The sequence below is a fragment of the Quercus suber genome, unplaced genomic scaffold, assembly GCF_002906115.3.
Source record: "Quercus suber isolate HL8 unplaced genomic scaffold, Cork oak 2.0 scaffold_141, whole genome shotgun sequence".
NCBI lineage: Eukaryota > Viridiplantae > Streptophyta > Magnoliopsida > Fagales > Fagaceae > Quercus > Quercus suber.
This window is the reverse complement of record NW_027069602.1, coordinates 974527-1046615: the sequence shown is the minus strand read 5'-3', so window position 1 is coordinate 1046615 and position 72089 is coordinate 974527. Positions and strand designations below refer to the sequence as shown.

The 72089-nt window shown below is 36.3% G+C and overlaps 4 protein-coding genes and 2 pseudogenes across 4 annotated transcripts; all 6 read left to right on the top strand.

The window, feature by feature from the left end:
* Positions 1-2065: 2065 nt before the first annotated feature.
* On the top strand, positions 2066-6840 carry LOC112039809 (uncharacterized; annotated as a pseudogene).
* A 7893-nt stretch (positions 6841-14733) lies between these two features.
* On the top strand, positions 14734-15609 carry LOC112039805 (probable carboxylesterase 9). The gene has a single exon (XM_065776747.1). It carries the CDS (start codon positions 15007-15009, stop codon positions 15607-15609), a length of 603 nt encoding a protein of 200 aa, XP_065632819.1. The 5' UTR covers positions 14734-15006.
* A 1914-nt stretch (positions 15610-17523) lies between these two features.
* LOC136068900 (probable carboxylesterase 9) lies at positions 17524-18478 on the top strand. The gene has a single exon (XM_065776727.1). It carries the CDS (start codon positions 17601-17603, stop codon positions 18459-18461), a length of 861 nt encoding a protein of 286 aa, XP_065632799.1. The 5' UTR covers positions 17524-17600; the 3' UTR covers positions 18462-18478.
* A 30830-nt stretch (positions 18479-49308) lies between these two features.
* LOC112039808 (probable carboxylesterase 9) lies at positions 49309-50438 on the top strand. The gene has a single exon (XM_024072712.2). The coding sequence runs from the start codon at positions 49565-49567 to the stop codon at positions 50357-50359; it is 795 nt and encodes a 264-aa protein (XP_023928480.2). The 5' UTR covers positions 49309-49564; the 3' UTR covers positions 50360-50438.
* Positions 50439-52156: 1718 nt separating this feature from the next.
* On the top strand, positions 52157-53131 carry LOC112039803 (probable carboxylesterase 9). The gene has a single exon (XM_024072708.1). It carries the CDS (start codon positions 52157-52159, stop codon positions 53129-53131), a length of 975 nt encoding a protein of 324 aa, XP_023928476.1.
* Positions 53132-64368: 11237 nt separating this feature from the next.
* On the top strand, positions 64369-65359 carry LOC136068899 (probable carboxylesterase 9; annotated as a pseudogene).
* Positions 65360-72089: the final 6730 nt, after the last annotated feature.

Sequence of the window (72089 nt, the reverse complement as noted above, 5' to 3'; positions counted from 1 at the left end):
GAGAGAGAGAGAGAGAGAGAGTTAGAGATCTCGATTTGGATCTTACAATCCTAAGATTCGGTATCCCTAAACCATCCTAGATCTCATTAGGATCTCTACTTAAGTCAAATCTGTGTGGGATCCCGATCCGAATCTTAGGATTTTATAGGGTCTTGATCTTATAGTGATACTAAAGATCCTGTGATATAAAGGAAAATTCAAAAAAGAAAAAAAAGAAAAAAAAGAAAAGGGGACGCCAAATATCCCAAGTTGATAAAAAAATGTAATAAACAAATTAGCCTGGTAACCTTAGCCAAAATTGATAATATATATATATATATATATATAAAAGGAAAAAATAAAAAATAAACCTTAAAGCTCAGGTTAGTAATAAGTCATCACCTTAACGACTTAACCTAAACATAAAACAAAAGAGAAGTGAAGAGACTAGCAAGTCTACTAGAGAGTTGAAAGCAAGTGCAAGAAGCTAAGAAATCTAATAGCGAGTCCACTGTGAGAGATACTATCATCAACAACATTTTTTTTTTTTGTTAAAATAGTAATTCCGTTGTTAGATGCTTTCTCATGATATATATTGGCTGCCAATTGCTTACATTTTATTGTGATCAATAAAATTAGAATTGATATAATTTGGTACTACATTTTATTAGTAATTTCACTTATTTGTGTCGAAATTACTTTTTTTTTTCAATGCTTCTTTAATATATGTTATGAATTATAATTATGAGTATTTTTTAGTATTTTTTTTTAATTGGAAAGTAGGATCTTACGATCCTTATGCCAATCCTACGATCTAATTTCCGAACCCTCTCATCAATACCATGTAGGATCTTGATCCTGATAACTACAGAAGTAAGAATAAAAATGAATAAAAAATAAATACAAACTTGCTACAATAGTTGCTGTGGGTACTTGAGGATCGAGGAAGGATCTAAAAGGTTGTAATATTAGCTCGAGGACCGAGGAGAAAGTTGAGGGGCCACAATAATGACGTGAGAACACTATAAGTCACGGGCCCATGGGAAGGAACCGCCCGAGGAGGGGAGGTTAGGATCTGAAGAGAGTGGATGACAGTGGGCAATAGGGAAGTTGCAAGCCTGGTTTAGCCTGTTGCATCCGCATTAATTAGGGCCAACAGTTTTATCAGCTACATTAATGAAGAAATGACCTGAGCAGTATAGACCATAGCTTTGTAGGTTCCTGCCACCATCTTCTCAAATGTGAAAGGTAAGAAGTGTTTGAAAAAAGGAGGAGGGAATTAGATAGAGATGGACGGCATAGATGCGATGGAAGGGGGCTATATAAGGGAAGGAGGGGGGGGGGGGGGGGAGACAAAGAAAAGGAGAAGAGGGTGATTCTCCATTGAAATGCTACTTCCTCAGGAGTCTTTGTGTAAAACTTGATGCTTACTCATTTTTAGAACATAAGTCTGATTCTTGAACTTTAGTGTCTTCAGATAGAATTCCTTGCTGTTATCCTTTCCCATCTCTTATAAATTTCATTAATTTGGGCCAAGATTGAGGATAACATCTCACTATTCTAAGTGGGCTTGGGCCCTAACTCTTTTCTTTTGGTCTTTATAATTGGTGTTTTTTGTGAGAAACAGCAAATGCTTGAGGATCTATCCTGAACATTGATGGCTAACAAAGGCCAAGGCGAGAAGGAGTCAGTTGGTTCCCACAGGGAGAACCATTTCGTTAACTTGGAGCGTAGGAGAGACAGGCAACATACCCCAAGTATTGTAGTGGGGTCTCATCGCACTAAACGTACTAAACGGAATTGTCCCAAGTCTAGGGATTAAGCCTCATCTGAACAGGAGACGATAGTGTTGCAATGGGAGGTTGATTGTTTGCGTAAAAAGTTAAGGCGTAGGAAGCGTGATAGGAGGAGCCCATCTTCCCCATCAAGTAAGAGCTTAAGGGAAAGCCATGACCGATCATATTGGCATAGGTCTAGAACTCCACCTAGCGAAACCTACTCAAGCTCCTCACGTTGGGACAAGCTAGAGAAAAGCAACAACAAACGTGAAAGAAGGCCCCCTCATCACACCAAGGGAAATGACGCCATGAGTAAAGCCTTGTAGCAGATTTCTAAGTCCCCTTTTGTCAGGAGGATTAACAAGGATAAACTCCCTCACTGTTTCTCCTAGCCAACATTCACCATATATAATGGAAGGACTGACCCCGTGGAGCATGTCAACCACTTCAATCAAAAGATGGCCGTCTATGCCAGCAACGAGACCCTTTTGTGCAAGGTGTTCCCTTCCAGTCTTGGGCCTGTTGCCATGCGTTAAACGAGAGGTCAATAGGGTCCTTTGAAGAGCTGACTAAGGCATTCAATGCTAGATTCATAACTTGTAGTAGGGTCCCCGAGCCATTGGATGCTCTATTATCTATGGCCATGAGGGAGGGGGAGACCCTCAAAACCTACTCGGATTGATACTGGGAGATGTATAATAAAATGGACGGAGACTTTGAAGATGTGGCTATAAGGACCTTCAAGATCGGTCTCCTGACCGAGCATGACTTGAGAAAATCATTGACAATGAAATTTGCTTCAAACATGCACCAGCTTATGGATCGCATAGACAAGTACAAAAGATTAGAAGATGACCAAATGCAGGGGAAAGGAAAAGCTAAAGCATTCCCCGAGAAGAGGGATCCTCAGGGAAGAGGATACCATAATGACCAACTCCGAAGGGATTTCCCTAGTCACCTAGCAACTGAGGGAGTTCACATGATCAATTCACTATTCAAGGAACCGGTGCACCAGATACTAGAAAAGATAAAAAACGAGCCGTTTTTCAAGTGGCCTAACAGGATAGGTGGGGATCCATCCTAAAAGAAACCAAAACTTTTATTGCCATTACCATAAGGATAGAGGGCATACAACCAAGGACTGCAAGACTCTTTGGGATCACCTCAATCAATTGGCAAGATCAGGGAAACTTGATTATTTCTTGCACTAGCCTGCGAAACAGGCCGGACACTTGGGGGGTAGGGTACATAGAAACGACAATCCTTAGCTAGCATTGGGCACCATTAATATGATCCTGGCTAGGTCAGGAGGGGATGTTAGGTCAAATCCTCGAGTCATGGCCGTAGTGGGAGGCTTTGACCTGGAGACTAGAGTTTAGACTCACAAGAGAGCAAGAGAGACGGTCGCCCTTGACTTGAGTTTTTCTGAGAAGGACATGCGAGGAACCCTTCAACTGCATGATGACGCCCTGGTGGTTACTGTAAGGATCGAGGGCTATGATGTCAGGAGGGTACTGGTTGACCAAGGAAGCCAGGCTGAGATAATGTACCCAGACTTGTACCGGAGGTTAAACTTGAGGCCCGACGACCTAGATACGTGTGATTCTCCACTAATGGGCTTCGATGGCAAAACGGTAGTTCCCCAAGGAATGATCAAACTCCCCATACAAGTCGAAGAAGTGGAAGTCCAAGTGAATTTCATAATGGTAGAGGCGTTCTCCCCGTACACTCCTATCCTTGGCAGACCCTGGCTTTATGCCATGGGAGCTGTTCCTTCAACCCTGCACCTAAGGATCAAGTATCCTGCCCACGGGAAGGTGGGAGAGCTAGTGGGCGATCAGGCTATGGTCAGGCAGTGCTTAGTGTTAGCAGTTGCATGGCAATCATCAGACCCTATTACGATGAATAAGGAAGCAATCCAATAGCAATTAAAGGGGGCTGCAAGTAGGTAGCAGATTGAGGCACTAGGAGAATCATTTAACGAATTAGAAAGGATAATGATAGGGCTCGACCCATAGCAATATTTCTAGGTAGGCTCACAATTACCGCCCATGGAAAGGGCAGAACTGATAGAGTTCCTGAGGGTAAACCTTAACGTTTTTGCCTAGAATGCTTACAATGCACCAGGAATTGATCCTGAATTGGCTTGCCACCAGTTGAATGTAAATTCCAAGGCCTTGCCTCGTAAACAGCCTCCTCGACATTCAGTTAGGACAGAGGTAAACAAGTTGAAGCAAGTAAGAGCTATTAAGGAAATCTTCTACCCCGAATGACTGGCTAACACAGTAGTGGTTAAGAAGAAAAATGGAAAGTGGCGAGTATGCGTGGATTTCATTGACCTAAATAAGGCATGCCCAAAATACCCCTTCCTTACTCCTAGAATTGATCACCTGGTGGACGCCGCGGTAGGACATCCCCGGATGAACTTTTTGGACGCCTTCCAAGGTTACCACCAGGTACCTCTGTCATTGCCCGAGCAAGAGAAAACGGCCTTTCGTGCCCCTAATGGAAACTATCATTATCGGGTGATACCCTTCAGGCTCAAAAACGCAGGATCCACCTATCAGAGAATGGTAACATGTATGTTTGAAGGACAGATAGGAAGAAACATGGAGGCATACAGCGATGATATGGTAGTTAAGAGCAAAATGATAGAAAATCACCTAGCCGACCTGGGAGAAACTTTCTCAATGCTGAGGAAACATAAGCTACGCCTCAACGTGTCCAAGTGCTTTTTTGGGGTCAGTTCGGGAAAATTCCTTGGGTACTTGCTAACTCACCGTGGAATTGAAGTCAATCTAGAACAGATCAGGGCAATTAACAGCTTGCACCCTCTTCGGAATCCCAAGGAAGTGCAAAGGCTGACTGGGATGACAGTAGCTTTGAATAGGTTCATCTCTTAGTCCGCGGACAGGTATCATCCTTTCTTCAAACTGCTGCACAAATGGAAAGATTTTCAGTAGATCGAGGAGTGCATGATGGCATTCGAGGACCTTAAACGATACTTATCCAACCTGCCAATACTCTCTAGACCCGATAAGGAAGAAGTATTGTATGCATACTTAGCGGTCATCAAACACGCTGTCAGCTTTGTGCTCGTCAGGAACGAGGACGGAGTTTAGAGGCCCGTCTACTATGTTAGCAAATCCTTGCAAGAGGTTGAGATACACTATCTTCCCTTGGAAAAAGCAATATTGGCTATTGTGCACACCACTAGGAAACTCCCTCATTACTTCCAAGCCCATACCGTGGTGGTGCTTACTTAACTGCCCTTACAAGCCCTGATGAGGAAATCTGATTACACTGGCAAGATTGCTAAGTAGGGGACCAAGTTGGAGGCCTATGATGTCAAGTATATGCCCTGGATTGCCATAAAAGGGCAGGTCTTAGCAGACATTGTAGCATAATTCGCTAAAGGTGTCCTCGAGGAGGAGAATGTAACCATGGGTGCGCTAGTCTCATCGGTCACCGCCACCCCATCATAGCAAGTCTACACGGATGGATCTTCCAACCGAAAGGGAGCTGGTGTAGGAGTTGTATTGATCACCCCCGAGAAATTGATAATAGAGAAGTCATTATGATTAAGATTCTCGTCCACCAATAATAAGGCCGAATACGAAGCCTTGCTGACAGGGATAAACATGGTCAGGCTGTTGGGAGGAGAAGTGGTAAAGTTGTACTAGGATTGTAGGCTGGTTGTGGGGCAAGTCAATGATGATTTTGAGGCTTGGTATGAAAGGATGCAAGGGTACCTAGCCAAAGTACGAAATGCCTGAGCTTATTTCAAGAATTTTGTTTTGAAGCGAATCCCAAGAGGACAAAACTGACATGCGGCTTCTCTTGCGATGTTAGCCACTTCGCTTGGGTCAAGTCTTCCTTCGATTGTTATTGTAGAAGAAATGGACACTTCAAGTCTCGCGAGAGTACTAATGTCAAGTGTATGTAGCATCCATGTGGGGCCGAGTTGGATGGACCCCATAGTAAGCTTTTTGAAAAGGGATCTTTGCCCGAAGATAAGTTCGAAGCGGAGAAGGTACGTAAGGTTGCCCTTCGATATTGGTTGTCCGGGGAGCAGAAATTGTATAAACGCTCCAACTCAAGACAATATCTATTGTGCGTATAACTAGAAGCCGTGGAGCCCTTATTAGAAGAATTGCACGAGGGCATTTGTGGGAGCCATCCCAGAGGAAGGTCTTTAGCGCACATGACTCTCACCCAGGGGTACTAGTGGCCCAACATGTGACAAACTTCACAGGACTATGTGAAAAAGTGTGACCAATGTCAGAGGTATGCCCCAAATATTCATCAACCAGAAGGAATTCTGAACCTTTTGTCTAGCCCTTGGCCTTTCGCTCAATGGGGCTTGGATATAGTAGGACCTTTTCCTCGGGCCGTGGGAACCCAAAGATGGCTCCTCGTTGGCATGAACTACTTTACCAAGTTGGTGGAGGCTGAGCCCCTCTCTAACATCAGGGACATGGATGCCAAGAAATTCATCTGGAAAAACATCGTCACTAGGTTTGGGGTACCTCATACACTGATCTCAGACAACGGCCTCCAATTTGACAGTAAAGCCTTCAGGAGATATTGTAGGGAGTTGGGAATAAGAAACGGGTACTCTACACCTACATACCCCCAGGGAAATGGGCAGGTTGAGGCCACTAATAAAGTTATGGTAGCCAGATTGAAGAAAAAGCTGGAAGACGCAAAAGGAAAGTGGGTGGATGAGTTGCCCCACATGCTATGGACCTACCGTACCACACCCCGAAGATCAATGGGGGAGACCCCGTTCTTAATGACGTATGGGTCAGAGGCAGTAATCCCCATCGAGGCTAGATTTCCAACTTTGAGAATGGACCAATTCAACGCTGAAGAAAACTGCCATTTGCTCCTAGAAAGCCTGGACTTGGCTGAGGAAAGGCGGGAAGTGGCGATGGTGAAGATGGCTCACTATCAACAAAAGCTTAAGCAACAATATGATAAGGGGGTCAAATCCAGACCTTTGGCCCCGGGAGACTTAGTTCTGAGGAAAGTGATGGGGATAGCCAAAAACCTCGTTTGGGGTAAGCTAGGTCCCAATTAGGAAGGGCCATATAGAATCACCTCCGTAGTAGGCATTGGGGCCTACCACTTAAAGGACTTGGACAAAAAAGTAATCCCTTGCCCCCGGAATGTAAACAATCTACGACGTTATTATTATTGATAAGTTTTACTACTATTTATATCTCACTTTATCATATCTCAAAATGGAAGTTTTGAATAGAACTTAGGATATGCCTAGCTCCTCAGCCACAAGCCTAGGGTAAATCAACACTGCAAAAATATCCTAAATGTTGAACAGAACCTAGGACTTGCTTGGTTCCTCGGCCACAAACCTAGGGTAAATCATCACTGTAAACATATTCTAAGTGTTAAACAGAACCCAAGACTTGCCTGGCTCATCGACCACAAGCTTGGGGTAAATTAACATGACAAAAAATACGCTGAATGTTGAACAAAACCTAGGACTTACCTAGCTCCTCGGCCACAAGCCTAGGGTAAATCAACACTGCAAAAATATCCTAAATGTTGAACAGAACCTAGGACTTGCCTGGATCCTTGGCCACAAACCTAGGGTAAATCATCACTGCAAAAATATTCTAAGTGTTAAACAGAACCCAAGACTTGCCTGGCTCCTCGGCCACAAGCCTAGGGTAAATCAACACTACAAAAATATCCTACGTGTTGAACAGAATCTAGGACTTGCCTGGCTACTCGACCATAAACCTAAGGTAAATCATCATTGCAAAGATATCCTAAGTGTTAAACGGAACCCAAGACTTGCTTGGCTTCTCGGCCACAAGCTTGGGGTAAATTAACATGACAAAAAATACGCTGAATGTTGAACAAAACCTTGGACTTGCCTGACTCCTCAGCCATAAGCCTCGGATAAATCAACACTGCAAAAATATCCTAAGTGTTATATAGAACTTAGGACTTGTTTGACTACTCGGCCACAAGCCTAGGGTAACTCAACACTGCAGAAATATCCTAAGTGCTGAACAAAGCCTAAGACTTGACTAGCTTCTTGGCCACAAGCTTGTGATAAATCAACCTTACAAAAATAAAAATAATAATATATCCTAAATATTCTAAGGATTGACCAGCAAGGGCCAAAGGCATTTTCTCGAGTCTCCAAAGAGGTGCCATAAAGTTTGTCCGTATCCATGTCCAGCTCTAAGTAAGTTTTGGTTGACAGTTCGTTTAGACTTTATGGGTTAGTTCATCACTTATGCCTCAATGGAATTACAAATTGCTACGTCCTTGTTAGCATGGGAAATGAACAGTGATCAAGTTATGAGGAAAAGGGCACAGGTAAAGTATACAAATATATCTACGTATGAAAATACGGAAAGGTAAATACTATTAAACTTCAAAATTAAACATGAGGATTTCTTTTACAAAAAAGAGAGGGCATTACATATGTATGGGAGCCGTTATATTGCCCAAAAACCTATCCTAGGCTAAAGTTGAAACTAATCCTCAGATTCCTGCCCTTGAATTCCCTGCTTCTCCTGCCCTTGGGACCCCTTCTTCTTCAAAGGTATCCCTCCAGCCATTTCCTCCTCGGCCACCACTTCAACCACCTCCCATGGAGATGGAGTTTCCTTTTGTTTTTCTTTCCTGCTGACCTCAGTGGAAGTAGGATCATCACTTTGTTGGGTAGAGGAAGATTGAGGGGCAGAATTAGGGTTGGTTGGGAGTTGGGGAGGATTGGGGACTAAACGCAGGACGGGTGGGTAGTACACCTAGTTTGGAGCCTGAAGCTTCAACTTGGTGCTGACCCCCGCAGCAGTAAGAGCTTGTCCCCACACCTCCGGGTAGAAGGCACGAGCAACATCTCTAAATTGGGCGGTAAGGCTCTCGGCTGTCTTAGTCATCCTAGCTTTGTAGGCCGTTTGCTTGGCCACCGACTTCTCCTTTTCCATGGTTTCTAGCTGTTTGTTAGCTTGTTTTAGCTCCACCATGGTCAAGGCTAGTTGGTTCTCTACCTTCCTCTGAGACTCCAAGGCATTAGCGGCTTGTTTTTCATAACCCTTAAGGGCGGACTCAGCGGGCCTTTTCTGCCTTGACCAGTTAAGCAAGAGTCTCCCTCAACTTCTTGTTGGCATCTGAGCAGGCCCTCTCGGTAGCCTCTTGCTTGGCCTTTGCATCCCTGGCCATTTCCAGGGAATGATCTACCCAGTCCTCTACCATGACGGTAGCTTGGACGACTTGCATAAAGAAAACAANTTTTTTTTTTCAATGCTTCTTTAATATATGTTATGAATTATAATTATGAGTATTTTTTAGTATTTTTTTTTAATTGGAAAGTAGGATCTTACGATCCTTATGCCAATCCTACGATCTAATTTCCGAACCCTCTCATCAATACCATGTAGGATCTTGATCCTGATAACTACAGAAGTAAGAATAAAAATGAATAAAAAATAAATACAAACTTGCTACAATAGTTGCTGTGGGTACTTGAGGATCGAGGAAGGATCTAAAAGGTTGTAATATTAGCTCGAGGACCGAGGAGAAAGTTGAGGGGCCACAATAATGACGTGAGAACACTATAAGTCACGGGCCCATGGGAAGGAACCGCCCGAGGAGGGGAGGTTAGGATCTGAAGAGAGTGGATGACAGTGGGCAATAGGGAAGTTGCAAGCCTGGTTTAGCCTGTTGCATCCGCATTAATTAGGGCCAACAGTTTTATCAGCTACATTAATGAAGAAATGACCTGAGCAGTATAGACCATAGCTTTGTAGGTTCCTGCCACCATCTTCTCAAATGTGAAAGGTAAGAAGTGTTTGAAAAAAGGAGGAGGGAATTAGATAGAGATGGACGGCATAGATGTGATGGAAGGGGGCTATATAAGGGAAGGAGGGGGGGGGGGGGGAGAGACAAAGAAAAGGAGAAGAGGGTGATTCTCCATTGAAATGCTACTTCCTCGGAGTCTTTGTGTAAAACTTGATGCTTACTCATTTTTAGAACATAAGTCTGATTCTTGAACTTTAGTGTCTTCAATAGAATTCCTTGTGTTATCCTTTCCCATCTCTTATAAATTTCATTAATTTGGGCCAAGTTGAGGGATAACATCTACTCACTATTCTAAGTGGGCTTGGGCCCTAACTCTTTTCTTTTGGTCTTTATAATTGGTGTTTTTTGTGAGAAACAGCAAATGCTTGAGGATCTATCCTGAACATTGATGGCTAACAAAGGCCAAGGCGAGAAGGAGTCAGTTGGTTCCCACAGGAGAACCATTTCGTTAACTTGGAGCGTAGGAGAGACAGCAACATACCCCAAGTATTGTAGTGGGTCTCATCGCACTAAACGTACTAAACGGAATTGTCCCAAGTCTAGGGATTAAGCCTCATCTGAACAGGAGACGATAGTGTTGCAATGGGAGGTTGATTGTTTGCGTAAAAAGTTAAGGCGTAGGAAGCGTGATAGGAGGAGCCCATCTTCCCCATCAAGTAAGAGCTTAAGGGAAAGCCATGACCGATCATATTGGCATAGGTCTAGAACTCCACCTAGCGAAACCTACTCAAGCTCCTCACGTTGGGACAAGCTAGAGAAAAGCAACAACAAACGTGAAAGAAGGCCCCTCATCACACCAAGGGAAATGACGCCATGATTTTTTTTTTTTTTTTTTTTTTTTTGCTTAGCTAAACAAATGGGGTTTACTATTGAAGATTGTAAAGAATTGGATATGACCATAGTTTGTGGAATGACTACCCCAATGCCCGAAGAATGGGTAGACTCAAATGTTGCACCATTAACATTAAGTTTATGCCAAGGAACTTTCGGAGGTGACCACTGAGCATCTTCGTTGAACTCCCCTGAATGTGTCTTGAGGTTAACCATCTGAAATTCATCTAGAAGAAAACGAGCTTGCTGAAAAATTGCCAAACCCTGCTGCCTTGTCTTTCCCAACCGAACCTCATTCCTGTTGAACCACATGCACCATGCCACCATGGCCACCAACTCCAGCAACTCTTGTCCCACCCGAACCCCAAATATCAGATGCCAAATAAATTCCACAAACTCTGGGAAAGCCAATACAAGTCAAAATTTTGATTCTTATGTCATAATATAACAACCATACACACAGTCACCTAATTATTTGGCTTTACTTTTTGCCTATTTTTAAAGTGATTTGTTGTAATCCGGTGAAAAATACGTGTGCGATGTGAATTGGTAGTCTGATGGTTATTATCGGTGGTTAAGGACTTGAGATTGATGATTTATGGTGATCGTATCACGGTCAGGTTGTGGCTTTTGGGTTGATAGTGACGAGATGGTGGAGGAAGAGAGTGGTGGTTTTTGTTTGGGTAGGAATAAAAATATGACTAGAAAAGTGATGCGTGATAGTTTTTTAATTTGTTTATTTTGTTTTTTTTGAAAGGTAGTTTTTGATTTGGAGTGTGAGAGAAAAAAATATTGAGATTTTATTTTTATGTTTACTGTTGTGTTTAGTTACTACGAAAGTGAGAAAAAGTGAAAATAAAATCTTCATATTTTTTCATTTTATTTATTTGAAATTTTTTTCCTAATGTTGATGTGGCATGTTTTAATATTAATTATTTTTTAATATTATTTTATTATGCACTTAGGTTTCAAGTAAGCCAACTATGCAATCCGTTTGCAACAATTAAAATTCAAATTAGTTTTTTATTATTGTCTAATTTTGTGCCATATATCCATTTTAGTTTTCTTAAATTTAGTACTAAGTGACATATTTATAATACTTAGAGCAAAAGTCAAGATGACCATCACACTCACTTGAGCATTAAAATTCAGAATTCTAAAAAATATCTATTTAACACTCTAAAATGCTATTTTATCTATTTTATCAACTCATTTAACAATATTCAATATTCCATTTCTTATTTTTACATAGACCATAATGTAATAATATAAAATGAGAGAGAGAGAGATCTCGATTTGGATCTTACGATCCTAAGATTAGATATCCCTAAACCGTCCTAGATCTCATTAGGATCTCTACTAAATTCAAATTTGTGTGGGATCCCAATCTGAATCTTAGGATTTTATAGAATCTTGATCTCATAGTGATACTAAAGATCCTGTGATATAAAGGAAAATTAAAAAAATAAAATAAAATAATTGGCACTCCAAATGTCCCAAGTTGATAAAAACAATGTAATAAACAAATTATGCTAGCAACCTTAGCCCAAATTGATAATATATATATATATATATATATGGAAAAAAAAAAAAAACCTTAAAGCTCACGTAGTAATAAGTCGTCATCTTAACGACTTAACCTAAACATAAAACAAAAGAGAAGTGAAGAGACTAGCAAGACCACTAGAGAGTTGAAAGCAAGTGCAAGAAGCTAAGGAATCTGACAGCAAGTCCACTGTGAGGGAGACCATCATCAACAATAGTTTTTTTTTTTTGTTTAAAATAGTAATTGCGTTGTTAGTTGCTTTCTCATGATATATATTGGCTGTCAATTGCTTACATTTTATTGTGATCAATAAAATTAGAATTGATATAATTAATTTGGCACTACTTTTTATTAGTAATTTCACTTATTTGTGTCAAAAATTACTTATTTTTTTCAATGCTTCTTTAATATATGTTATCAATTATAATTATGAGTATTTTTTAGTATTTTTTTAATTGGAAATTAGGATCTTACGATCGTCATGCCAATCCTATGATTTGATTCCCGAACCTTCTCATCAATACCGTGTAGGATCTTGATCCTGATAACTACAGAAGTAAGAATAAAAATGAATAAAAAATAAATACAAACTTGCTACAATAGTTGCTATAAATACAAACTTACTGTTCACATTTGCTAAAAAGATACTTTATTTATTTTATTTACTTATTTAACAATAGTCAACATCCAATTTCTTATTTTTACATAGAATATAATGAAATAATATAAAAAATGAGAGAGAGAGAGAGAGAGAGAGAGAGTAAAAATGAATGAAAACCTACTACAATAATTGCTATAAATACAAAATTACTATTCGTATTTGCTAAAATATTTTAGCAATACACACCTAGGTAAAGCTCAATTTGAGCGCGTGTTTTGCTAAAATAACTATTTGGGGATTTTACACCCCCAATTCTAATGCTATTGTGTACTAGTTCAATATTTTCATGTGTATAATATGTTATAACATATAAAAGTTTTAATGTAAAATTAGAATATATTACAACATTTGAAAGTTTTAATGTAAAATTGGAAGTAACTTTAAATTTTTTTTTTTTTTGATTCCTAAATTTTGGTATTTCTTATATGTGGAGCAAGGAATACTAAAAATTTTACAAGATAACCTTTATAAACGAAACTATCAGAAATTAAAAATAAATAAAATAAAAAGTGATTCATACCTACATTTATTATGTTATAAAAATTAGACATTCACATTTATTGTTATAGTAGTTTATAGAGATTATATTGAATTTTGTAATAATTTTCTTAGGGCAAAGTTTACTACAAATTATGAAAATCTAACTGTTGGATTGCATGTTCTTTACACTCTTAATACATATGTCAAATTTTGTGACAATTGGATATTATTTACTATATGATCTATAAAATTATATTTTATGCATAATTTTAAACTACAAAAACTTGCAATTCAAACAATTTATTGATGACATAGCTATTGATTTTTAATTTTCTAAAAATTTTGCAAGTATGAAGTATATAAAAAGCAAATGTAATCAAATGATGGATTTGTCAAAATTCACATCCAATAAAAAGATATTAAGTAAGGTTATAGCATTAGGCTACAACCAATTTTGTAACTAAATTTTATAATTTTTCTCACTCCTTGTATAGAAACGAGCCAACTAAGAGGAAGTAAAATAACTTTGAGCTAAATTACGTGTTGGCTATTAGATAACTATTTCGTTAATGATGCAACATGAGATCAATGATCTAAGCAGGAACTCAAGGTTGAAATCACTATTTACTCCATATGTCATTAATTAAACTACATGTAGTTTCAGTATTATGTATTGTTAAACTTCAAGTAGCTTAGTGTATGGTCTTATATATTTATTGAAAAATACTATGATTACATAAAGTGAGTAGTTATGACAAAAGTTATATAATTTTATGTATTCCTAATATTGCTCTTATTGATTAGTTATAGCTTGTGTTTGAGACACATGTCAACGTCATTAGTTAATTAGTAGTGCCTTGCTGCAGTGGGATTTCGGTTATTACAAGGAGTTGGTTAAGTTGTTAGTTCTCTATTTGTTTCGAAGTAAATGTTTTCTAGAAAATAAATCATTTTTCACGTTTTGTTTGTCTCGATGGAAAACCTTATGTGGAGATAGCTTTTCATATTTTCTCGTGCTTTGTAGCATAAAAACATATGTCAAAGGAAAACTATCGCTTAACTTATTTTATTTAAAAATTGACATATAAGATAGTTGTTTTCTAATAAAGTTTTGTGGGAATGACTTTAATTCACGCAAAGCAAAATAAGGAAAATAGCTATATTTTATATGAAACTAAATAAAAAAAAGTTAAAAGCTAGTTTTACAATTCATTTGAAGGTCATTGCCAAATATAAAAAAATGAAATAGTTTTGTAGAAACTGCATTTTGGAAAATAATTATTTCGTTGAAACAAGCTGAACACGAGGGAATGTTGACCCATGATTTTTTATTTCATTGTCTCATATAAATAAACAGTGTATAAATTATTTCATTCTAACTAGAATTTAGGATCAATATCGTTGACCCATTATTTCCTTTTTTATTATTCTATTTACTACTTTTAGAGAATGTTGTTGCTCACGTACAGGGAAGCATGTAGTCAGTGATTGGTTTGAACCTAACTCAAAACTCAGCTGTCATTTCATTTTTTATTTTGGATCATTCAGCTTTCATTTCTTATATCTTATTACTCAAACTCATCTATTCTCATGTCACAATTAATGGTAACAAGAAGCACAATTCCCACATATATATGCCCAGCAGAAACTCAATGGCTTAGCTCAAACAAGAATCACAATATCCACATATTTTTCAGTAAAGTGAATTAGATAGCAAAAAGGAAATTGAGAGAGAAAGAGAGCACAAAAAATCTAAAGCCTGGATTTGTCTTGTACCCAGATTCACGATCAAAATTTTCATGCACCTAGAAATTTATTTGAAAACCCAAAATTCTTCTACATCATCTACCACTAATTATTAAACAATCAAATCAGTATAATCCTAACAAATGTCGTCAGGTATAGATCCCTACGACCACCTTTGCATTTTTCTGAACCCTGATGGCACTCTCACTAGATTTTTGACGCTCCCAAAGAAAAAAGCAAACCCTATTGCCACTAATGGTGAGCCTGTGGTCTCCAAGGACCACACTCTCAATGCTGAAAAGAAAACCCACGTCCGAATCTACATGCCGACCATCAAATTGCCTCTCAATAATGACACAAGGATTCCGATCATAATTTTCTACCCCTTTTCGAATTGGTACTTTCCTATGTGGGACACTGAAACCAACGAAAGGATAACCTCAGAGCTCGCATGCCAGGTTCCTGCTATTGTTGTCTCCGTTCACTACCGCCTTGCACCAGAAAATAGGTTGCCGGCGCAATACCATGATGGCGTGGACGCAATACTTTGGGTGAGGGAACAGGCATTGAATCCAAACGGTGAGCAATGGATTAAAGATTACGGAGATATTTCAAGGTGTTACCTGTATGGACATGGTAGTGGTGGGAACATAGCATTTTTCTCTGCGTTAGAAGCAACGAGAATGGAGTTGGAGCCATTGAAGATTGTTGGGAATATAATGAACCAACCCCTGTTTTGGAAGTAACTTTAAATTTTTTTTTTTTTTGATTCCTAAATTTTGGTATTTCTTATATGCGGAGCAAGGAATACTAAAAATTTTACAAGATAACCTTTATAAACGAAACTATCAGAAATTAAAAATAAATAAAATAAAAAGTGATTCATACCTACATTTATTATGTTATAAAAATTAGACATTCACATTTATTGTTATAGTAGTTTATAGAGATTATATTGAATTTTGTAATAATTTTCTTAGGGCAAAGTTTACTACAAATTATGAAAATCTAACTGTTGGATTGCATGTTCTTTACACTCTTAATACATATGTCAAATTTTGTGACAATTGGATATTATTTACTATATGATCTATAAAATTATATTTTATGCATAATTTTAAACTACAAAAACTTGCAATTCAAACAATTTATTGATGACATAGCTATTGATTTTTAATTTTCTAAAAATTTTGCAAGTATGAAGTATATAAAAAGCAAATGTAATCAAATGATGGATTTGTCAAAATTCACATCCAATAAAAAGATATTAAGTAAGGTTATAGCATTAGGCTACAACCAATTTTGTAACTAAATTTTATAATTTTTCTCACTCCTTGTATAGAAACGAGCCAACTAAGAGGAAGTAAAATAACTTTGAGCTAAATTACGTGTTGGCTATTAGATAACTATTTCGTTAATGATGCAACATGAGATCAATGATCTAAGCAGGAACTCAAGGTTGAAATCACTATTTACTCCATATGTCATTAATTAAACTACATGTAGTTTCAGTATTATGTATTGTTAAACTTCAAGTAGCTTAGTGTATGGTCTTATATATTTATTGAAAAATACTATGATTACATAAAGTGAGTAGTTATGACAAAAGTTATATAATTTTATGTATTCCTAATATTGCTCTTATTGATTAGTTATAGCTTGTGTTTGAGACACATGTCAACGTCATTAGTTAATTAGTAGTGCCTTGCTGCAGTGGGATTTCGGTTATTACAAGGAGTTGGTTAAGTTGTTAGTTCTCTATTTGTTTCGAAGTAAATGTTTTCTAGAAAATAAATCATTTTTCACGTTTTGTTTGTCTCGATGGAAAACCTTATGTGGAGATAGCTTTTCATATTTTCTCGTGCTTTGTAGCATAAAAACATATGTCAAAGGAAAACTATCGCTTAACTTATTTTATTTAAAAATTGACATATAAGATAGTTGTTTTCTAATAAAGTTTTGTGGGAATGACTTTAATTCACGCAAAGCAAAATAAGGAAAATAGCTATATTTTATATGAAACTAAATAAAAAAAAGTTAAAAGCTAGTTTTACAATTCATTTGAAGGTCATTGCCAAATATAAAAAAATGAAATAGTTTTGTAGAAACTGCATTTTGGAAAATAATTATTTCGTTGAAACAAGCTGAACACGAGGGAATGTTGACCCATGATTTTTTATTTCATTGTCTCATATAAATAAACAGTGTATAAATTATTTCATTCTAACTAGAATTTAGGATCAATATCGTTGACCCATTATTTCCTTTTTTATTATTCTATTTACTACTTTTAGAGAATGTTGTTGCTCACGTACAGGGAAGCATGTAGTCAGTGATTGGTTTGAACCTAACTCAAAACTCAGCTGTCATTTCATTTTTTATTTTGGATCATTCAGCTTTCATTTCTTATATCTTATTACTCAAACTCATCTATTCTCATGTCACAATTAATGGTAACAAGAAGCACAATTCCCACATATATATGCCCAGCAGAAACTCAATGGCTTAGCTCAAACAAGAATCACAATATCCACATATTTTTCAGTAAAGTGAATTAGATAGCAAAAAGGAAATTGAGAGAGAAAGAGAGCACAAAAAATCTAAAGCCTGGATTTGTCTTGTACCCAGATTCACGATCAAAATTTTCATGCACATAGAAATTTATTTGAAAACCCAAAATTCTTCTACATCATCTACCACTAATTATTAAACAATCAAATCAGTATAATCCTAACAAATGTCGTCAGGTATAGATCCCTACGACCACCTTTGCATTTTTCTGAACCCTGATGGCACTCTCACTAGATTTTTGACGCTCCCAAAGAAAAAAGCAAACCCTATTGCCACTAATGGTGAGCCTGTGGTCTCCAAGGACCACACTCTCAATGCTGAAAAGAAAACCCACGTCCGAATCTACATGCCGACCATCAAATTGCCTCTCAATAATGACACAAGGATTCCGATCATAATTTTCTACCCCTTTTCGAATTGGTACTTTCCTATGTGGGACACTGAAACCAACGAAAGGATAACCTCAGAGCTCGCATGCCAGGTTCCTGCTATTGTTGTCTCCGTTCACTACCGCCTTGCACCAGAAAATAGGTTGCCGGCGCAATACCATGATGGCGTGGACGCAATACTTTGGGTGAGGGAACAGGCATTGAATCCAAACGGTGAGCAATGGATTAAAGATTACGGAGATATTTCAAGGTGTTACCTGTATGGACATGGTAGTGGTGGGAACATAGCATTTTTCTCTGCGTTAGAAGCAACGAGAATGGAGTTGGAGCCATTGAAGATTGTTGGGAATATAATGAACCAACCCCTGTTTGGTGGCATTGTAAGGACAGACTCAGAGCTGCAAAATTTTACGGACCCTCTCTTCCCCTTGGGTGTACTAGATTTGGTTTGGGAGCTCTCTTTGCCAATTGGTGAAAATCGGGACCATTGGTATTGTAATCCGATTGTGGAGGGCCCGCACACGAGCGCCATTAGAAAGCTTGGTAAGTGCCTAGTGATTGGGTTTGGTGAGGACTTGTTGATCGATCGGCAGCAAGATTTTATAGCATTGTTGATGAGGCATGTAAGTCCAAATTGAAGCACTGTTCCACGATTCTGGGTCTGGGTTCCATGCAATCTAAACGGTTTTAGGCCTCTTAAAACAACCAGATTAACCTAATTAATTAACCAAGTGATTAACTTAGTTAATTTCAGCAATTCTAGGTTATCACAAATAAACAATCATATCAAAAGCATAAAACAGCGGAAATATAAAAGACACAATGATATGATTACCCAGGAAACCACACGGTAAAAATCTGGGGAAGATTTGACCTAACTACCCTCAAGGTTAACCAGAATTCAATATGCGAAATAATCGAAGTTCATACAAAAGACTGACAAGCTCCCCGTTTGACTTCCTAATACTACCTACTAGTAGAACTTACTGACACGACCACGTGCCAGCTCCGAATCTACAGACTTTTTCTTTCTTGGATTCTCCAATTAGCTAAAAGCACCCACGCTTGATAATCTTTAAGCTTCTATGGTAACAACCGAGTTGATCATCAAGATGTTGAAGTAATCTCTACCTTGAAAACCCTAAGCTTTGTGTAAAGAAAAGCTACTCTAGATCTTATAAGAGATTTACACAAAACAGCAAAGTATGAGCAACAACTCAACTGGAGCAACTCTAAAAACGTGACTAGGGTTTTTCTTTATATACCTAGGGTAAAAACAGAAAACCCAAAACGTTTAATGAGTTAGGGTTGAGCTGGAATATTCTGCAGAAAAACATTTTGCCCGAGATTCGATCGATCGAGTCTTTCTTTCGATCGATCGATCCAGGCCGAAATGCACTAATGCATCTGCAGCCACTCGATTCCAACTTTACATGAAAACCCTAACTTTGAGCAAGCCTAAACAAGACTAAACAACTTGTTTTGATCATGGTTTGCCAACAATACAAATTAGAGTTCTAAATACATAAAATCCTAAATCTTTAGAACCTAACAAACTCTCCCTTTGGCAATCCGTGACAAAATACAAACACTAAGCTCAAAGTTTACAATTTAAAAAACCCTTTACAAAATAATGCTCATAAACCAAAATTCAATTCTAACTACTATCCATCAGTTGCAAGTGTAGATAGCAGCTCAATTGAATCAACTTGTTTATTCCTAAAATACTCAACAAACGCATAAACGCATGTGTGATAGAAAATAGTATATAAACAGGTATAACATTCTTGTATGATTCACACAACACACAATAAAGAAATATATCAAATGAATAACTCATAGAATATAAATCAATAAACAGTGAATCAAAAGCAATAAGAATAAAAAAGAAAACATGTATATCAATCAATGTTACTCCCCCTAACATGAATATCCCCAAAAAAATGATATACAAGGTGAAGCGCCTAAATACAATCTAACAGCTCCACAAGCTCCTTAAAACAACAAAAACTCTCCCTAACTACAAACATTACTCCCCCTTTTTGTGACGGAATGCCAAAGGGCAATCGCAATCCATCATCAAAAGGAGGTGGTGAGGGAGACCGAAGATGTGCCAGATCAGCTCGCAACGCACGGATCTCATCAAGCAAGTCCACCAAAATCTGATCATGAGTCGCTTGAACGGTCATGACAGTCTCCAAAGTACGACGGATATCAAAGTCATCTGATGGAAGTAGAGGAACATCAGCAGCAGCTGTAGCATCAGGATCAGGAACATCCTCACCAAAAGGACCTGTAGAAGAAGAGGGAGGAGGTGCGGACCCAGAAGGTGTAGACCTAGGGTGTTTAGAGCCAGCTCAAAGGTGAGCAGCCCTCTATCTAAGAAAAGATGCACCTATAGGACCAATGACATGCACAGGCTCAAAAGAGGGGAAACCACTAAGATCAAGATAAAGAAGAATCCTATGAATAAAAATAGGATGAACCAGAGCATGAGAAGAAGATGAACTCCTATACACTTCGTTCAAAGAATGAAGGAACAAATGGGGAAAACTGATTGGAGCATTAGTAACTAGAGCATACAAAAATACATACCTCTCGAGAGAAATGGTGTGCAGATGAGAAATTTGCCAAAAGCAGTGACACACTATCCTAAAGAAAAGATAGTGAAGCTCATAAACCTCAGCAATGGTAATCCTAGGATTAGAACCTCACTGGATAGATGACCTAGTGATGTAAGACATGACATCACTCAAAAGTGGAGACTCATCATAAGGGTAGACAGGGTGCTGGACTAAAGGTACCCTTAGAGCATTAGCCACTACTGTAGGAGTAATGGTGTACTCTACGTCTCGTATCCAACTCTTTACTAAAGTGTTGGAATCATAGACGTGGATCGAGATGTTCGAGTAGAACTCTCGAATCAAGGTAGCAGGTGGAGGAGGATCAGAAATATCCACCAAGGGTAGCCAGCCCCTACGCTCTAAGTTTGCCCTAATGGCAGGATCCAACTCATCTAGAATGACAGAACGCTCAGACCATATCTTACGCTTAAGGTTCAACTTCTCAAAGATCTCCTGGTTTTTCTCACTCGAAAATTTCTCACGGTCAAAGGACGGGGGGGAAGGAGTAGGTGAAGGGACAGACCTACGAGCCTTAGTTTTCCTAAGCATGATGCTAAGGAAAGAACAGAGACACAAGAGAAAACCCAAAAGAGAAATAAATAAAAACCAAGGGTAGACTACAAGTTAGCACCAAAAAAATATATAAAAAAAAACTATATGATGCATGAACAGTTAAAATGCCATGATGCATGTACTAATGTAGTAAACAATGTTCAATTTTAAGTTCAATTTCACAAAATTGGCTCGAGCATAGAGTTTCTAACCAAAAACCCCAAAAATTTGAAAACCACTTGTAAAATTTTGAAGCACATTGATGAATTAAGCATTATCAAATACAATCCATAGATGATAATGTCTAATTACATCCAATCAATAAGCCAATTTTATCAAATTCAACCTAATTGAACAAAATCCCCAATTCGGAACAATTATAAACCCTAGAATTTTCAATTTTCCACAAAATCCAAAATTGATCAAATTAAACTATCAAGAACATGTTTATAGCTTGTCCCCATAAAAACCCATTGATCAATTTCACAAAATTGGGCTTGAAACATCAAAAATCCCAAAAAGAAAGAGGTCCAAAATTATGAGATAAAATGCATGAAAAAAGCAAATAAACTCAAAAATGAGGGGCAAAAGAGACTTACCGGCTTGAGGAAAGAGAAATCTTGCAAAAAGTTTGGAGGAAAACGACAAAAAATTGCTGTAGATCCTTGCCTAGTCGGAGGGAGAAAATAAAGTTTGAAAAAGACTTTTGAAAAAGGAGTGGAATCAGTCAAAGAGTACTGTTTAAAAAACCTGATTCACGACTTTCGATTAATCGAAAATTACATTCGATCGATCAAATCACTCCGAAAGTTTTAAAAAGAATTTTAAATATTTTCGATTGATTGAAAAACAGAATGGATCGATCGAAACAGGCAGTGGATCACAGTATTTTAAGAAAAATTTCAGTTTTGAAAAACTCAAACCAATTTTTGAAAATAACTCCTCAAAGCATTAAAAACAATAAAACACAATGCATGAGTATGAGATGAAATGGAATGCTTTTTCAAAAACCCAAATTTGTAATCTCAGTTTCTTCAAGGTAAAGTTTCAGCCAGTTCTTCCTTTAAATTCACAAGCAAAAAAAATATTTTGCATAAACTCAAGGTATTTTTCAAACTTGGTTGGTCAGACCAAAAACACACACAATAACTTGTATAGTGTTTAGCAAAGAGTAACTTGTATAGTGTGTGCAAACTAGAAAAAACTTGAGATACATGTGAGATGATATGTGAATAGAAATCAATCACAAAGTTTACAAAATTCATCACACAGAATTTAAAAGAGACTATCACGTAAAGAGTTACATCCTATAACTCCCACATCTCCTAGAACAAAAGCTTGCAATCATGTAAATTTCTTGTATTTTTGTCTCATGATTATGTGAGATGGCATTAAGCCTAATAATACACACCAATTTTAATTATGTGAGATGGCATCAAGCCTAATAGTACATGCCAATTTTAAGCATTAAGCAATTAAGCTGAGGCATCACCTTATGTTCTTTTTGTGTATGTGCTACACTTTCTCGAGCACAAAATCTTATGATATGCACTAAGGTGTTCATGATTGGCTAGTGAACAGTGGTGAGATGGTTATTTATGCCTTTCTCAAAAGGATCAAGTCCGACAGTTAAATAACATATGACTTCAAGATCAAGACAAAGTGATAAAAAACCATAAACATCTTTCCCACACAACATGCACTACAAACCTTCAACTAGTCAAGTGCAATAAATAAGCTCATCAACGCTAAACAAGGTACATAAGACATGTTATGTGTAAATAAATTGACCAACCTTGTTTTCAAAAACCAAGAAACATAGTGCTTAACATATTTTGTTTTTCTCCTTTTTTATTTTTATTTTTTATTATTATTATTATAAGAGAAAACAAATAAATCCTAGAATGAAATGCATGAATGTAATGCAATGCAAGTCCTAGAACAAAGAAAAATAGAAAAAACCAAATAACAATGGTCACAAAGGAATGAGCAATGAAGCACAAGGATCATGTCAGAAAGACTCAATTGGGTCGAGTCTTTTACATCCAAAACCTTTTAGATGCACCATGAGCATTGGAGTTCTTATTCACATTTGCATGATTTCCAACTCCAAGATTGGAATAAAGGTTCAACGCCTTTACCAATTCACCAATGAGTGCCATAGGATCTTGTGCTTGAGGTACAAGCACATTTGGTTTGTTTGCTCTCTTAGCAGCTTGAAGCTTGTAACATTTAGGACGAATGTGTTCAGACTTTCCACAATAGTGACAAACCCAAGCAGGTTTACCATGTATCTTATCCTTAGAATGGGTAGAATCCTTAGGTTTAGACTTTCCTAGCTCAACCCTAATCTTCCTAGGTGGTGAAACTTCTATGGGTTTAACAACCTCACTCACAGGGGGCTTAACAGTTTCACTCACAATCTCACTCGCAGAAGGTTCAGAAGAAGATGGAGGAACAAAGTTTGTGGAATGTGGTGCAGAATCAAAGATGCTTTCAACATATCCTAAACCAAATTTATTAGAAGGATACTTTTGAACATTTAACATGTGATCAAATTTAGAACTAGCAGATCTAGCAACAAATAAATCATGTTCCAAAGTTTTAACTTTATCAAGCAAGAGCATGTTCTCAGATTTAACATTGTTCAAAAGATCATTAGCATCAAACAAGTTAACAAGCAAATTCTTTTTTTCAAGCTCAAGAGATTCAATTTTCTTCAGACCAAGTTCAACATTCATAGCATCCTTTGCAGCAATTTTGCAAAGTTTATTGTAAGTCTCTTGAAGATCTACATCCTTAGAGAGTTCCCCATCAGAAGGGTTCTCTTCAACAGATATGCTTTCATTTACTACAGCAGTAGCAGTGAAAGCAATGAAATTTCCATCCTTGTCACATCTAGACTCATCATCAGAAACCTCATTATCACTAAGGGTTACAGCCATAGCTTTACCCTTAGATCTCAAGAATGTAGGACATTCAGATTTCACATGACTATACCCTTGATAGCCAAAACACTGAGCATCCAAAGGATTGTTTGAAGATTGACCAACTTTTTCTCTAGGTTTTTCAAAATTATTAACCTTAGTGGGATCATGCTTCCTAAAATTTCTAGATTCAACAGTGTTTGTACCTCTTGCCTTTCTATTGTTATTCCTAAGAAAGTTTCTAAAGTTCTTGGCAAGGTACGCAATCTCTATAGCAGAGAGCTCATCATTAAATCCACCAGCATCAACATCAACAACTGACTTAAGAGCCATTGATTTGGATTTGTTCACTTTAGGTAGATCAGACTCATAGGACTAAAGAGATCTTACAAGCACATCAACAAGGATGGTGTCCACATCCTTGCTCTCAGTAATGACAGTCACTTTAGGTCTAAAGTTTTCAGTTAAATATATAAGAATATTCCTAACAATTTTAGGTTTATCATAGATTTCACCAAAATTAAAAGTAGAATTAACAATATCATTTAATTTAGCATAGAATTCATCAAAAGATTCATTATCAGACATTCTAATGCTTTCAAATCTAGAAGTCAATTGCTGCAGTTTATTAATCTTTACTGCCTTTGTGCCTTCATGCACAGTTTAGAGGATTTTCCAAGCAGTGTGAGCAACCTCAACATTAGAGATTCTCTTAAATTCTTACATAGAAACAGCATTGAAAATGGCATTCATAGCTTTGCTATTGAAGCCTGCTGCTTCTTTTTCAGAAGTTTGCCACTCACTCACAGGAGTAGTGGGCTTCTGCCATTCGTATTCAACGGAATTCCAAACCTTCTCATCAATAGATTTCAGGAATGCTTTCATCCTTACTTTCCAATAAGTATAGTGATTCCCATCAAAGTGAGGAGGAACAACAAGAGACTGTCTGTGCTCCATGACAACAGGGGTCAAGGATCAACTCTGAGATCAAAAAAATATCAAACAAAAGAGCTACCTGCTCTGATATCACTTGAACGGTTTTAGACCCCTTAAAATAACCAGATTAACGTAGTTAATTAGCCAAGTGATTAACTTAGTCAATTTTAGCAATTCTAGGTTATCAAAAACAAACAATCATATCAAAAGTATAAAGCAGCGAAAATATAAAAGACATAATGATATGATCACCCAAGAAACCACACGGTAAAAATCTGGGGAGGATTTAACCTAGCTATCCTCAAGGTAAACCTGAATCTACTATGCGAAAGAATCGAAGTTCATACAAAAGGACTTATAACCTCACCGCTTGACCTTCTAATGCTATCCACCAGTAGAACTTACTGACACGACCACGTGCAAGCTCTGAATCCACGGACTTCTTCTTTCTTGGATTCTTCAATCAGCTACAAGCGCCCACGCTTGATAATCTTTAAGCTTCTATAGTAGCAACCGAGTTGATCATCAAGATGTTGAAGTAATTTCTACCTTGAAAATCCTAAACTTTGTGTAAAGAAAAGCTCCTCTAGATCTCATAAGAGATTTACACAAAACAGCTAAGTATGAGTAACAACTCAACTGGAGCAACTCTAAAAACGTGGCTAGGGTTTTTCTTTATATACCTAGGGTAAAAGCAGAAAACCCAAAACGTTTAATGAGTTAGGACTGAGCTGGAATATTCTGTAGAAAAACATTCTGCTCGAGATTCGATCGATCGAGTCTTTCTTTCGATTAATCGAGCCAGGCCGAAATGCACCAATGCATCTGCAGCCACTCGATTCCAACTTTAAATGAAAGACCCAACTTTGAGCAAACCTAAACAAGACTAAACAACCTGTTTTGATCATGGTTTACCAATAATCCAAATTAGAGTTCTAAATATATAAAATCCTAAATCTTTAGAACCTAACACAATCGATCTGGCAGACCCAGAATGGGTGAATGCTATTGTGGAATCTATTAAAGACTTCATAGCAGAAGCCGAAAACAAACCATGAGTTCTATAATTCAATTGTTGCTAGTATATTTTTATTTTTACTTTTAGAGTTGAATTAACGACAGTGGTATTAATTTTTATATTATGTTCACTTTTTATTTTTCTTCTCTCTTCACACCGAGGCTCTCTCTCCTTTCTCAGCTCTCACTACTCATCCTCTCTCTCTCTTCTTCAACTTCCCTCACAGTTGGTCTTCTTCTTCGAATCAGTCAAATTGTCCTTCGACTAAGAACTCTGTATCTTGGTGGTGCCGACTGATCTTGATCTTTGATGGGCAGTTTGATTTTCACTTTTGGGTTTGTGCATCTACTGGGCAACGCCAATCTTCTCCGCAAGGCTATGTTTTTCTTGAGCATTGATGGATTTGTACAACTCTGGGTTTGATTTTCAGTTTCAGTAGACCTTTTTATTTTATTTTTATTTTTTATTTTTTAAAGCTAAACAAATGGGGTTTACTATTGAAGATTGTAAAGAATTGGATATGACCAGATTTTGTGGAATGACTAACCCGATGCCCGAAGAACGAGAAGACTCAAATTTTGCACCATTAACATTAAGTTTATACCAAGGAACTTTTGGAGGTGACCACTGAGCATCTTCGTTGACCCCCCTAATGTATCTTGAGGTTAACCGTTTGAAATTCATCTAGAAGGAAACGAGCTAGCTGCAAAATTGCCCAACCCTGCTGCCTTGGCTTTCCCAACCAAACCTCATTCCTGCTTGAACCACATGCACCATGCCACCACGGCCACCAACTCCAGCAACTCTTGTCCTACCCGAACCCCAAATATCAGATGCCAAATAAATTCCACAAACTCTGGGAAAGCCAATACAAGTCAAACTATTGATTCTTATGTCATAATATAACAACCATACACATAGTCACCCAATTATTTGGCTTGACTTTTTGCCTATTTTTAAAGTGATTTGTTGTAATCCGGTGCAAAATATGTGTGTGATGTGAATTGAAGGAGTCCAGCTTAATGACGACAAGGCGCTTGTTGGGTTGTAGGGATAGATTTGATGTGTTGGGGGTGGCAGAAAAGGGGGTGTTTGTAGTCTGATGGTTATTATCGGTGGTTGACTTGAGGTTGATGATTTAGGGTGATCATATCACGGCCAAGGAGTGGCCTTTGGGTTGATAGTGATGAGATGGTGGAGGAAGAGAGTGGTGGTTTGTGTTTGGGTAGGAATGAAAATATGACTAGAAAAGTGATTCTTGGTATTTTATTTATTTATTTATTTATTTTTATGAGAGGTAGTTTTTGATTTGGAGTGTGAGAGAAAAAAATATTGAGATTTTATTTTTATGTTTATTGTTGTGTTTAGTTACTAATAAAGTGAGAAAAAGAGAAAACAAAATCTTCATATTTTTTCATTTTATTTATTTGAATTTTTTCCTAATGTTGATGTGGCATGTTTTAATATCAATTATTTTTTAATATTATTTTATTATGCACTTAGGTTTCAAGTATTCCAACTATGCAATCCGTTTGCAACAATTAAAATCCAAATTAGTTTTTAATTATTGTCTAATTTTGTGCCACATATCCATTTTAGTTTTCTTAAATTTAGTACTAAGTGGCATATTTATAATACTTGGAGCAAAAGTCAAGATGACCACCTCACTCACTTGAGCATTCACATTTAGATTTCTAAAAAATATCTATTTTACACTCTAAAATGCTATTTTATCTATTTTATCAACTCATTTAACAATATTCAATATCCCATTTCTTATTTTTACATAGACCATAATGTAATAATATAAAATGTGAGAGAGAGAGAGAGAGAGAGAGAGAGAGAGAGAGAGAGAGTGAGAGGTTAGAGATCTCGATTTGGATCTTTCGATCCTACAATTCGATATCCTTAAACTGTCCTAGATCTCATTAGGATCTCTACCAAAGTTAAATCTGTGTGAGATCCCAATCTGAATCTTAGGATTTTATAGAATTTTGATCTCGTAGTGATACTAAAGATCCTGTGATATAAAGGAAAAGGCGAAAAGCCACTTTTACTTCCTAAATTTTCAAGCGATTCCTATTTTAGTCCCTACATTTTATTTTTACCGTTTTTAGTCCCTATCCTGAAAAACGCTTCTCGTTTTGGTCCCTGCAATTACATCAGAAATGGAGAAAGCTGACGAGGCAAACGGCAAAAATAAATAATAGTAAATTAATGTCCACATGGCCTAAATTAATAATAAAATTTTTTTTTTGCATTAAAAAATGCCACATCAGCATCTAAATTAAAAATATTAATTTATTAATTTTAACTAAAAATTACATGAATTGAGATCCTAGTGTGTCTTGAACAAGAACACAAACCCAAAAATTAAAATCCAAAAATTAAAAATCTCAAAATCACCATTTTCTCATGCCTAGCGATATCATCAAATCCTAAAGCCTCGTAGTATCAAATCAATCCAAAAATACAACACAACCAATCCAAACAAAAAAATCTCAAACTTAGAACAAGAACGCTTTTTTTTTTTTTTTTGGTTTTGGTGTGGATAATTAAATTGAATTTTGAATTAGAGCTGATGTGTTTGCTGTTTTGCACTGTTATTCGATGCGAAGAGCAATAGAACGATGCCAAAGAGAGGGAACATGAACAAAAACGACGCTGCTTCGACCAGCGAAACGGCGTTGACTTCTACGACTTTGGAGATGATGAACTTGTTCGGGAAATACGAGGTTAGGAAGTTGCTAGGCTACAGTGCGTTTGTGAAGGTGTACCACGCGTGGAACGTTCGCACGGGGCCGGTTCGCCAGAGGCCAAGATCTACTTTGTCATGGAGTTCACCAAAGGCGGTGAGCTCTATTAAATTTTTTTTTTGCATTAAAAAATGCCACATCAGCATCTAAATTAAAAATATTAATTTATTAATTTTAACTAAAAATTACATGAATTGAGATCCTAGTGTGTCTTGAACAAGAACACAAACCCAAAAATTAAAATCCAAAAATTAAAAATCTCAAAATCACCATTTTCTCATGCCTAGCGATATCATCAAATCCTAAAGCCTCGTAGTATCAAATCAATCCAAAAATACAACACAACCAATCCAAACAAAAAAATCTCAAACTTAGAACAAGAACGCTTTTTTTTTTTTTTTGGTTTTGGTGTGGATAATTAAATTGAATTTTGAATTGGAGCTGATGTGTTTGCTGTTTTGCACTGTTATTCGATGCGAAGAGCAATAGAACGATGCCAAAGAGAGGGAACATGAACAAAAACGACGCTGCTTCGACCAGCGAAACGGCGTTGACTTCTACGACTTTGGAGATGATGAACTTGTTCGGGAAATACGAGGTTAGGAAGTTGCTAGGCTACAGTGCGTTTGTGAAGGTGTACCACGCGTGGAACGTTCGCACGGGGCCGGTTCGCCAGAGGCCAAGATCTACTTTGTCATGGAGTTCACCAAAGGCGGTGAGCTCTATCGATCGCGCGGGGCCGGTTCAGCGAAGATCTCAGTTGCCGGTATTTCTAGCAGCTGATCTCTGCCGTCGATTACTGCCACTCCAAAGGCGTGTGATAGGTCATAATCTGAATGACCCTGTGTGATTAAACCAATTAATTAATTAGCCAAGTTATTAATTAATCAATTTATCATGCAATTGCATGGAAGCACAAACAAATCACCAAATAACTAAATATGCAGCGGAAAATAAATGACACGGTGATTTGTTTACGAATGGGGAAAAACCTCGCGGCAAAAACCCCACCGGGTGATTTTCAAGTCATCACTCCCGAAATTGCACTTCAGCTTGCTTTTTCTTGGACAGACTTGATGACTTCAACACTTGACCTTGAAGCCTTGTTTCTTGAAGTATTAAAAACACCTAGAACTACCCAATTACAAGTAGAGTGTGTTTTGTCAAATGATTAGCCAATATACATAAATAAGTGACATATGTTCTTAACAAGTGAAAACACATATGTCCTAACAATCTCCCCCTTTGGCAATATGTGACAAAACCACAACAAGCAAATAAACATATGAGAGAAGTCATAAATCACTAAACTCATATTCACTTGTTGACTACAATAAAATCTATCCTAATACAAACTCTTGAAAAACTTTGCAAGAAGAGAGTTTATGGCAAGTAGACTTTGACAACCTGTATTTCTGAAACACTTTAAACAAAACTCATCAAGGCATCTTGTGTAAAATAGAAATAATAGATTGCATATAAATATAAAGAACATGTGTATAAAGATAGAGAAGAAACAACCCATGAAGAGAGAGGTGAAAGAAACATACATTCACATATATAAAGAAGTATAAGTATAATGTATGTAAAAATGGTCAAAGGACCTCATATACAAGATCAATGTATCTATAAAGAATAGAAAAGAAAAGATACATAAAAACCTCACTACGTCCCTTAAGAATATCAACACTCCCCCTATCAAAATGTCTTATACTAACTCTCTCCCTAAGATGACTACTCTTATAACCCAAAACTACTCTCCCTTTTTGTCACGAGTGACAAAGGGTAGAGTGTCATGTAGACATCTCATCAGTAGAGTTATTATCTCTATCATCAGCATCATCATCATCATCATCATCATCTTCATCATCCTCAAAATCAGAAGCTGCTGGAGTAGGTGGTGAAGGAGTAGCCTCTAGAGCAAAACCACCCATGGTCGCCTGCCATCGTGCAATATGACCAACACGAACATTTACCTGATACAACTCAGCAGAGAGTGTATCAAGGCGAGTGTCCATGCACTGCAGCTGCACCATAATGTCTCCTAGAGATACATCGCACGTAGAGGAAGAAGGAGCGGATGTAGATGAAGCTGATCTGGATGGAGCAGATCTGGACGGAGTCGAACGGGAGGGAGGAGTGGAATCTGTCTGTTGTGACCTAAACTGAGCCTCACTACGTTTTACGATAGCGACATCTATGGCAGATATGTGTGTGAAGTGGTCGGACACAGGAAAGGGAACGAAAAAATTGGCGTAAGATCCTCGGGATAGCGGAAGGAAAGATGAGCTTATCACAGGATGCCGAATCAAGATGAACATTTATGATGGAAAGAATAAATTGAGAAGGAAAATCTATAGTGAGATGCTTAAGAAGAGATAACAAAAATTGAGCACGAGGCTCTGTGATAGAGTTGTAGTGAGAGAGAGGATGGAGTACAAACGTCATCACCATGTTTAGAAATCTAGGACCTTTAGCAAAAGGCCTACATGATGTATACTGATGCTCACCCCAATCAGCAGGGCACTGACAAAAGGCGGAGATGAGCTCATCTTTGGACACAGTCCTCAGACGCTCACAAGAAGGATAGTCAGGAAACTCTATCCTAGGAACCCTAGGCACATCCGCAACTAGCTGCGGTGTGACAGGAATGCGCATACCTCGAACGCGAGTGAAAAAGAGAGGTACTGAATGATCTATCCCATGCATGTTGGAGTAAAACTCCTGAATCAGCACAAGGGGCAAGTGACTGGGATGTCACACAGTGACCCCCATCCCCTACTGTGAATGACATTGGGAAGGTCAGTGTCAGTGAAGTCTGCCAAAATGACTTGGCGTTTCGAATGAACACCTCGTCGAGAAAAGTTCTCTGCAAATGCCTTGTGGGCATCTCCATCACGGAACCGAAGGTTAAGAGGAGCAGAGTCAGAAGAAGAGGAAGCTCCAGAGCGCAGAGGGTTCCGAGCAGGAGTGGATTTACGTTTGGGTGCCATAGACACTACTAACGTAAAAGAAGGAGAGAAAGATAGAGAATGAGACAATCAAAAAAGTCCCAACACAGTTCAAAATAGAGCAAATATGATGAACAAAAAGAACGTATGCATGGGAATGCATGAGCATGTGACATGCAAAGCAAAAGACATCATGGGCTCAGCCCAATCCAATCCTACCAGCACACAGCATAAAGCACACATCTAAATGCATGTAAATGTGATTCTAATGCACATGGAATGCAATGTATGTCATTTTGAAAGCATTTAAATGAAAACCCAACCCAAAATTTCAATAACAACTCATCAATTTTGAGAAACCCCAAAAATATCAAAAAATCCCAAAACCTAGGTTTCAAAACATGCAATGCATGAAAAAGGAAGGGAAAAATGCACTTACCAAGTGATTGAGACCAAGTGAAGGCCGAAAATCAAGAAGGTTTGAAGATTTGAGTGAGAAAAGGGTGTTTGGGAGGTGAACAGCCACGGACAGATCGAGAGAGATCGAGAGAATGAAGTCCGAATCACGAAAATTTCTTAAATAGATACCTCAGTAAATCTCGACAGTTGAGGTGTCGAGAGGTATCGAGGAAGCTGTCGAGGAGGTATCGAGAGAAATGGCCGTCGACAAATGGAGGTATCGAGGTGCAATATCAAATATCAAAGATCAGAAGCTCGATCGATTGACAAGGTGTCGAAGAGGTATCGAGGGGACAGAAACTTTCTCGATCGATCCATCAGGTGTTGAAGAGGTGTCGAGATTACGATAAGAAAAAGGCTTGAGAAGCTCGACAGATGACCAAGTATCGAGGAGGTGTCGAGCAGGCAGTTAAAAACAGTTTTTCGAGAAGAGAAAAACACAGACATGAATGCAATACATCATACACCTCAACCAATGATCCATTTAACATATAAAGCTCTCAAAATCATCTCTCAACAAGAATTTAAGCAATGGATCCTTGAAAACACACACACACTAAATAAGTCTAACCAATTTTATTTTTCAAAAACAAGTTAAGACAGTTTAGTGAACATACATTAGCACATGTAAAACCTTTGTGATGGCCAAATCATATTGTACCTGCACATGTATCAAAAGTAGCAAAGAATATTGCGTGTTGTGTGTGAAAAACATTGCAAGATTGCATATGGGTATACATGTTATAACGATTTGAGATATGAGAAAATAAATTTAACTCACACACAATCATAACTGTTTGATGGGGACTATCATCTTCGAGGTACATCCTATAACTCCCACATCTCCTAGAATACACGCTTGCAACCATATTTAAAACATTTTTGATCTTTTTGTTTTTTATTTTCTTTGCATATTTTCTTTTATTTTAGAAAACCATACATGGGCATATAAAAGAGAGAAAAGAAATAGCTAAGATATTAAGCATTTGACATCGCACTTTTACTATGTCGAAGCATACGAATGTCTTTGACATTGCACTTTTACTATGCTGAAGCATACATGTGTCATTTATGATTGGCGAGCAACAGTGGTGAGATGGTTATTTATACCTTTCTCTTAGGATTTTCTAGTCCTACCCGTCAAAAAGAGTGATATGAGTGTTAAGGTTTAAGAGATAACTTAATCTTACTCATCACAAACAAGAGCCATAAACCTCACTTGCTTAGTTGTGCATAGAGATGCTCGTCTAAGCTACAAGAGATACAAAATTTAGAAACTTTGTTTCAATGGCCATCCAAGGTACACAAGTACCAAAGTACACAAAACACACACTGTTTTTGTATTTTTTTTCTTTTGATTTTTCAATTTATTTTTATTTTTATATTAAAAACAAAATAAACAAAACTGAAAGTAAACACACAAAACATGTTAAACAAAGCAAATCATAAAACTAGACTGACTCAACAAAAATGCAAAACACACAAGTAATGCAACAAAAACAAGAAGGGAAAAGAAAGTGATGAAATCACTTAGAGTCCTTTTTCTTCCACACCTTGGAAGAACATTTCCTTTGATTGAATCCTTGAATCGGTGGTAAGGGGAAAGAATTAAAACCGTTCAAGTTAGAAAGAAGCAAGAGGGCTTTTAGAATATCTCCAAGAGGAGCAAGAGAGAATTGAAACTAATTTTGACTTCCAGATGCTATCATGCCATTGCTCTATTGAGTGGCTAGCCACTTATAGCAATTTGGTCGAGTATGACCGGCAGCTCCACAATGATGACAGAGATGCTGCTTCTTTTATTTAGGCTTTTGAGAGTTAGCCTTCTTAGTTCTAGGGTTTTTAGCATCTTTCTTATCTTGTTTAGGGGGTGCTCCTAAGATAGATTTACCATTGTCTAAGTTCTCATTAGCTAATTCAATTTTGACATCAGTGTTCTCAATTTCAGTGTTATTAATAGGAGAAACAAAAACAGTATTGCTAGTAGAAGCAGTATTAGAGAAAGAAAGACCATACCCCAAGCTAGTTCGATCTGAAGCAGATTTCTGATTTCCAAGCATCTCATCAAGCTTTGCACTTGAAGTCCTCTCCAATTGAGCTCTAACTTGAAACAGCTCAGCTTCAAACTTTTTGGTCTTCTCAGCCAAAAGTTGTTCTCAAGCCTCAGTACTTCAATAGTTTAATTCGCCTCATCAACCTTTGTGGACAACTCTTCACGATCAAGTTCCACATCACTGAGCTTCTTGGTGGCCAGCCTATATAATTTCTCATGCTTCTCAGAGAGCTTGTAAAGCTTCTCATAGGCTGAGTGGATATCATCTTGATCATCCATCTTCTCAAATTTGGACTCCACCAATTCTTCTTCTTCATCCACTTCTTCAACAATCCCCTCAGTAGGATTGATTGTTGCAGAGAAGGCATTTAAGATTCCGTCATCCTCACTGTCGGAATCATCTTCAGGCTAAGTGTCACTCAAGGTTGCAGCAAGTGCCTTACTCTTCCTAATGCTCTTAAGATATGTTGGGCATTCATGCTTCATGTGACCGAATCCATGACATCCGAAACACTTTGGTCCAGCTGGAATAGTGTACTGACCGCCATCGTTAGTGTCCTTCTTCCCTTTGTCTTGGTTCTTAAACTAAGAAGAACTGGATTGGCTGCGGTCCTTGTTGAAGTTTCTCCCATTGGCATTCTTCATAAACTTCTTAAACTGCCTTGTAATGTAGGACTTCATCTTAGAATCTTCATCATCGAAAGACTCATCTGTATCACTGCTCTTTGCCTTCAAGGCCATGCTCTTGCCTTTACTGGTTTTGCCAATCCTAGATAGTCCTAGCTCGTAGGTCTGCAAGTTTCCAACCAGCTCAGTCAAAGGAATTTTGTCAATGTCCTTTGATTTTCCTATTGCCGTAATCTTGGCATGGAATCTCTCAGGTAGAGATCTGAGCACCTTCCTCACAACCTTGGGTTCAGGGATGGTTTCTCCAAGATTAAAGGCTGAGTTCACTATGTCTTTTAGCTTGGCATTGAACTCATCAAACGACTCATCCTCCTCCATCTTAATTTCTTCAAAGCTTGTAGTGAGCCTCTAAAGTTTTGAATCTTTGACAGCCTTTGTTCCTTTGTAGGTTGTCTGAAGGATGATCCAAGCCTCCTTAGCAGTTTTAGTTGAGGATATCTTCTTGAACTCCTCATTGGTGACTGCACTAAATAGGGCATTTAACGCTCTGCTGTTGAAGTTAGCCGCCTTGATCTTTACGTTATCTCAATCGACCGGTTCTTCTTTTGGCTTGGTCTAGCCAATCTCTACAGCCTACCACACCTTCTCATCTAAAAACTGCAAGAAAGCTCTTATGCATACTTTCCAATATGCATAGTTAGTGCCATTAAATAAAGGAGGTATAATTAATGACTATCCTCTATCCATGACAAACAAGGGTCAATGGATCAACACAGCAAATATTAAACCTAATTAGAGTGTGCCTGCTCTGATACCACTTGATAGGCTACAATCTGAATGACCCCTTGTGATTAAACCAATTAATTAATTAGCCAAGTTATTAATTAATCAATTTATCATGCAATTGCGTGGAAGCACAAACAAATCACCAAATAACTAAAATATGCAGCGAAAAATAAATGACACGGTGTTTTGTAAACGAATGGAGAAAAACCTCGTGGCAAAAACTCCACCGGGTGATTTTCAGGTCACCACTTCTGAAACTCCACTATTATCAAATCAAGCAGTTACAAGTAAAGGAATCCCAAGTACCTTACCAACCTATAGTTGAACTCTTACCCCAATACCCAATTGGACTTGATCTGTAGTGACAGTTCCTACCTTTGATGCACGGCTCCTAAGTACGTGACTAACCAATGCGCGGATCCCAGTACGCGACTTCAGAACACCAACTTAAGGAAGAAAGGTTGGCTACAAAGTTCTTCAGTTCATCTTACACGATGAAGATCAGGAAGATGCTTGGTCACAAAACTCTATGGTGCAAATACACAGCAACTTCTTCAGAGAAGATGAACTAGGTCAAGAACTTCATCTTTTGATCACAATTTGCTTGAACAGAGATTGCTCAATGAATTTGCAACTTGTGTCACACTTGACAGCTCTTAAAACAATCCTTTTATATGTTTAGTATTTGGAGAAAAGAATGCCCAAAAACATATTCACGGATCCCAAGAAAATCAGATCAGAAAATCTAAATTTTTAAATCTTGACAGATAGCAGGTGTCGAGGTAGCTATTGAGCAGGTGTCGAGATTTAATGAAATTGCATTTCAGCTTGCTTTTTCTTGGACAGATTTGATGACTTCAATACTTGACCTTGAAACCTTGTTTCTTAAAGTATTAAAAACATCTAGAACTACCCAATTACAAGTAAAGTGCGTTTTGTCAAAAGATTAGCCAATATACATAAATAAGTGACATATGTTCTTAACAAGTGAAAACACATATGTCCTAACAGCGTGTTCCACTGCGATCTCAAGTCGGAAAATCTCCTTCTTGACGAAAATTGGGATTTGAAGGTCTTCGATTTTGAACTCTCAGCCGTAAAAGACCAGATCTGACCCGTCAGTTTGCTCCACATGCTTTGCAGTACACCTGCTTACGTGGCGCCAGAGATTCTGGCGAAGCATGCCACGATGTTTGTTCTAAATTCGTAGGTTTCATGGGTAAATTTTTGTTGGGTTGTGGTTCCAATTTAGGTCAAGGTGGCGGTGGTTGGTGGTTTCGATATGGGTTTGGTGTGTGGCTTGCTTCGTGGTTTGGTTCTTTATTTTTGGTTTGGTTTGTGATTTTAATTGTGGGTTTGGTCACTGTAATTGTCCCTGGGTTCATGGCTTGCTTCAGACGTGGTGGTTGATGGGTTGTTCTGAGTTTGAGATTTTTTTGTTTGGATTGGTTGTTTTGTATTTTTGGATTGATTTGATACTATGAGACTTTAGGATTTGATGATATTGTTGGGTTTGAGAAAATTGTGATTTTGAGATTTTTAATTTTTGGACTTTAATTTTTGGGTTTGTGTTCTTAGATATGGGTTTGTATTCTTATTCAAGACACACTTAGATCTCAATTCATGCAATTTTTAGTTTTTAATTCTGTTTTTAGTTTTTTTATTTAGTTAAAATTAATAAATTGATTTTTTAATTTAGATGTTGACGTGGCATTTTTTAATGCCAAAAAACGTTTTTTATTATTAGTTTAGATCATGTGGACATTAATTTATTATTATTTATTCTTGCCGTTTGTCACGACAGCTTTCTCCATTTCTGATGTAACGGTAGGGACCAAAACAAGAAGCGTTTTTCAGGATAGGGACTAAAAGCGGCTTTTCGTCAAAGGAAAATTCAAAAAAAAAAAAAAAATTGGGACTCCAAATGTCCCAAGTTGGTAAAAAAATGTAATAAACAAATTAGACTAGTAACATTAGCCCAAATTGATAATATATATATGAGGAAAAAAAAAACCTTAAAGCTCATGCAGTAATAAGTCGTCACCTTAACGACTTAACCTAAACATAAAACAAAAGAGAAGTGAAGAGACTAGCAAGACTACTAGAGAGTTGAAAGCAAGTGCAAGAAGCTAAGAAATCTGACAGTGAGTCCACTGTGAGAGAGACCATCATCAACAATAGATTTTTTTTTTTTTTTTGGTTAAAATAGTAATTCTGTTGTTAGTTGCTTTCTCATGATATATATTGGCTGGCAATTGTTTACATTTTTTTGTGATCAATAAAATTAGAATTGATATAATTTGGCACTACTTTTTATTAGTAATTTCACTTATTTGTGTCAAAAATTACTTATTTTTTTCAATGCTTCTTTAATATATGTTATGAATTATAATTATGAGTATTTTTTAGTATTTTTTTAATTGGAAAGTAGGATCTTACGATCCTTATGCCAATCCTTCGATCTGATTCTCGAACCCTCTCATCAATACCGTGTAGGATCTTGATCCTAATAACTACAGAAGTAAGAATAAAAATGAATAGAAAATAAATACAAACTTGCTACAATAGTTGCTATAAATACAAACTTATTGTTCACATTTGCTAAAAAGCTACTTTATTTATTTTATTTACTTATTTAACAATAGTCAACATCCAATTTAGAATATAATGAAATAATATAAAAAATGAGAGAGAGAGAGAGAGAGAGAGAGAGAGAGAATAAAAATGAATAAAATGTAAATACAAACTTACTACAATAGTTGCTATAAATACAAAATTACTATTCGCATTTGCTAAAATATTTTAGCAATACACGCCTAGGTAAAGCTCAATTTGAGCACGTGTTTTGCTAAAATAACTATTTGGGGATTTTACACCTCCAATACTAATGCTCTTAAGTACTAGTTCAATGTTTTCATGTGTATAATATGTTACAACATATGAAAGTTTTAATGTAAAATTAGAATTTGTTACAACATATGAAAGTTTTAATGTAAAATTGGAAGTAACTTTAAATTTTCTTTTTTTTTTTTAGGAAATTAATTCCTAAATTTTGATATTTCTTATATGCGGTGCAAGGAATACTAAATTTTTTACTAGAAAACCTTTATAAATGAAACTATCATAAATTAAAAATAAATAAATAAATAAAAGTTATTCATACCTACATTTATTTTGTTATAGAAATTAGACATTCACATTTATTGTTATAGTAGTTTATAGAGATTATATATGAACGGTTTTTAGACCCCTTAAACACACAGATTGCGTAGCCTAGATTAATTAGCCAAGTTGTTACTTAGTCAAATTAAGCAATTCTAGGTTAAAACAATCCAAACAATCATATCCAGAATATAAAGCAGCGGAAAATAAATAACACAAGATATGATCACCCAGGAAACCACTCGGTAAAAACCTGGGGAGGATTTGACCCACCGATCCTCAAGGCTAACCTGAATTCACTATGAAAGAATTGAAGTTCGTACAAAAGGACTACAAGCTCCCCGCTCGACTTCCTAATGCTACCCACCAGTAGAACTTCCTGACACGACCACGCGCAGGCTCCGAATCCACGGACTACTTCTTTCTTGAATTCCTCAATCAGCTACAAGCTCCCCGCTTGCTTTTCTTTTAAGTTCCAATGGTTGCAACAGTAATGATCTTCAAGATGTTGAAATAATCTCCACCATGAAAACCCTAAGTTTTGTGTAAAGGAAAGCTCCTCAAAGATCTCACACGAGATTCACACAAAACAGCAATGTATGAGCAACAATACAATATGGACAACCTTCAAAAACGTGGCTAGGGTTTTATTTATATACCTAGGGTAAAAACATAAAACCCTAAACGTTTAATGAAGTAGGGCTGAGTTGGAAATTCTGCAGAAAATTCAACCTGTGCGATTTTCGATCGATCGAGTCTATTCTTCGATCGATCGAGCCAGGCCGAAAGTCCCAAGTACTTCTGCAGCCACTCGATTCCAACTTTACAATATTAAACCAACTTTGAGCAAGTCTAAATAAGACTAAATACAATGTTTTGATCATGGTTTGCCAACATTACAAATTAGAGTTCTAAATACATAAAATCCTAAGACCTTAGAACCTAACAAACTCCCCCTTTGGCAATCCGTGACAAAACCCTAATTAACAGCTCAAAGTTTTACAAATAAAAAGCCCTTTACAAAGATAATGCTCATAAAATTCAATTCAGCCTAACTACTATCCATAGTTGCAAGTGTAGACAGCAGCTTAGTTGAATCAACCTGTATAATCCTGAAATACTCAACAAACGCATAAACGCATGTGTGACAGTAAAGAGTAAAACAACAGGTATAACATTCTTGTAAGATCCACACAACACAAAATAAAGACATATAAAAATGAACAAGTCATAAATATAAATCAATACGCAGTGAATCATAAAGCAACAAGAATCAATAAAAAATATCATGTATATCAATCAATGTTACTCCCCCTAACATGAATATCCCCAAAAATGATATACAAAGTGAAGCACATAGATACAATCTAAAACTCCACAAGCTCCTCTAAAAAAAAAAAAATCTCCCCCTAACAACAAAAACTCTACTACAAGTCAAAACTCCACTCCCCCTTTTTGTGACGGAATGCCAAAGGGCAATCACAAGTCGCCATCAAAAGGAGGTGGTGAGGGTGAATGAAGACGCGCAAGATCAGCTCGGAGAGCACGCATCTCATCCAGCAAGTCCACCAAAATCTGACCATGAGCCTGCTGAACAGTCATGACAGTCTCCAAAGTACGACGAACATCAAAGTCGGCCGAAGGAGATGGAGGAACATCAGCAGCAGCAGCATCATCACCAACTGGAATAGGAATATCCTCACCAGCAAGACCTGCAGAAGAAGAAGGAGGAGGTGCGCTACTAGAGGGCTCAGATCTAGGGTGTTTAGAACCAGCTCGAAGATGAGCGGCCCTCTGTCTAAGAAAAGACGCACCTAAAGGACCTATCACATGGACGGGCTCAGAGGAAGGAAAGTCACTAAGACCAAGATAGAGAAGAATCCTATGAATGAAAATAGGATGAACAAGAGCATGAGCAGTAGATGAACTCCTATAAACTTCGTTCAAAGAACGAAGAAAAAGATGGGGAAAACTAATAGGAGCATCAGTAACAAGAGCGTACAGAAATACACACCTCTCAAGAGGAATGGTGTGAACATGGGAAATAGGCCAGATCGAATGACAAGCTATCCGAAAGAACAGATAGTGCAACCCAGAGAGCTCAGCAGAAGTGATCCGAGGATCAGAACCCCACTGGACAGTAGTACCAGTGACGTATGACAAAACATCGCTAATCTCGGGAGACTCATCATAAGGATAGACAGGATGCTGGACCAAAGGTACCCCTAGAGCATCAGCCACTACCCGAGGAGTAATGGTGTACTCTACGCCTCGTATCCAACTCTTAACTAGAGTGTTGGAATCATAGACGCGGATAGAGATGTTCGAATAGAACTCTCTAATCAAGGCAGAAGGTGGAGGAGGATCAGAAACATCCACCAAGGGTAACCAACCCCGACGCTCAAAATTTGCCCTAATGGCAGGATCAAGCTCATCTAATAGCACAGAACGCTCAGCCCAAATCTTTCTCTTAACGGTCAGTTTCTCAAAAGTCTCTTGGTTTGCCTCACTCGGAAACCTCTCACTATCAAAGGATGGAGGGGGTGAAGGAGAAGGTGAGGGAACACTCCTACGGGCTCTAGTTTTCCTAGGCATAGTGCTAAGGAAAGGACAGAGACACACAGAGAAAAACACAAAGAAACAAGAGAAAACAAAACCAAGGGCAGACTGCAAATTAGCACAATAAATAATATAGAACAAAAATCTATATGATGCATGAACAATAACATGTTGTGATGCATGATCTAAATGCAGTGACAAATTAAGTTTAATTGAGAGTAATTGGACAAAATTGGCTTGAACAAGGAATTTCTATCAAAAATCCCAAAATTTGAAAAATCACTTGAAAATTTTTGTAACAAATTGATGAATTAAGCATTACAAAACACAGCACATAGATTATAATGCTTAATTGCACCAACACAACAAGCCAATTTCATCAAATTCTATCCAATTTAACAAAAGCCCCAATTCGGATCAAGAACAAACCCTAGAATTTTCAATTTTTCACAAAACACAAAATTGATCAAATTAACCACCAAGGATCATTAATATAATGTGTCCCCACAAAAACCCAATGATCAATTTCATAAAATAAGGTTTGAATCAACAGAAAATCCAAAAAGAATCAAGTCCGAAAATTACCCTTAAATGCATGGATTTATGCATGAAATAATGAAAATAAAATCAAAAGGAAGGGCAAAAGAGTCTTACCGGCTTGAGGAAGGAGAGATTTGGCAAAAAGAACGGAGGAAAACGACAAAATCTCAAAGGTGGAGCCTTGCCAACGCGGAGAGAGAAGGAAAAGTTTGAAAAAATTTTGAAAAGTACCTTTGAAAAAGTCAGAACTGGACTTTTAAAAAGCTTTTCCACGATTTTCGATCGATCGAAAATTACATTCGATCGATCGAAAAGCACAGTCATTTTAAGACAAATGAGAGCACTTTTTCGATTGATCGAAAAATAGGTTGGATCGATCGAAAAGGGCAGAGGCTCACAAAATTTTGGAAAAAACACAGTTTTTGAAAGACACAAGCCGAATTTTAAAAATAACTCCTCAAAGCATTTAATTGAAGAAACAAAATGCATGAGTATGAGATGGAATGCTTTTTCAAAAACCCAAAATTTTGAACCCAATATTCTTAAACAAATTGCAATCAACCTCCCATTATATTTTCTCAAGCAACAAATATGTTGTGCATAAATCTCAAGATATTTTCAAACTTGGTTGGTCAGACCAAAAACACACACTAGCATGTACAGTGTTTAACAAAGAGTAACTTGTGTCGTGTGTGATACTAGCAAAAACTTGAGATACATGTGAGGTGATATGTGAATAGCAATCAATCACAAAGTCTACAAAATTCATCACATAGAATTCAAAAGAGACTATCACCTAAAGAGTTACATCCTATAACTCCCACATCTCCTAGAACAAAAGCTTGCAATCATGTAAGTTTCTTGTATTTTTGCCTCTTATTTGCATGAGATGGCATTCAGCCTAATAGTACACACCGGTTTGAATTAAGTGAATTGGCATCAAGCCTAATAGTACACACCAGTTTTAATTTATTTTGAGGCTACACCTTATGTTCTTTTTGTGCATGTGCTACACTTTCTCGAGCACAGAATCTTATGATATGCACTAAGGTGTTCATGATTGGCTAGTGAACAGTGGTGAGATGGTTATTTATGCCTTTCTCAAAAGGATCAAGTCCGACAGTCAAATAACATGTGACTTCAAGATTAAGACAAAGTGATAAACACCATAAACATCTTTCCCACACAACATGCACTACAAAGCTCAAACTAGTAAAGTGCAATAAAGTAAGCTCATCCAAGCTAAACAAGGTACATAAGACATGTTATGTGTAAATAAATTGACCAACCTTGTTTTTCAAAAATCAAGAACATTATGTTCAACATAAATTTTGCTTCCTTCTTTTCCTTTTTTTTTTTTTTTTTTTTTTTTTTTTTTTTATTTAAAGGAAAACAAATAAATCCTAGAATGAAATGCATGAATGTAATGCAATGCAAGTCCTAGAACAAAGAAAAAAAAAAAAAAACAAAGAACAATGGTCACAAAAGAATAGAGCAATGAAGCACAAGGACCAAGAAAGTCAAAAACAACTTAGGGACACCGAAGAACACCAATCACTTGACGGAGTGTCTCAAACTTACTACCATCAAGAGGTTTGGTAAAGATGTCAGCATTTTGACGATCAGTAGGGATATATTCAAGAACAACAATTTTCTTTTCAACCAAATCCCTAATGAAGTGATATCTAAGTTCAATGTGTTTGGTCTTAGAGTGTTGGACAGGATTTTTAGAGATATCTATAGCACTAGAGTTATCACAATAGACAACCATGGTGTCTTGAGGAATCCCATAATCACTCAAAAGCTTTTTCATCCAAAGGAGTTGAGAACAGCAACTCCCAGCAGCAATATATTCTGCTTCAGCAGTGGATAAAGAAACAGAATTTTGTTTCTTACTCATCCAAGCCACAAGATTGGCTCCAACATAAAAACACCCCCCAGTGGTGCTTTTTCTATCATCAGCATTCCCAGCCCAATCAGAATCAGAAAAACCAGCAAGAGACAAATTAGACTCTTTGCTATAAAATAACCCATAATCACAGGTTCCACTCACATATTTGATAATTCTCTTAACAGCATTTAAATGAGAAACCTTAGGATTAGACTGAAATCTAGAACAAACACCAACACTATAAGAGATATCAGGCCGACTAGCAGTTAAATACAATAGACATCCAATCATGCTTCTATACAAAGTAATATCAACTGACTCACCTGATGGATCTAGAGTCAATTTTGCATTTGCAGCCATTGGTGTTCTAGCATGAGCGGCTTTGTCCAGTCCAAATCTTTTGACTAAATTCCTTGCATATTTAGCTTGATTGATGTAGATGCCAGACTCTGTTTGCTTTACCTGCAATCCCAAAAAGTAAGTCAGTTCACCAACCATGCTCATTTCAAACATTGCCTTCATTTCATCTGCAAAAGAATGAGCAAGAGAATCATTAGTAGCACCAAAAACAATGTCATCAACATAAATTTGAGCTACAACAAAACCAGTCTTATCCTTTCTTATGAAGAGAGTTGTATCTGCAGATCCCCTTTTGAATCCATGCTCAGTGAGATATGCAGTCAATCTGTCATACCAAGCCCTAGGAGCTTGTTTCAAACCATAAAGAGCTCTCTTCAACTTGTATACATCATCCGGTCTGTGAGAATCTACAAATCCCTTAGGTTGCTCAACATACACCTCTTCTTGTAACATCCCATTTAAGAAAGCACTTTTGACATCCATTTGATACAACTTGAAGTTCAGGTGACTTGCAATGGCCAACAGTATCCGAATGGATTCCAATCTTGCAACTGGTGCAAAGGTCTCATCAAAATCAATCCCTTCCACTTGTGTGTATCCTTGTGCAACAAGTCTTGATTTGTTTCTAATCACAGTGCCGTGTTCATCTGACTTGTTCTTAAAGATCCATTTAGTTCCAATCACATTTACATTTTCAGGCCTAGGAACTAATTCCCACACATCATTCCGAACAAATTGATGAAGCTCTTCATGCATGGAATTTACCCAATCAGCATCTTGTAGTGCCTCATCTACCTTTTTCGGTTCAAATTGGGACAAATAACATGAGTGTGTGATCACATTCAGGGCTTTTGATCTCAATCTCATGTTATCATTCAGACTTCCCAATATATTCGTGGGAGGATGATTCAATCTCACTCTAGAGGTTGGACGTTTAACAAGGGAGGTTGTGGTACCTTTCTGTTCAAATATAGGACTGAACTCACTTTGTACCTGTCGAGTGTCATGAACCGGAGTGGATGGTTCTGAACTTGAGGGTACTGAGACTGTATCATTCAACACCAGCAACTCTTCCTCACTATGTTTCACAACATACTCAGGAAGGGGAGAATCATTAACCTCTAAAGACTTATCTTGAGCAGGAACAGTGCTTTCAGAAGAGGTTTCTGGACATACTTCATCATTTATTACAACATTTGAAGATTCCATGACTGTCTTGGTTCTCAGATTGTATACTCTATAAGCTCTGCTGGTGGAAGAGTATCCTAGAAAGTATCCTTTGTCACTCTTTGCATCAAATTTTTCTAGGTTCTCTCTATCACGTAGAATGTAACAGTCACTGCCAAATATCCTGAAATACTTGACAACAGGTTTCTTCCCTCTCCAGAGTTCATAGGGAGTTTTCTTGGAGTCAGGTCTAAAATACACCCGGTTGAGTGTATGACAAGCAGTGTTGACAGCCTCTCCCCAGAAGGACTTGGGCAACTTTTTGTTGTGTAACATGACTCGTGCCATTTCCTGTACAACTCTGTTTTTTCTCTCCACAATCCCATTCTGTTGAGGTGTCTTGGGTGATGAGAACTCTTGGTGAGTGCCTTGATTATTGCAGAAAGTAGCCAGCTTGGTATTCTCAAATTCTCTTCCATGATCACTTCTGATTCTGGCTATCACAGCATCTTTCTCAACCTGCAATTTCTTGCATAGATGAATCATCTTCTCAGGAGCCTCAGCTTTATCTTTCAAAAGCACAACCCAAGTATATCTAGTAAAATCATCCACAACAACTAGAATATACTTCTTTCCACCCAAACTTTGAACTCTGGCAGGACCCATGAGATCAATGTGTAATAACTCTAAAGGTCTTGAAGTTTGAACACTAGTCACAGAAGGATGCTTGGATTTTACTTGTTTACCTATCTGACATGGTCCACAAATGCACTTATCAATCTTCTCAAATTTAGGTAAACCGATAACTGCCTCACACTTGGAAATCTTCTCTAACTGCTTATGACTAGCATGCCCCAACCGTTGATGCCACAAATCAACTTGATCAATCTTTGCACTAAAGCACTTGTTGTTTACACTTGGTGTTATGCCATAACAGTTGTCAGCTGTCCTTACACCAACACACATACAGTCACCTCCTCCATCAAGTATCTCACATTCATACTTGGTGAAAAGAACATTTAGCCCATTGTCGCAAATCTGACTTATGCTGAGTAAATTGGCCTTTAATCCATCAACATACCAAACATCTTCAAACACTGGCAATCCTGGAATGTCCACAGTACCAATGCCTCTGATCACAGATTTACTTCCATCTCCAAAAGTGACTGTCCCAATCTTTCCTTCAAAGAGAGTTTTGAATAAGTCTTTATTTCCTGTCATGTGCCTGGAACAACCACTATCCAAATACCAAAGACAAGAGTCACGTGCCTTTAAGGCGGTTAGAGCAGTATAACAAACATAATTCTTAGCACATGTGATTAAGCCAATATTCTTGAGGAAAGATTTAACAAAAACAACAAAAGACAAAGATGACAAATAGATAAGTTGACAAATAAGCAGAAACAATTTCCAAGGCTCTATGACAACAGGGGTCAAGGATCAGCTCAGAGATTAAAAATCTCAAACAGAAAGAGCTACCTTGCTCTGATACCACTTGAACGGTTTTTAGACCCTTAAACACACAGATTGCGTAGCCTAGATTAATTAGCCAAGTTGTTACTTAGTCAAATTAAGCAATTCTAGGTTAAAACAATCCAAACAATCATATCCAGAATATAAAGCAGCGGAAAATAAATAACACAAGATATGATCACCCAGGAAACCACTCGGTAAAAACCTGGGGAGGATTTGACCCACCGATCCTTAAGGCTAACCTGAATTCACTATGAAAGAATTGAAGTTCGTACAAAAGGACTACAAGCTCCCCGCTCGACTTCCTAATGCTACCCACCAGTAGAACTTCCTGACACGACCACGCGCAGGCTCCGAATCCACGGACTACTTCTTTCTTGAATTCCTCAATCAGCTACAAGCTCCCCGCTTGCTTTTCTTTTAAGTTCCAATGGTTGCAACATTAATGATCTTCAAGATGTTGAAATAATCTCCACCATAAAAACCCTAAGTTTTGTGTAAAGGAAAGCTCCTCAAAGATCTCACACGAGATTCACACAAAACAGCAATGTATGAGCAACAATACAATATGGACAACCTTCAAAAACGTGGCTAGGGTTTTATTTATATACCTAGGGTAAAAACATAAAACCCTAAACGTTTAATGAAGTAGGGCTGAGTTGGAAATTCTGCAGAAAATTCAACCTGTGCGAATTTCGATCGATCGAGTCTATTCTTCGATCGATCGAGCCAGGCCGAGAGTCCCAAGTACTTCTGCAGCCACTCGATTCCAACTGTACAATATTAAACCAACTTTGAGCAAGACTAAATAAGACTTAATACAATGTTTTGATCATGGTTTGCCAACATTACAAATTAGAGTTCTAAATACATAAAATCCTAAGACCTTAGAACCTAACAATATAGAATTTTGTAATAATTTTCTTAGGACAAAGTTTAGTTACAAATTATGAAAATCTAATTGTTGGATTGTATGTTCTTTACACTCTTAATATATATGTCAACTTTTGTGACAATTGGATATTATTTACTATATGATCTATAAAATTATATTTTATGCGTAATTTTAAACTACAAAAACTTGCAATTCAAATAATTTATTGATGACATAGCTATTGATTTTTAATTTTCTAAAAATTTTGCAAGTATATAAAAAGAAGGTATAATCAAATGATGGATTTGTCAAAATTCACCTCTAATAAAAAGATATTGAGTAAGGTTATAGCCTTAAGCTCCAACAAAATTTGTAGCTAAATTTTATCATTTTTCTCATTCCTTGTATAGAAATGAGCCAACTAAGAGGAAGTAAAATAACTTTGAGCTAAATTACGTGTTGGCTATCAGAGAACTATTTCGTTAATGATGCAAGATGAGATCAATGATCAAAGCAGGAACTCAAGGTTGAAATCACTATTTACTCCATATGTCATTAATTACACTACATGTAGTTTCAGTATTATGTATTGTTAAACTTCAAGTAGCTTAGCGTATAGTCTTATTTATTTATTAAGAAATACTATGATTACGTAAAGTGAGTTGTTATGACAAAAGTTATGTAATTTTATGTAGTCCTAATATTGCTCTTATTGATTAGTTATAGGCTTATAGCTTGAGTTTGAGACACATGTCAACGTCATTAGTTAATTTGTAGTGTCTTGTTGCAGTGGGATTTCAGTTATTACAAGGAGTTGGTTAATTTGTTAGTTCTCTATTTGTTTTGAAGTTAATGTTTTCTAAAAAATAAATCATCTCTCACGTTTTGTTTGTCTCGATGAAAAACCTTATGTGGAGATAACTTTCTATATTTTCTCGTGTTTGGTAGCATGAAAACATATGTCAAACAAAAACTATCGCTTAACTTCTTTTATTTAACAATTAACATATAAGACATTTGTTTTCCAATAAAATTTTGTGAGAATGACTTTAATTCACGCAAAGCTAAATAAGGAAAATAGCTCTATTTTATACGAAACAAAATAAAGAGAAGTTAAAAGATAATTTTATAATTCATTTTAAGGTCATTGCTAAATATAAAAAAATGAAATAGTTTTGTAGAAAATACGTTTTGAAAAATAATTATTTCATTGAAACGAGCTGAACACGAGGGAAGGTTGACCCATGATTTTTTATTTCATTGTCTCGTATAAACAAACAGGGTATAAATTATTTCATTCTAACTCGAATTTAGGATCAATTCGAATCGGAATTCTATTCTTTCATCCGAGTTTTATCGTTGACCCATTATTTCCTTTTTTATTATTCTATTTACTACTTTTAGAGAATGTTGTTGCTCACGTACAGGGAAGCATGTCGTCAGTGATTGGTTTGAACCTAACTCAAAACTCAGCTGTCATTTCTTTTTTTATTTTGGATCATTCAGCTTTCATTTCTTATATCTTATTACTCAAACTCATCTATTCTCATGTCACAATTAATGGTAACAAGAAGCACAATTCCCACATATATATGCCCGGCAGAAACTCAATGGCTTAGCTCAAACAAGAATCACAATATCCACATATTTTTCAGTAAAGTGAATTAGATAGCAAAAAGGAAATTGAGAGAGAAAGAGAGCACAAAAAATCTAAAGCCTGGATTTGTCTTGTACCCAGATTCACGATCAAAATTTTCATGCACATAGAAATTTATTTGAAAACCCAAAATTCTTCTACATCATCTACCACTAATTATTAAACAATCAAATCAGTATAATCCTAACAAATGTCGTCAGGTATAGATCCCTACGACCACCTTTGCATTTTTCTGAACCCTGATGGCACTCTCACTAGATTTTTGACGCTCCCAAAGAAAAAAGCAAACCCTATTGCCACTAATGGTGAGCCTGTGGTCTCCAAGGATCACACTCTCAATGCTGAAAAGAAACCCACGTCCGAATCTACATGCCGACCATCAAATTGCCTCCCAATAATGACACAAGGATTCCGATCATAATTTTCTACCCCTTTTCGAATTGGTACTTTCCTATGTGGGACAGTGAAACCAACGAAAGGATAACCTCAGAGCTCGCATGCCAGATTCCTGCTATTGTTGTCTCCGTTCACTACCGCCTTGCACCAGAAAATAGGTTGCCGGCGCAATACCATGATGGCGTGGACGCAATACTTTGGGTGAGGGAACAGGCATTGAATCCAAACGGTGAGCAATGGATTAAAGATTACGGAGATATTTCAAGGTGTTACCTGTATGGACATGGTAGTGGTGGGAACATATCATTTTTCGCTGCGTTGGAAGCAACGAGAATGGAGTTGGAGCCGTTGAAGATTGTTGGGAATATAATGAACCAACCCCTGTTTGGTGGCATTGTAAGGACACACTCAGAGCTGCAAAATTTTACGGACCCTCTCCACCCCTTGTGCGTACAAGATTTGGTTTGGGAGCTTTCTTTGCCAATTGGTGAAAATCGGGACCATTGGTATTGTAATCCGATAGTGGAAGGCCCGCACACGAGCGCCATTAGCAAGCTTGGTAAGTGCCTAGTGATTGGGTTTGGTGGGGACTTCTTGATCGATCGGCAGCAAGAGTTTATAGCATTGTTGATGAGGCATGAAGTCCAAATTGAAGCACTGTTCCACGATTATGGGTTCCATGCAATCGATCTGGCAGACCCAAAATGGGCGAATGCTATTGTGGAACCGGTTAAAGACTTCATAGCAGAAGCCGAAAACAAACCATGAGTTCTGTACTTCAATTGTTGCTAGTATATTTTTATTTTTACTTTTAGAGTTAAATTAACAACAGTGGTATTAATTTTTATATTTTGTTCACTTTTTATTTTTCTTTTCTCTTCACACCGAGGCTCTCTCTCCCTTCTCAGCTCTCACTACTCATCTTCTCTCTCTCTTCTTCAACTTCCTTCACCAGTTGGTCTTCTTCTTCGAAGCAGTCAAATTGTCCTCCGACTAAGAACTCAGTTTCTTGGTGGTGCCGACTGGTCTTGATCTTTGATGGGCAGTTTGATTTTCACTTTTGGGTTTGTGTATCATCTGGGCAACGCCAATCTTCTCCTCAAGCAATGTTCTTCTTGAGCATTGATGGATTTGTACAACTCGGAGTTTGATTTTCAGTTTCAGTAGCCCATTTTTTTTTATTGATTTATTGTTGTGAATTTTTTTTTGGTTAGCTAAACGAATGGGGTTTACTATTGAAGTTTGTAAAGAATTGTAAACAAATGGGGTTTGATAATGAAATGGGCATTGTTGATTTGGTTGTTCTGGTTGGATTTATTTGTTGATGTTGTTAGATGTTGTTTGTTGATTTTGTTTGGCAGAGGAGAAGGGAGAATATGGGAGAGAGAAAAAAAATTGGGATAGATCAAAATATAATAAAAAGTATAATATTTTAATAAAATATTGTGTATAATGTATAATTTGATGTAGGGGATTTGGAAAAGTGATTGCATAAAAAATAAAAATAAAAAGTAAGTTTTTATGCTAAAATAAACATCAAATTTTACAAAAGCTAGGCATATTCATAATACTCAAAGTGAAGTTTCTCACAAAAAAAAAAAAAAAAAAAACTCAAAGTGAAAGTTGAGATGACCACCTCACAAACCTAGGTAAAACTAATGTTCAATGATTCCATGTGTAAGAACATGTTACAACATACTATAGTTGTATTGTAAAATTGGAAGTAATTTTAGCAATTTTTTTTAGTAAATTGATTCCTAACTTTTGACATATGTTAGAGACATTTTTAGAAATATTAAAAATTTTACTACATAACTTTTATAAACAAAACTATCATAAATTAAAAAGGAGAAAAAAAAAAGAAATTCATTCCTATTATCTAAATTGCCAGTTGGCTATTAGAGAACTATTTCATTAATGACGCAAGATAAGATCGGTGATCAAAACTGGAAGTACTGAATCTACTGATGGTTGAGGTCACTGTTTACTTCATATGTTAAACGATATGTGTAGTTTCGGTATTATGTATTGTTAAACTACAAGTAGCTTAGTGGGATTTCGATTATTACAATTTGTATATAAACAAACACAGTATCAATTATTTCATTCCAATGAGAATTTGGATCAAGTCGAATCTCAATTCTAACCTTTAATCTCGGTTTTAACGCTGGCCATAGTCTTTTTGGGTTATTTTATTCACTACTTTTAGAGCATGAAGGAAAAGGTGTCCTTTTATTTTTATTTTTTGGTAAATGAAGTCAAAGTTGTCGTAACTTATATTTCTAGAACTGTCTAGGGCGTTTGACATGGTAGTTTAAGCAATATTTTTTTAATTTTTAAATAATATTATATATATTTTTATATATTTTTTTACTCGTATTTTTAAAAAGACTAAACTGCATCTAATTTTCGTGATTGCAAACTTGTATTTGTACTGGGGTTTGTGTTATACGAAGATTCAATATCAAAATTGTCATGCACGTAGAAATTTATTAGAAAACCCAAAATTTGTCTACACCATCTACCACAAATTATTAAACAAGCAAATCAAAATAACCATAACTTATGTCGTCAGATACAGATCCCTACGACCATCTTAACATTGCTCTAAACTCTGATGGCACTCTCACTAGATTTATCAATTTCCCAAAGAAAAAAGCAAACCCCATAGCTTGCAATGGCGATCTTGTGGTCTCCAAGGATCACACTCTCAATGACGAAAAGAAAACTCGAGTCCGAATCTACATGCCGACCATCAAATCGCCTCCCAATCGGGCCACAAGGTTTCCCATCATAATTTCCTACCCCTTCTCGAATTGGTACTGTTCTTTATGGGAGTCTGAAATCAACTACATTCTAACCTCAAAGCTTGTATGCCAGGTTCCTGCTATTGTTGTCTCCGTTGACTATCGTGTTGCTCCAGAAAATAGGCTCCCAGCGCAATACCATGATGGTGTGGACGCAATTCTTTGGGTGAGGGAACAGACATTGAATCCAAACGGTGAGCAATGGATTAAAGATTACGGAGATATTTCAAGGTGTTACCTGTATGGACATGGTAGTGGTGGGAACATAGCATTTTTCGCTGCGTTAGAAGCAACGGGAATGGAGTTGGAGCCCTTGAAGATTGTCGGGAATATAATGAACCAACCCCTGTTTGGTGGCATTGTAAGGACAACCTCAGAGCTGCAAAATTCTACAGACCCTTTACTCCCCTTGTGTGCACAAGATTTGGTTTGGGAGTTCTGTTTGCCAAAAGGTGAAAATCGAGACCATTGGTATTGTAATCCCATAATGGAGGGGCCGCACACGAGCGCCATCAGCAAGCTTGGTAGGTGCCTTGTGATTGGGTTCTGTGGGGACTTCATGTTCGATCGGCAGCAAGAGTTTATAAAATTGTTGATGAGGCATGGGGTCCAGATCGAAGCGCTGTTCCACGATTTCGGATTCCATTCTATCGATCTAGTAGATATGGGATGGGCGAATGCTATAATGGAATCGATTGAAGACTTCATAGCAGGAGACGAAAAAAAACCATGAGTTCAACACTTCAATACTTCAATTGTTGCTAATGTATTTTTTATTTTTATTTTTGGAATTAAATTGACGGCAGTGGTATTATCAAGTCACCATCTCAGTCTGTTCAAAAAGGTTGAAGAAAAGAGGACGATCTAACCAGATTTGAGGTCCCTCCTAAACATGAGCAGACTTCACAAGGGTTCGGATCCCCTCTATGTTGTAATTGCCGGTTTGAAAGTTTGAATTAGAGCAAGTATCTGTTTCTTTCTTATTCCTTTTTTTCTTTTTATTTTTTTATAGGAAATCTTTATTTTTATTGTTTTGGATCTGAAGTAAAAAAAAAAAAAAAAAAAGGAAAATTTAGCTACAAAATTGGTTGTAGTTATAGGCTATAAACTCACTCAATATCTTTTTATTGGAGGTGAATTTTGACAAATCCACCATTGATTGCATATTCTTCTTATATACTCCATGTTTACAAAATTTCAAGAAAATTAAAGATCAATAGCTATTTCATAAATAAATTTTAAATTATAAGTTTTTGTAATTTAAAATTATGCATAAAATATAAGATTATAGATTATATAGTAAATGATATCCGATTAACACAAAAATTGACATGTGCATTAAGAGCGTAAAGAACATGTAATTCAACGGTTAGATTTTCAAAATATGCAGTAATATTTATTTTATTAAGTGAGTTTGTAACCTAAGGCTACAATCGATTTTGTAGCTAAACTTTGTCAAAAAAAAAAAAAATCATTCCATGTGATGCGTTGTTCCACTATTCAGGGTTCCATGCAATTGAGATTGTAGGACTAGAATTGTCGAATGCTATTGTAAAAATGATTAAAAATTTCATCGCGGAAATAAAAAACAAATCTGCCTTCAATTCTTGAATTGTTACTAATATGGTAATATTATTATTTTGTTTTGAGTTATAGAAAATGATAGTAGTGTTAGTAAATCACTAGTTAAGTTTGTACAAAAGGTTGAAGAAAAAGAGGAAAATCCTCTAACCAAATTTGAGATCCTTCTGGAATATGAGCTGATTTTGCGAGGGCTTGACTTGATTTGCCAATGAAAGAGAGAATGTGTATATATATGAATGTGTGATTAGATCATCATTTCCATTTTGCATATTTGCTAATAACATAGTCTATAATTGTATGCACTATGCACACATTTTATATGTAGGTAAACAAAATAGGCAGAAATACTTTCTCTTTCCTAAATTTTGGAGATACTTTCAATTCGGTGTTAGACATATTATGAGCTTTTTTCATTTTATTTATTTGGATTATTGCCTGAGCTTGAGACATGTGGCATGTTTTAATAGGCATAAATGCTAATGTGGGTAAACAAAATAGGCAAAAATGCTAATATGACATGTTTTAATATAAACTAGTCATGGACTCACGCGTTGCGCGTAATTATTTTTTAAGGTGGTCTCATTATTATTATTATTTTGTAATTTGAACTAATTTAATGAAAAGTAATGCATTTCTTTACCAAAAAAAAAAAGTAATGCATTTCATATTCATATTTATCACAAGATAATTTTTTTTTTTTTATTGTAGAATTGTTTTATTTAAAATTTGAAACTTTAATTCTACCATAGTCGATTGACTAATTTTTACATCTCTAAATCAATTAAACACATTTTCCATGCTACATGTAAACCTTCTTTTCCATAAGGGTTGAAATAATGTGGGTAATATATTTTTTTTTTATAGAAGTTAAAAAAAAAAAAAAAATTAGAATTCACCTTGTCTTGATGTTTTCTAAAAATTAAATTTGGCGATTTTCTTTCAATAATTGTGAAAATTCCAAGCAATAATTCAGAAGGTAATTCATGTTACATGTTCAGGCTCTGATTGTGTAATTCTATGATTGATTTGGGTTGTAATTTATAAGTTGAATATGGTGGTGTATATCTTCTTCTCTTTTTGAGAGTTTCTACCTATGGTGTCTGCTCTTGATAATAGATTGGTGGTGTATACCTAAAATAGTCTAACTCTGTAGTTTATGTAATTAAATATAGTGTTGTGTGTGATTTATAGAGTAGTGATGGTTGTAGTAATTAAAAATTTATTTTTCATTGTCTTTTAAGTTAATAAAAACCTTACATATATTTTTTTTTTCAAAAAAACATTTAAATATTTTTTTAACGTGAATCTTTACATATACCTTAATAAGTAAACTCTATACATTTCATTTTCTTAGATGCATAAAAAAGACATTTATTCCATAATAATAGTGGCTAATTAGTTTTTTAATGATCTCATTTATAACGTTTCTTACTATTATCATATTTTACTAGCTAGTGATTTTCATAATAGAGGCATTAAATGAGAGTTAAATTCTTAAAACCTTTCATTAGATTTTAAAAGTTGTGGTGTGTGAAGAATATAAGCATTTAAGGATTTTTTAAATATTTTATTATTTATAAATAATGTTAAATGAAATGTCAAAAAAAGGATTTCAAAAATTTTCATATATTTCTATTATTATTGAAGAAAGTATTCCTTTTAGTTTTGATAATAAATATGATTTTCTAGATTAGAGTTTGATTAGTTTCAAGTTTAAATTTTGTACGATTGTAATTAATTGTTGATTATATGATTTAATTAAGTGAATTTAACAATTTTTTTATTTACATTGTAAAGTTTTTAATAACATTCGTAAGCTCACCTTTAATTAATTTTTTACTCCTTTAGCTGTTAGCCTCTTTGTTTTCCAATTAATAGTTACTAATTAATTTATTTAATTGACGTTTGATTTCTCTTACTAATCTCTCTCTCTCTCTCTCTCTCTCTCTCTCTTCGTCAACATCCTATTGTTCCCCAAATTTTATTCCATTTTGCTGCCATGAAGTTAGTATATCCATAACTATTAGTTTATTTTATGATATATTTGCTTTGATATTATTATTATTATAAATTTAGTGTTTCTATAGCATGTGTTTTGTATTTTCTTTTTCTATTGATGCATTGTAACGTTTTATGGGACTACTTTATAAGAAATTTTTTTATTCTATTTTTTTTAATTAAGTGTTTCTAAATTGATATTTGTTTTGTATGTCATTTTTCCATTGATGCATTGTAACATTTCATGGGAAGACTTTATAAGAACAATTTTTATTTATTGAATTTAAAAAAATATATTATATGTTTAATTTTAAAAAAAAAATGAGGCAGAATATAAATAATTATGATATGGAGGATGTTGCTAAAGTTAAATATTGAATAAAATAAGATGAGAAGAAAAATAGCAAAAATGAAATGTATAGCAATAAACACCATATTATTTTGGTTATGCTATGTAATAAAATAATATTATATTTTTATATACTATCTTTATAATGAAATAATATAACATTTAAAAACCAATGAGAATAAAAAAAAAAATAACAATATAAAACACAAAACTAAATCGTATCAAGCTAGATTACCAGTCAATTCCAATTTTAGCAAACTGACTGACTTCTAGTAGTCTAAGATTGATTTCTGCAATGCATTTGGTGGAGTTTTCAATATTGCATCAATATATTTTGATGGTCAACCTGTTACACTAAAATAAAAAATATATATACAATTTTATAGTATGAAGATAAGAATAAGAAGAGTTAAAAATAAAGATAGACAAAAAGATAGAATAATAGTAATATTGAGAGTAGTGGAGATATGAAAAGTTAAAATAGAATGAGAAAGGTTGAAGAAAGTTAAGGTAGAGAGTAGTGGGGATGTGAAAAGTTAAAATGGAATTGAAAATTTAATAATAAATAAGAATAGTTAATAATAAGATAAATTAAATATAATATTTTGATTGTAATATGATAGAGTTTTTAATTCATTTTAAATGTTTAAAAATTGGAAAAAAAAAAAGAAAAAAAAAAGAAAAAGAGATAATAACATGGCTGCTGACATAGCTTAACGTGAGCGTAACAATAATATTAAATGCTACGCTTCAAATTTTAGTAATATATAGATTAATTTGTGGGTTCCAGTTAGCTTAACTAGTAAAGTCTCTAATCGTTGAATAAGAGATCTGAAGTTCAATACCCACTTACACCAAAAACCGATTGGTGTTTTGGTCTGATGATAAAGAGGTATCATCAAGAGTGAACGCCACAAATTGAAATTATCTATAAAAAAATCAAGTAATTTTTTAAAATATTATTTTATTAGGAACTTAGGTTTTAAGTGTGCCATTTATGCAATTAGTTTCTTCTTTAAAAAATATATATATATATATATATGTGTGTGTGTGTGTGTGTGTGTGTGTGTGCAGTTAGTTTGCCACAATTAGAATCCAAATTAGTTTCTAATTATTGTCTAATTTTATGCCACATATCCATTTTAATTTTCTTAATTTTAGTGCTAAGAGCAATCACACCAGTGAGTGCATAATAGAAAAAGATATAAAATTTACACAATTTTGCCTAAAATTAACCCACATCATATAATGTAAAAATGTGTAAATTTACACAATTTTGCCTACATTACTCTAGCTTTATATCCTAATATTTTAATAATTTTTATATTTTTTCACATTTTTCTTCTTCTCTCTTCTTCTTCTTCTTCTTCTCTCTCTCTCTCTCTCTCTCTCTCTCTCTCTCTTCTCTCTCTCTCTCTCTCTCTCTCTCTCTCTCTCTCTCTCTCTCTCTCAGATTAGGAACTCAATTTGTTTTTTTCTTGGCGGTGTGGACCGGGCTAGATCTTTGATATTTATTGTTGTGATTTTTTTTTTTTTTTTTTTTTTTTTTTTTTTTTGGGGTTAGCTAAACAAATGGGGTTTGCTATTGGAGATTCTAAAGAATTGGATATGGCCGGGTGTGATATGAAATGGGCATTGTTGATTTGGCTGGATTTATTTGCTGATGATGTTATATGTTATTTGCTGATGTTGTTTGGCGGAGGGGAAGGTAGAATATGGGAAGGGAGAAAAAATGGGATAGATTAAAATATAATAAAAATATAACATTTTTATAAAATATGGTGTATAATATGTAATTTGATGGAAGTGTTTTGGAAAAATGGTTGTGTGAAATAGAAAACGTAAGTTTTTATATTAAAATAGACAACAATTTTTATATTAGTTGATGTGAATGCTCTAAGTGACATATTCATAATATTCAGAGTGAAAGTTGAGATGACCACCTCACTTACCTAGGTAAAAACTACCTCATTATTACTAGTGTTCAATGATTTCATGTGTAAAAACATGTTACAACATACTATAGTTGTATTGTAAAATTGAAAATAGCATTAGCGTTTTTTTTTTTCCCTTAAAAATTGATTATGTTATTCTGACATATCTTAGAGGTGTTTTTAGAAATACCAAAAGTTTTACAAAACTTTTATAAACAAAACTATCGTAAATTTAAAAAGAGAAAGAAAAAAAGAAAAAAAAGAAAAGAAAAAGAGTAATTCATTCCTATTATCTAAATTGCGTGTTGGCTATTAGAGAACTATTTTCATCAATGATGCAAGATGAGATCATTGAGCAAAGCTGGAACTCATGGTTGAAGTCACTGTTTATTTCATATGTCATTACGCGATATGTCAGTATTATGTATTGTTAAACTCAAGGGAGTCAATTTCGTACCGGAGGCTGTACCAGTTTGGCCAGCGGAACGATATATTTCGGTACCGGTTAATACCGGTGTACCGTTTCGAATTTACCGCTATTTTATAAATTTAATATATATATAAAATATTTTAAAAAAAATAATAACATCCTGAAATTTAAAATTTATTATAAAAATATTGTAAAAATATTATAAATATAATATTTTTATTTTTGTTTTGATACACGTGTATCAATTTTCAATTGCCATCATCTGCCAACAAGTTGTTAATCACCTCCACTCATCCACTTTTACTTTTGCAATTTATCTTTCTTTATTTTTACCTTGATTTTATCTCCTCCACATGTTTACCTCTACTGATGAGTCTTATCTCATTTCAAATTTCAAAAAGCAAGTCTTCTCCTTACCTTTGGTCAGTTATCACGTGGGCACTCAAAAGAAAACTCAAAATCTTTGAGAAACAGTGAGACATAAAAAAATGAAGAAGAAGAACATCAGAGCAACACAGACGTTGCAGAGAACACGAAGAAATATGGATAGCTAAGCAGAAAAGAGACTGAGATACGTGAAAGATGCATCAAATCATGAAATTTTGTTGAGAAATTATCTCAGGTGAGTGAAAAATTTCAAAGAAATCTGTGTTTCTGTTTCGGGCCGGTATTCATTTTCCGACCGAAATCCAGTATTTTGGCCGGTACAGCCGGAACGCTTCCGGTAACGCCGGTATTTAAACCGGTACGGAATGAGGACGTTTCTGTACCGTTCCAGGCACCGGTACGAAAAATATCGGCCATACCGGCCGGTACGGTACGAAACTGACTACATTGGTTAAACTACCAGTAGCTTAGGGTATAGTCATACTTATTTATTTGTTTTCGCCTAAGTTTTTTTTTTTTTTTTTTAATAAAGTTTCAACCTATAACATTTGCTTCTGAAGATTGTGTTCTTTATCATCAGACTAAGTCAAGTCTCAATTCTAACCTTTCATTTTAGTTTCAACATTGACCCATGATTTTTTCTTTTTTTCTTTTTTGGTTATTTTACTCTAACCTTTCATCTCAGTTTTATTGATGACCCATGAATTTTTTTTTTGTTATTTCATTTACTACTTTTAGAGAATGTTGTTGCTAACGTACATGAAAGCATGAAGTCAAAGTTGTCTTCTTCTTTCTTACTTTTTTTTGTTTTTTTTGGTAAATGAAGTCAAAGTTGTTGCAATCCTGTAGGTCATATTTGGTATGTATGTTTAAATAACAATTTTTAATTTTTTTTAAATACGTATAAATAAAAAAGTACGTGAAAATACGTGTAATATTATTTAAAAACTGAAATCATACTATTAAGATTATATACCAAACTGCCCAATATTACTGGAACTACCTTATTTATGTGATTGCAAACCTGTATTTGTACGGGGGTTTCTGTTATACCCAGATTCACTATCAAAATTTTCATGCACCTAGAAATTTATTAGAAAACACAAAATTCTTCTACATCATCTACCACAAATTATTAAACAAGCAAATCAATATAACCATAACGTATAATGTTGTCAGACATAGATCCCTACGACCACCTTAACATTGCTCTGAACCCTGATGGCACTCTCACTAGATTTATCAATTTACCAAAGAAAAAAGCAAACCCCATAGCCTGTAATGGTGACCCTGTGGTCTCCAAGGATCATACTCTCAATGCTGAAAAGAAAACTCCATGTGCGAAATATGAAAATAAGCTAGAATAGAATTGGTAAAACAATCTAAACCAAAATTAATCACAACCACAACAGTAATTAAAAGGCAAAGATTAAGGAAGGAGAGATGCAAAAACAAAGACAACACAGCGATGTGTTATCGAAGAGAAAACTAAAGTCTTCGGCGTAAAACCACTCCGCCACCCTCTAAGCGGTTAATAATCCACTAGAGAATAAAGTTGGGATACATGAATAGCAGAAGACCCTCCAAGCCTAATCTACCCAGTGCACCTAAGCCCTCCAAGCTTCTTGCTCTAATAGGGTTACACTGAACCTTGTCTTCTCTAACTTACCGGATCCCGGAATCACCCATTACATCAACCAAAATGAATTGGTCCGTTCTTAACTACTTCCCTAGCACCAAAAAGCCTTCTCACAGATATGGGTATGGTGAGATAAATATTTGACTAAAGTACCTCTCAAGGATGTATCAATGGAGATGGTGAGAGTAGAAGAATTTAGAGAATCAAAGGATGAAGATTATGGATGAATTAATCTTGTTTTTCTCTAGGGTTTCTCTCTTAAAATTTTCTTTGGAAGCTCTCTACAATACGTGGATATAAGGATATTTATAGTGAGGTGTATATGGAATGTGAAGAGTTAGTTTTACAACAAACAGGGTCTTCTAGCGACTTGAGCTCGCAATTGGAACAAGTCGCGAGTTTGAGTCGCGAGCTAATAGTCTGGCCAGACTGGAAGTTTTGTCCTATAGTGTAATAGTTGGTGTGACTCTTCAGCTCCTTTGCATGCTTCACACGTGTGCCACTTTTGACGACTTGCTAGTTGCGAGCTAGTCGCAAGATCCAATCGCGAGGCCCTTCTTGAGTGCACACTTTTGAGCTTTTCTTCACACTCTCTCACACACTACCCTTACATAATTCCCACCTAAATACAAAGTTTCTAAATGCTGAATTACAAGAAAATTTGGCACGGAATAAAGCCAACAAAATGATTGAACAAATTCAACCTTAGATATATATAAAAAGAACATAAAGAACATAAGCTAACCATAATCGAGAGAATAATATCGATCAATTATGTCAAAAAATTAAATATAACCCACACACAAAACATAGAGTCTAGCAAGCAAACCACACACACAACAGACATGCATCTTGCAAGCTCCAACAGAGTAAGACTATTAATAGCATAGAGATAGAGGCAGAAATTGCAGCAACAAAGAACGAACCAAAGAAAGAGTTAGCACCAATTTCTCCAATGACTAGAAACAGATTGGGGCAGCCATTCGTTATGTTTGAAATCTGAGCAGCATCTATGCTTTTCACATTGAACACCTGAATCAGATATACGATCAGGTTTGCCATCCATCCTTCGCTTCCAAGTGCAAGCCAGGCACGACCCTTGCTTGATATAAATAGAAATAAGAAACAGTCTATGCATGATGTGTGTGTGTGTGTATGTGTGTGTGTGTGTTTTAGAGAGAGAGAGACCAGTGATGAAGGGGAAGATGATCCAACCACCACGTTTGCTACCGAAGCTCGATATTTGGTCTTCTCTACCTTCCATATTGCAAGTCAATTTTTGGTTCCAAGTGACGGTCGTTTTATGCTACTTGTCAATGTTATATACTAATTAAATCGAATGAAAGATTTTTGAGATTCCTGTAGGACTAACCTTCACTCAATGTCAAAGAAAAACATTTAAAAACGGCGTAAATACACTTTTGGTCCCTACATTTTGGACAATTTCTCGATTTAGTCCCTAAATTGATTTTACTCCTAAGTCAGTCCTTAACTTTTAAAATCATTTTTAAAATAGTCCCTACCGTCAACCCAGTTATGGAAAAAGCTAAAGTGGCAAACGGCATGTCCTACTTGCTGACATGGCGCTGACGTGGATATTAAAATATTATTAAAAAAAACTTATTTGTCATTTTTGAAATGCCACGTCAAATTTAAATTAATAAAAAATTTAAACAAAATCCAAGTTAGAAATTTTAAAATAAATAAACATTAATTAAATTAAATTAAGAGAAAAAAAAAGCTTTTTCAATTTAAAAAAATTGAGTTCCTATCCAAAAAAAAATTAAATCTATTTTATATATATATATATATATATAATCTTAAATCTAATTTTTGGGATAATTGGGAAAAGTAACAGCCACAAATCCATCGGAATCTGCCACAAATCCAAATCACCCACCACAAATCCAAAACAACAAACCCATTCTTACCCACACAAACCCATCAGAGAAAACAACAAACTCATCCCTACCCACGCAAACACATCGAAGCAAACCACCTCCACCCAAATCCTCTACCACAACTGCCAATCTACATCAAAACCCATAACTTACAGCCTCCATGCTACCATAACCCATCATCACGCCACAACCATCGGGCCACCAACGCACCACAGCCTAGCAAAAACCTCAGCCACAAAACCCATAGCACACCTAAACCACAACCCGCAACCCATATTCCACCAGGACCCATGGCCATGCCACCACCACAACCCAATCGATTGATGATTCTGTTGAAGCAAGATGACCCAAACAAAATGCCAACATTGATGGAGCTTCGGTCAATCACGAATCCAAACGAAACCTAGATTTAAACTGAAAAAGCTTTTTTTTCTTAATTTAATTAAATTAATGTTTGGAGCCGCCGAGTTTTTGGCTTTCCTAGAGAATTCGAATCCTGGAGAAACCAAGTTTTTGGGTTTTTTGGAGTTTTTGAGTTTTTGGGTTTCTTGAAGCAGTCAAGCTTTTGGGTTTGGAGCCATTACATTTTTGGGTTTCCTGGAGAATCCAAAAATAGCTCTCTCAATGGAGGCAGTGGAGTTAGTTAGGGTGGTGAGACGATTTGGGTGGCGAGTGTGCTCTGTTGTGCTGGAGATATAGGTTTGGGGTTTGGTTGAGATCTAGGTTTGGGGTTTGGTTCTTTGCTCTAGAGATTGATTATGGGGAAGAACACAAAGAACAAGAACATGTTTAGAAAAAATATTGAAAGGAATTAAAAAAAAATAAAAAGACATTCAATTAATTTGTTTTTTAATGTATTTATTAAATTAATGTTTATTTATTTTAAAATTTTTGACCTAGATTTTGTTTTAATTTTTTTATTAATTTAAATCTGACGTGGCATTTCAAAAATGCCAAATAAGTTTTTTTAATAATATTTTAATATCCACGTCAGCGCCATGTCAGCAAGTAGGACACGCCGTTTGCCATCTCAGCTTTTTCTGTAATAGGGTTGATGGTAGGGACCATTTTAAAAATTCAGGGATTAACTTAGGAGTATAATCAATTTAGGGACCAATTGATAAATGACCCAAAATATAGGGACTAAAAGTGTATTTACGTCTTTAAAAAATCCATGCATGGCCTACCATGGTTTTCTTAAACTGGGAATATCTGGCATGATTATCAGTGCATGGTCTACCTACTAATAATGTTCTTGCCTACTAATAGTTTATCCGTGCAAATGAAGCACTTATGCCCATAATAGAAATTGATTAGGCCTCGATATCTTTATTTATATTTGAGTAAAATACTGCTTTAATTCTTAAACTTTACACAATTTTTTTTTTTTTTAATTCTTAAACTTTATAAGTTCATTTTTCATCCCTAAACTATTGAAATGTTTTATTTTTGTCCTTAAACTTTAGAAAAGTTCTTTTTTTTTTTTTTTTTTTTTTTTTTTTTTTTTTTTTTTTTATCCCTAAACTATTGAAAAAAACTATGTACAAAGTTTAGGGATGAAAAGAGAAATTTTTAAAGTTTAAGGATGAAAAACAAACGTTTAGTAAAATTTAGAGACCAAAATAGTATTTACCGTTTTATATTTATATTGCTCATAATAGAATGATAATTTAATTAATATGGGCATAGTCACCAAATCAAAATGGAGAAAGAGAGTTACCAGTCCACTTTACTGTTTTTTTTNATACTCTCAATGCTGAAAAGAAAACTCGCGTCCGAATCTACATGCCGACCATCAAATTGCCTCGCAACGGGGACACAAGGTTTCCCATCATAATATCATACCCCTTCTCACATTGGTACATTTCTTCATGGGAGTCTGAAATCAACTACATTCTAACCTCAAAGCTCGCATGCCAGGTTCCTGCTATTGTTGTCTCTGTTGACTATCGCGTTGCTCCAGAAAATAGGCTCCCAGCGCAATACGATGATGGCATGGACGCAATTCTTTAGGTGAGGGAACAGGCAATGAATCCAAACGGGGAAATGGATTAAAGATTACGGATATGTTTCAAGGTGTTACCTTTATGGATATGGTAGTGGTGGAACATAGCATTTTTCGCTGCGTTAGAAGCAGCGGAAATGGAGTTGGAGCCGTTGAAGATTGTTGGGAATATAATGAACCAACCATCGTTTGGTGGCATGAAAAGGACAAACTCAGAGCTGTTAAATTGTGCGAACCCTTTACTCCCCTTGTGTGCACAAGATTTGGTTCGGGAGTTCTGTTTGCCAAAAGGTGAAAATCGAGACCATTGGTATTGTAATCCGATAGTGGAGGGGCCGCACACGAGCGCCATCAGTAAGCTTGGTAGGTGCCTTGTGATTGGGTTCTGTGGGGACATCATGATCGATTGGCAGCAAGAGTTTATAACCATGTTGATGAGGCATGAGGTCCAGATGGAAGTGCTGTTCTACGATTCTGGGTTCCATGCGATTGATTTGGCAGACCTGGAATGTGCGAATAATATTCTGGAAAAGATTGAAGACTTCATTGCAGAATGTTGAAGACTTCACCAACTCAGTTTGTTCAAAAATGTTGACAATCTAACCAGATTTGAGGTCCCTCTTGAACATGAGCAGACTTTGCAGGGATTCAGATGCCCTACATTTTGTAATTGCTGCACATTTGAAACTTTGAATTAGAGCAAATCTCTCCATGAGAAAGACTCAAACACATATACGCTAATTAGGTTAGAGTAGAATTTTTATTTTATATAAAAATAAAAATAAAATAAAAACTTTATCAACTGAAGCAGATGTTAACAATGGGTAGTTTTCTATAATCATACTTTGACTTGTGATCATGCCATAGATATCGATAGAAAATAAATAGGCACTCACAATAAATACATATTCAAGCATTATTGAACAACTCTATCAATTTCGATTCCTTTTAAGATGAAAAACAATTTAATGGGTTCAATTAACTAGCTAGAATGTAAAAAAAGTATGGAACATGGGAATATTTTAGTATTGGTAATAGAACGAAGAAAGGAATTTCTATTTTAGACAAAACTTTTCTTCAAATAAAGTGAAGAGGATGTGATAGCATAGAATAAATTTGAATTAGGATTTTTCTTGTTAATATTTTGAAGGATTTATTATTGACAAGCCACATTAGTTCAATATTGAATGAAGTTGTTTAAGCATGGATGGCAATTTTGCCCCGTCCCGTTGACTCGTCTCGCCCCGCTTCACCCTATGTAGGTCTTTCCCGCCTCGCAAAGATGGTGGGGCAAGGATAGAGCAAGATTTTTTCCCTACACCACAAGGTGAGGCGAGGATGGGTTTAGACTTTTTAGACTCATTCTGCCCTAACCTCACCCTTGTTGATACCATATTTTTCTGCCCTCGTTTCGTGCGAACCCTGAAAAATCAAAAATATAATTTTCTCTCCATGGGGCCCGAGAACATCCAGAATGAGTGGCAACCTGTTCGGACACAGACACCCAAAGTGCCTTTTTAGTAAAATGACAAAATGCCCTTAATAACCCTAGGTTGACCAAAAGTCAGACAAAGTTAAAATCCCCTCAAAACATTCCTTTCATATTTACATCAAACCCAGTTTTTCAGAGATTTTTGACATGTTTGACAAAGTTTGACCTGGAATTGACTCCTGGACAGGCTCTAGAAACCTAATTTTGATCGGCCTAGAAGGTTGAAACTAATGCCATTGCGAAGATTATCAAATTCTAGTCAAGATATTCATGGTGAAATCAAAGTTAGAATGGCCAAGATATCATGAAAACTAGTTAAGCACGATCGATGCACACTAACTTTCGGAAGCCATAACTTTTGATTCGACCATTGGATTTTCAAGTTCCATACTTTTTAGAAAAGGAAGTCAAGATCTTCCAGGGTGTTAAGATCAACCCATCAGACTTTGAAGGTGGGGCCTTACAAGGGCTACCTGTAAAGTTGTGCGGGCTATAAAAGGCCAAGCACCTCAAGACCAAAAAAAAAAAAAAAAAATCAAAGCCTTATTCTTCTCTTCACCAAAAATACAAGGTATTGTTCATCCCTCATCTTCCTCTCCTTGGTTCATACCTTGGATTGAGGTTTAAGGGATATGGATGTAGCTTTTTAGCTATATATCTACTCCTTTTTCTTAAACTTTTCTAGCTTTATCTTCTCTTTTTGCCTAATAAAATGATTTATTGATTTATCTAGCATGATTCTTGCTTTATCTTGCTTTTAACATGCTTTTTAGCTTATTTCCATATCTTCCATGTTTGTCAGTGTAGTTGCCTTTTCTTCATGCTTTATGCCATGTTGGATCTTTCTTTCATGGTTATTTTGGGTCTACATGTCTCATGTGCTTATATATATGTCTGCTATGCCTTGCTTAGATCTACATGTTTGTATGCATTTCTATGCTCCTATGCCTATGTCATGCCTTCACATGCTTGTAGTTGGATTTGTTCTTCCATGCTTTATGTTTAATGCACATGCTAGATGTATATCTACATGCTTACATGCATTATCTCATCTTATATGTTAGATCGGTGTTTATTACATGCTTAGATCAATGTTCTCTACATGCTTTATGCCATCTCTCATGTGCTTGCGTGCTTAGCCTGTTTATGTGCTTAGCCTAGACTTGTTTGTCATGCCATGTCTATTGTAGCCCTTTTTCCTTTTATCCATTTTCTTATGTTTGGCCTATTGGTTGGACCCGATCTAACACTATGGTCTTTTCATCATCCATACACCAAGGCCACATAAAAGGGTTTGGATCATTCCTATTTGCATGTTATGCTTGCTTGCTTCTATGCTTTATGCTCGTGCTAGCCTCTCTTATTCTAGACTTTGCTATGCTTGACACCTTCCACAGGCTTGATTTTGTTTGGTTACATCCGATGCCCATGAGACCTTGTTTGGATGTGACCATTTGGAAACCATCTCCGGATGCCAGGTTGCTTCGTACATACCCTTCCTTTCCGCTCTGTGCGATGCTATGCTTACCATGTTTGTTGCGCCACCGTTGGCTTTCTATGCATTTTTACACCTTGTCACATGTCCATGCATGAGTCTTTCTTGCTAGTGTGTCGTCCATGCTTCAACACAATGAAGTTATGGACATTCGATTCAAACCTACATTTGTATTTTTTTTTTAATTTAATAGTTAATTACAAAGGAAGGGAAATTTGAACTCTTGACATTTCTAATAGAAGCATCGAAAAATGCTAGATGATAATTAGATAATATTTTGCAATCGATTAAAAATTAGAAATGTTCGTTACTTATCTGTTCATCAAGAAAGCATTAAAATTGTTACTAAAGTTGCTTTGTCAATATAATCATGCAGACATTAGATATTTCAATTGCATCCAATTGCTGTTGATTAATTCTTGATGATGTGCTAAAATCATCAGTGAGTTGTAGGCTCCAAGTCACTCCAATAGATACCTGTGAATAAGAACAAAGGGGCCAAACAGGAGGCACTGGTGTGGTACTGGCCAAAAAACCCTCTGAAAGTCAAGTTAATGAATGAGAGGCCTCTATGAACTCTATAGTGAGAGAGCTAGAGAGTTTCTGCATACCTAAAAAAAGTGGGGGTCTGGGCTTATATAATGGTGAGTGATGAATCGAGATCCCTTCAGAGTAGGGATCTTTCCTTGCTGGGAGGGTTTGGCACTTAGGGTTTCCGAGATTTCAAGATATCTTTCCGTATGAAAGCAATATGGGTGATTGGTGTCTTACATGTTGCACAAGATGTTTCCATGTATAGATATTCGTGCGAGCCAAGCCAAGCCACGCTGGACCCGTCGACCTATTCACCCTGTCGGGTTGTTATAACGGGGTTATCGTTTGTGCTACCATCACCTTAAGTCTTCCTTTTTGCGTCTGTGTAACTGGCGGGCCCATGGGCATCATCGACTTCTTTGCATGATGTGTACAGGAGTATTGAAATTGTCTAAAACACCCCTATCAGCTACCCCCTACTCTGTGATACCGTTGGCTTTTGCTGACGGGCCGCGAAGTATCCGAGTATTTATGATCATTAATTAAGTGTTTTATTGGAGACAGTCATTAAATGGCATAGGTGGCCCTAAGCTTAAATGTTGGGCGACACGTGGCACTTACTGGTTGGCCTTGTTTCTAATCAAAAGCGTTGCTTTGTATACTGTACCCCTTCTCTCTATAAATAGTCCCTTATTCTTCAGTGATTCTTTTCTAATTTGTTTTTCTCTATTTGAGATCTTGGGAGATTAGAGCTGCCACATCGCGATGTCATTTTTGTACAATTGCCACTCTTTGTACGACCGTCATACAATAAGTTTCTTCACCTCGTCCTCTATTTTTATTTACCTTATCGTTTGTCGTCACTTGTTTAGAAACTAGTTAAATAGGTTCTTAGAATACCTCCGTCACTTGTAGGTGAATCGATGTCAGGTGGAAGAGAAGCGACAAGTGAACAGTTGTCGTCAGTTCGCAAAGGTGCGAGCTACAACGAGGTCTATCCATCATGGCATGAGGCCAATAAGGATTTAACTTGGTCCTTAGCAAAGGAACCATTTGCCCATTCTCCTGCTAAGAGGGAAGAGGGCTATGAGGAGGATGAAGGAGAAGAGGGTGACGAAGGGGAGGAAGGAGACGACCAGGAGGGAGAAGGAGATGACGACGAAGGAGATGATAGGGATGAGGATGTTAATATCGTATTTTATCTGCTCTCGTTTTGCTTGTTGAACCCTGAAAAATCCAAAAATATTATTTTCTCTCCATGGGGCCACGAGAACATCCTTCATGATGTGGCATAATCTGTTCGGACACCGAAACACCCAAAGTGCCTTTTTAAGTTAAAATGACCAAAATGCCCTTAATTAACCCTAGGTTGACCAAAAGTCAGACAAAGTTAAAATCCCCTCAAAACATTACCTTTCATATTTTTACATCAAACCCAAGTTTTTCAGAGATTTTTGACAGTCTTGACCAAGTTTGACCTGGAATTGACTCTCGACAAGCTCTAGAAACCTTAATTTTGATCCGGCCGTTAGAACAAGTTGAAACTAACGCCATTGCGAAGATTATCAAATTCTTAGTCGAACGACTATTCATGGGTCAAAATCAAAGTTAGAATGGCCGAGATATCATGAAAACCGAGCTAACGCACCGATCGATGCACCACTAACTTTCGGAAGCCATAACTTTTGATTCGACCATTGGATTTTCAAGTTCCATACCTTTTCAGAAATAGGAAGTCAAGATCTTTCCATGGGTGTTAAGATCAACCTAAACAAAGACTTTTTGAAGGTGGCGGCCTTACAAGGGCTATTACCTCGTAAAGTGTGTCAAGGCTATAAAAGGCCCCAAGCACCTCTAGACCAAAAAAAAAAAAAAATCAAAGCCCCTTGATTCTTCTCTTCACCAAAAATACAAGGTAGTATTCATGCCCTCCATCTTCCTCTCCTTGGTTCCATACCTTGGATTCGAGGTTTAAGGGGCATGGATGTAGCTTTTTAGCTATTATCCGTACTCCTTTTTCTTTAAAAGCTTCATCTAGCTTTTATCTTGCTCTTTTTGCCTTAATAGCGTGATTTATTGATTTATCTAGCATGATTCTTGCTTTATCTTGCTTTTAACATGCTTTTTAGCTTATTTCCATATGCTTCCATGTTTGTGCATGTGTTAGTTGCCTTTTCTTCATGCTTTATGCTTTATGTCATGTTTAGATCCTTCTTTCTTATGCGTTCATGTTTGGGTCTACATGCTCACATGCTTAATATCATGTCTTTGGCTATGCCTTGCTTAGATCTACATGTTTGTATGCTTATTCTATGCTCCTATGCCTATGTCTATGCCTTCACATGCTTGTATGTTTGGATTTGTGTTCTTCCATGCTTTTATGCTTACATGCACATGCTTAGATGTACATTCACATGCCTACATGCATATCTCCATACTTATATGCATAGATCAGTGTATTTACATGCTTAGATCAATGCGTTCTACATGCTTTATGCCATCTCTCATGTGCTTGCGTGCTTTATGCCTTGTTTATGTGCTTAGGCCTAGACTTTGTTTGTCATGCCATGTGCTATTGTAGCCCCTTTGTTCCTTTTATCGCATTTTCTTATGTTTTGGCCTAGTGGTTAGGACCCGATCTAAACCCTATAGTCTTTGTCATCATCCATACACCAAGGCCCACATCAAAGGGTTTGGATCATTCCTATTTGCATGTCTATGCTTGCTTGCTTCTATGCTTTATGCTTATTGTTAGATTCTAAAAGTTTAGAATAATTGGCAAGTCATGAACACAAACTTGTCTAGATATAGATCCTAGAGTTTATAGGTATTATTAGACAATGCTCAAGGTGATTCAAGTGAAGATTCAAGAACATACAAGCTGCAGAAAGAAGAGTTCAGAAATTGCCTGGTTCGACTAATCGAGAGTCGTATCTGTAAAATTTTAATTAAGGCCCAAATAGCAGTTCAGGCCCATTAAGAATTAGGGTTTCAGATCTACTTCTCCTAGTATGTAAAGGAAACCCTAAGTATGTTTTTATAGGGCTTTTCAAATAGAGAAGAATGTGCCTCTTTTGTAGATCTAAGGTTTTGTACCCAAAAGCTCTCTAGAGTCTTTGTTGAGTTGTGTGTTGAATTTTTTGTGAGATCTAGAGGTTTTTACCTTCATACACACACATTGAGCTATCAAGATCAAGATTCACATCAATAACTTGATGGTTGTTTCAGTTGCTGCATAAAGAACATTCAAAAAGATTAAGATTCACAAGTAAGAGAACTTGTGGTTGTTACAGATCAAAGACAGAAGTAGTCCGTGGACTCGGAGCTGTCACGTGGTTATGGTAGTAAGTTTTCTACTCGAGGTAGCAATAGGATGTTAGTGGTCTAAGTTACTATTTGTGAGAGACCGCGCCCTCGGCCCATTTTAATGAATGTTGGGCCAAATCCACGTGAATGGGTGGAGTCATGTTATTGCCTCTCAAAATGAGGTTCGACTAGTTATATTTTCCCCTTTAGATTAAAGGTTTTACAATGAAGTCGCCACTTATTTAATTGTTGGAATAACTAAGAAAACCATAATTGAAAAATTCATCATTTTATTAATTTGAAATTGAATTTACATTGATCATAGGAAAATACATGGCTTTGGTCCTAGATACAATCTAATATAAAATACATGGCTTTGTTTCCTAGTTACAATCTAGAAATTGAAAATTACAAGGATAAGCATTTGATCTACTAACCCTTGATCTAAGTTCGGAGGCTATGCCTTGCCCGGTGAAACCAGTCTTCTAGACTATGGTGGCCAACATTCATATCACATCATCTAATATGTTATCAATCAATTTGCATGTTGAATTTAAAGTGTGTGCATGTGATAAACTCTAATTCAATTTATTAAGCACTTCATTTGGATTGAAAAATAAATTCCAGTGAATGTGTG

Coding starts and splice junctions, on each gene's coding strand:
- LOC112039805 (XM_065776747.1), top strand. CDS start 15,007: ATGTCGTCAGGTATAGATCCCTACGACCACCTTTGCATTTTTCTGAAC.
- LOC136068900 (XM_065776727.1), top strand. CDS start 17,601: ATGTCGTCAGGTATAGATCCCTACGACCACCTTTGCATTTTTCTGAAC.
- LOC112039808 (XM_024072712.2), top strand. CDS start 49,565: ATGCCGACCATCAAATTGCCTCCCAATAATGACACAAGGATTCCGATC.
- LOC112039803 (XM_024072708.1), top strand. CDS start 52,157: ATGTCGTCAGATACAGATCCCTACGACCATCTTAACATTGCTCTAAAC.